Here is a 69764-nt window from a genome sequence, read left to right as displayed (position 1 = left end):
CCCTTGGGCAGATCCAGGTCCAGGGGCTCCAGGCAGATAAGTGCCAGGTGGGACCTCCTCCCATCTGTACCCCTGTCAGCCCTGCTAACACCACTTGGGGGGGGGGAGGGATGCTGGGAGGACACAGCCGAGCAGACAGGAGAGCCGGGGGTGTTCATGGCCTGCAGCCTCGGAGGGGTGCAGCGGTGAGGGAGCAGCAAACCCAGCCTCACCATCCCTACTGCTCAGGTTCAGGTTTGCAAACCACCCCCCACCCCTAGCTCTGCCACTTGGGGCCCTGCTGAGCAAGAATCCTGGTGGCTCTAACTTCATGTGTCAGGGACTGAGCTGGCTACTCCAGCTCCCTGCTCCTAGAGACCTCAGTTCCGAGGGCAACAGATCTACTCCTTGGGGGGTGGTCTTGCCTTCCAGCTGCTCCTTCTGCAGCCCCTTGGCCCTCTTCTGCCCTCCTTTCTCTGCCCACCAGCCCACCGTCCTCCCTGACCCTCCCCGCCCCAGGCTCGGCACCCTCACCTGCAGGAAGCCCGGGAGCTCCTTCTCCATAAGCACCTTCAGCTCCCCCTTGGTCAGGCTCTGCTTGCTGCCCTCCACACCCGCGTAGCGGGCAAAGACGTCAATGATCATGCCCATGGCTGTCTCCAGTTCGGTCATGGTGCTAGACTTGGACCCACCTTCCTTCTGGGAGCTGGCACGACAGAGGAAACTTTCCCAGGGCAGCTTCTTGGAGCTTTATAAGGCCCAGCCTGGTATTGACTCAGAGGGTGGGATGGATAGCAAGCCCTGCCCCTTCCCGAACCCCGCCCACCCCGTGCGCTGCTCAGTTCTCCAGAAATTGTGCGGGCACGACTTCCTGCCTGAAGCGCTCCCCCAGCTCACACCCTTGACGGGTGGGAAGGATGGCAAGCCCTGCCTCTCCCCGCAACCCCCCCCCCCCCACACACACACCCCGTGCGCTGCTCAGTTCCCTGTCTGAAGCCCTCCCCCAGCCCACACCCTTGACGGGTTGGAAGGATGGCAAGCCCTGCCTCTCCCCGCACCCCACCCCACCCTTCTGCGCTGCTCAGTTCCCCAGAAATTGTGCGGGCACGACTTCCTGTCTGAAGCCCTCCCCCAGCCCACACTCTTGACGGGTGGGGTCAGCAGGGAAAGAGGGTGCCTGGCGAATGTTTGTTGAGTGACTAAGGAATGGGTGGAGTGGTCCTGTCCTGCCACATCTGGCGGGCCACATCTGGCGGGCCAGCGGGAGGGAGGTTGCACGAGGGAATGTCGGACTAAGCAGGGTTTTGCTTCCGTGGTGCTTTGCAGAACACTTCGTGGAGGACAGCCATGCACCTATGTCCCACTCCCCAAACACACAGCAGTGACGGGTCTGGGAGGCAGACACTGCCAGCTAGCGGACCAGATGAAGGACTGCCCCGTCCCACCCTGCTAGGCCCCCAGAAACCCCTGCATGCTCTCTCCCTGTGCCTTGCAGGGTGGCCCCATGGGTGTAGTGATTTCCAGACCCAGAAGTGGACTCCTCTTTGTTTCCTGATTGTGGATGTTGAGGACTCAGTCTGCAAGAACCACAGGGGCGGGTAGTAGGCTGTGACTGAGCTAGAATGCCCTGGGCACAGAGCTGCCCCTCCCTCAGTCCCCAGAGGTAGCCCCACGGGTGGCCTGGGAGTGGGGGGGGCGGCTGTTGCTGGGGATGCCTGCAGGCCCAGGCACCGAGGGAAGCCCTGCACAGAGCCTGCAGATCAGGGTAGAGGGGAGAGGAAGCCAGTTACTCTCAGCGGGCTCAGCCCCAGCCTGGCAGTCCTTTCTGCTTTGGACACACTGCCTTTCCCACGTCTCCTGCAGGGGATCATTTGGGAGCAAGGAAGGGTCAGTCCACTCTGCTACGCTGGACAAGGCCCTTCTAGGATAAGACTCTAGGTTTCCAGTCAGCCAGTGGTGGCTCCCAGAGGGCATCCCGAAGTAAGACATCCTGTTGTGACACTTGGTGAAAAGGAAGGAAGAGTGTTCAGGGCTGTCACAACAGGGCTCATGACTGTCTCAATGGGGGTGGGGGTGGGGGGGCACTGGCTCATCTTGCAACTCAGCAGAGCCGGCCTGGGTGGCCCAGAAGCAGAGCCAGTGGGGGGTCAGAGGGTGGGAGGGTATTACTAAGAGGAGGCTGACAGGGTTGGGGGATTCTGGCCACAGACAAGCCCCGGGCTCACCCTTCAGAGTGGGGGATAAGGAACTTGGGCAGGCATCAAGGGTAGGGAGGTGACTTCCTGACTCTTACAGCCGGGCAGGTGGAAGATAGATGGGCCCAAGGATGAAGCAGGATTGCTGAGCAGCCTGATGAAGGGGGGAGTCAGCCAGACTCCCCTGGCAAGACCTGGCAGGGAAAAGACCCCAGACTGGGGGCCTAGGGGGTGGCCAGCCTGTGCTCTCTAGGGAAGGGCCTCCTGGGAGCTGTGGGGGCAGCAGGGCAGGCGGCGGGGAGGAAGCAGTGCAACATCTGCAGGGCTCTGACCCCTGCTGGCACTCTCAAACCTACAGTCACCTTCCTTGCTCAAACACAGATGCTCCCCCAGCCTCCCAGCCCCGTAAGATTTAGTGATGAGTGTGTGGTTTTTTCCCTCCCAACTTTGTCTTTTCAAACTTGTTGCAGAAGTCAAAGTAAGGCCACTCAAAGACCTCTCCTGGTGAAGATCTTTATAGGGATTAAAAAAAAAGTGGGGGTGCCTCGGTGGCTCAGGGCAGCGTCCCTGGTCCTGTTAGGTTCCCTGCTGAGCGGGTAGTCTGCTTCTCCCTTTCCCTCCCCTTGTTCATTCTCTCTCTCAAATAAATAAAATCTTTTTTAAAAAAAGGAGGGGGTTAGATGATCCCAGGTTGAGTGAGCACAGGAGAGAATGCCTGATTAAAGGTCACTAAGATCTTGATGTAGGTAACATGGGGGTAGGCAGCTAAATTCCCAGACCAGTTCTTAACTCTTAAACATTTAACAGAAACCTCTGTTCAAAAGGGCTGAGTGGGTTAAGAGATCCTGGGATGGAGTCTCCCATTGGGCTTTCTGCCCAGCAGGAAGTCTGCTTACCCCCTGTCTCTCTGCCTGCCTCTCTGCCTACTTGTGATTTCTTTCTCTCTGTCAAATAAATAAATAAAATCTTAAAAAAGGAAAAAAAAAGAAAAACTATCCACAGCCCACTGACTTCAAGTCCTGGAAACAGGCAGAGTGACATTCCTCTAGGGACTCAGCTGTCCCGTTGTTAATGCTTTACTAGAGCAAAAGGCAATCCTTTAGCCAGAGCCCCAGGATCCTGTGAGTCTACCTTAACCTATAAAAATTCCTTTGGAAACTTGCTTTATCTCTGCCCCCCAAGATACATGTTGGCAAACATTCCCCAAGCGTCTGACCCACCGATACCCATCTGAAGGGTCTCATGACTCAGGTTTTATTAGACTACCATGACCTTTTCCCAACAGCAGCTAGTCCCCTCAAAGTCTTGGAAGCCTTGCTTCCAAAATTCCTTAGAGACTTATGCTCTCACTAACCACCTCCCAACTTGAAAGTATATAATGGGCCACTCCTCATGACCCCAGTGCAATTTGTTCTGCCTGTGGGTCGGTCCTGTCCTCCTGATTTAAAGATTTTTTAATTTATTTATTTGACAGAGAGAGATCACAGGTAGGCAGAGAGAGAGAGAGGAGGAAGCAGGCTCCCCACGGAGCAGAGAGCCAGATGCAGGCCGATCCCAGGACCCTGGGATCATGACCTGAGCCGAAGGCAGAGGCTTTAACCCACTGAGCCACCCAGGTGTCCCATGTCCTCCTGATTTAATAAAACCATTTTGCACTGAACATGTGTCAAGAGTTTTTTCTTGGCTGTCGGCTTCAAACCCTAACATTTCCTATATCAAAATCACAGGCCCAAATTGGTGTCACTGGCCGAGTCCACAACCTGGCCCTTCATAGCTAATCTAGCTACAGTTCCAACCGCCCCTAGAAACCCTAGTCCTAGCCCGTCAGGAATGCTCTGAGCAGCCCAATAAAGGAGCTGGGCTGTCGTCTAACTGGCACGAGACCCCTTGTCCTCCTCCTCCCAAAGTCAAGTGTGCTCATCTAGAAGAACCTTTACTTTTGCTAATAACATCTCCCTGTACCCTCTTTCGTAGGAAGACCTTTCATTTTGCACAACTCCTGGGAGCTCCCCTCAGCTGGCTTGCTACCTGGGTGCTGTCTGGTTCCTGAATCATTTAACAAAGCCAGTTTGAGCTTCAAATGCACTGGGTTGGATTTTGTTTTTTAACCCTGCATTTATCTGGAAAGGTGAATTCCCAAAAGGAGATGGTGAGTTGCATCATGCAGAAACCCCCTTCTGACCCTGACCAGGTCAGGGTGATTTTTCTTCCCAGCCTCCAGACCCCACGTGCCCTAAGATCCCTGGTGCCTGGGCCTCCTTTACAGCATGGGGATTCGGTGGTGGAGGAGGGTAACAGGAATATCAGCAAGGAAGCAGACACCCAGGGGTTATGGATCTGGGAGACTGCGTCTGTGTGGGGCCAGCCCCCAGCTTGCTGGGAAGGGACAAGCAGGTCTCTTCTGAGCCTCTGAGCCAGCTGAGCTGGGAGAGAAAAGCGTTCCTGCCTCAGCACAAATCCCCACCCACCACCCCCATGCCCTTCTCATGCTCCCCCATAATCTGCTGACAGTGGGGAAGGGTACTGGGTCGCCAGCCACCATCCACGGCCAGCCACCCACAGTTCACCACCCGGCAGGCTGGGCCAGACCTCTGCATGCATGTGGGCCCTCCCGCGTCCAGCACCGGAGGCCAGAAGAAGTGGAATTACGACCTTCCTACACGCCATGCAGGGCAAAGAGGAACCACCGAAAGACCAAGGGGCCCAGGTAACCATCACCAGGAAGCCGCCAGAAGCCCAGGACATTGCCCCAGTTCTAAGGTGGATGGGCGGCCAGGAAATGTCTCTGTGGGTTAGGGAGCTTTGGGTTGGGGAAGGCAAGGCGTGGTCTGCGGGTGGGAACAGTTTGCTAGACTCTGGAAGTCTGGATCACTCTGAGAAGGACGTCTGTGCTCAGCAAACATGACCAAGGCCCCTCCTGTATGGCCCCAGGTCAGCACAGACCAGCCAGGCACAGGCCCCAGACCAAACCATGTTGGTGCAATGAGTTCTTCTGAGCAAACCCCTCACCCAAACCCGGGCCCTAGCCCCGGGAGGCAAACCCTGACTTCTGGAGTGCCTGGCCAGACAGGGGCCTTTAAGGGAGAGGCAGAGAGCACAGGGGCAAGGGGCCCCGGGCCAGGGAGCAGCCCGATGAGGAAGGGAAGTCTGCAGGTGGGACCAGAGGGAAGGGGAGTGCAACAAAGAACAGAGGCAGGAAGAACTGTGGCTCTGGAGAGCTGGGAAGTTTGTGGGGGGTGGTTGGAGGTTGGAGGGGCAGGAAAGGCTCTGCAGGCCCACCTCCCTGGGAGCGTGTCTCACAGCCCTTCAGGCACCGCAGAATTCCTGAGGGACTATAAAGGCCAGCTGTCAGGGCCCCACTTCCCCAGAGCTGCACTGGCCCAAAGCTTCCCAGCTGACCCTGCCCAGCAGCCGGCTGGAGACCACTGGTCCGGAGGGTTTTCCGCTGGGAAGAGACATGGTCGGATTTACCTTTTAGGCGACCCCAGCTGCTGGTAGGACAGTCAGATGAGGAGGGTGAGGCTGGAGGCAGGGAGGCGGGGGAGGAGGCTGCAGAGTAAGGAACCCTCCAGGCACACAGGCTCAGGGGTCCTACAGCCACAGCCGTAGCCCAAAGCACACCTGGGGACGGGTGAAGGCCTCAACAGGGTGCAGAGATGAGAAGGATGATGCTGGCCTCACCATCTGATCCATGCTTTTTAGAAGGGGAAATTGAGGCTTAGGGCGAGGACATGGGTGAGCAACCCCAGGTCCCCCTCCACTCTCATTGTTCAAATAGCTCCCAGGCTGAACTGATTTTGTCCTTGGTGATGTATCTGACAAATATTTGCTGAGGGAGGAGGTTGAGAGAGTGGAGGAAATGAGTTATTGTTTTGTTTTGTTTTTTTAAGATTTTGTTTCTTTGACAGAGAGAGATTGAAAGAGAGGGAACACAAGCAGGGGGAGTGAGAGAGGGAGAAGCAGGCTTCCCCTTGAGCAGGGAGCCTGATGTGGGGCTAGATCCCAGGACCCAGGGATCATGACCTGAGCCGAAGGCACACACTTAAGGGCTGAGTCACCCAAGCGCCCCATGGAGGAAATGAGTTTCTCAGGAACCCCAGGTGTCAGGGGTCCTGTACCACATAGCTGTGGGGGCAGGGGCCTGGTCTCAAGCCTAGGCACGTGGCTCCTGGGGAAGGCGGTGACCAGCCCTGCGCCCTGGGCAGCTGCCTATAAACCCCCTTCTCCAGTCCAGAAAGCCAAACTCCATCTGCTATCCCTGCTTGCCTTCTTCTGAAGCCTGGAAGTGATGCCTGGAGCAGCGGCAGCCATGCTGCCACCACGTGGATGAGGTTAGAATGGGTTTTTGGTGCTTGTTTTGTGGAGCTGCTGTGACCCACAACCACAGACAATAGAAACTGCCACTCTCACAGATCTGCGAGTCCAAAATCAAGGTGTGAACAGGGCTGCTCCTTCTTGGGGCCTCCGAGGGAGACCACTGCCTGCCGTTTGCCTGGCTTTTGGCGACGGCTTGAAATCCTTGGCTTTCCTGGGTGTGCAGCCACCGAACCCTGCTCCTGCCTGTGTTAAATGCTGCCAAAGGGCCTTGATGGAGAGAAAAAATCCCATCCTCCTGGCCATCTCCGAGTGCCTGGAGACCCACAGCCTCCAGATCGGGGCATAGAGGGCTCTCCTCTGGTCTCCTCCAGAGCCACGCCTTAGGAAACTTGGCTGTTTTCTTCTGCGAGTCAAGACTTGCAGGTGATAGGTATGGGAAAACCCGTGACAGTCTGCTCAGAATCAAAGTCTAGGCTGGCGGTGGCAGAGGGGACTAGGGTCACGTTTCCATGTCTTCAAACCCAGGCCTGGCTGACTCAAATTAATGTGTTCATGTCCTTCAGATGGCTCTCCCAGGACCCCCTGATGCTAGTGTGAATTTTGCCCCGTGATCTGTCTTAAGCAGAAGCACTGGGGGTTCTGGGACATGTGTGAGGGGCGGCAGGAACCTGGCTCCCGCCCATGGCGAGGGGCTGCCTGGGGCAGGGCACCTGGGGCCTACCTGGCCTTGACCTTGCCAGGCCGTTGACCTGCTCAGTGACTCTGGTGAGTCCCTTCTCCTTTCAGGACTACTTTTCTCACCTGTAAAATGAGGGGTGCAGATTAGACCCGCTCCAGGACTCTGAGCTCCCGAATCTCATGTTCTCAGCCAAGGTGCCTGTTACCCTTGGGGTACAGTGTGTGCTGAGGGTACTCAGACCACCAGGATTTACAAAGTGTTTCTCTTGGGATGGAGAAACTCACAGAAATGTTCAAACTAAAGCAGGAGCCTTGTGGTGAACACCTGTGGTTTCCATCCCTGGGGCCCACTCAGCCTGGTCCTAGTAGCCCCGCCAGCCAGCTGTGGGGTCGCGCCCCCTGACCCGTGTGAGCTGGGCTCCAGTCCCCTCCTCTAGCTGGGTCCTGAGTGACCACAGGGGAGTGCTGGTTTGAGCACACCAGGAAAAAGGACCTGAGAGTCGGAGGAGGCTGTGATCTCACTGATGTGCCAGGGCACTTGAATCCGTAAGCCCTGCATTTCCAGGCTGTCTGTCCCCCACCCAGCACTTCCTAGCCCCACAGAGCTGAGTGTCCAGTTCTGGGCCAAGTCCTCTGGTGTGGGGTGGGGGAGCTGAGGCCTGGGTCAGACCGGGCTGGGTTTAAGTCTCAGGGAGAACGTTGCTGGGGGTTCCCAGCACACCCCTCTGTCCTCCAGCAAGCACTAGTGTTCCGTGCATGGACACTGCAGGGGATCACATGAATGCCTGTTCTGTGTCTCATTGTGCCTTTCCCCTCTGTTAACCTGCCAACGGGTGAACCACATTCCTGGACTGAGGCTGAGCACCTGGGAGGCCCCATAGTCTACTGAGCACAGCCGTCACCAAGGGCTGCCCTCCCGTGGGAAGAAGGGACGGTACGGATCTGCTGATGTGCTCTACACTGACACACTCTGCAGTGAACTCCAGACTGACCATGGCACCTCTGGGTCGGTCCAGGGCTGACCTGCCTGCACATCTCACCAGCACAAGGCACCTGCTGGGTAGCATTCAGGGCAGGTCACAGCCTGAGCCTGCTGAATGCTGAATGATAAAGCCTCTGGACTGTCGGCAGAGGGCTGCCCAGGGGCTGGGGGTAGTGGAGTGGTGGTGAGCTCAGCACCACCACCAGGAACCAGGTGAGTGGCTGTTCCACCAGAAAGCCACAACCCTGCCATCTTGTGGTGGCTTTTCAGGTCACCTTCCCAGGAAAGCTGTAGGGAGAAAGGGCCTCTGGATCATGGTTCATAAACCCATTCTCACCCAACACAGAATTTCAGAATCACGTATATTGCTCCAGGAGGGGTCAGGGGGATAGGGTACAGTGACCTGGGGTACAAGGCCATGGAGGGGTAGGTGGTCCCAAGCACATGGAGTTCAGGACTCTCAGGGGGAAGCAGGGAGGCTGCTGGGGAAGGGGCATGTGGACTGTGGTTGGGGTGTTCCCCAAGGAAATGTTCCAGAAATGGAATGTCAGTGCTGATGCACTTCTTGCTGCCGGCCTGAGAGAGAACCGCAGGGAAGCTTACATTAACTCAACCAGAGGCTGGAGAGCAGGAGAGAAGCAGGGACCTGCCTACGAGAGCCAGAGGGGTAAGGGCCATGGTGTGCCCTGGGGGTCCCCGCAGCAGGTGCCTCTCTTCATGTCACCCATCATCAAAGAAAAGAGACCTTTCGTGAGCCAATCCCCAGTCACCTCATTCCTCTGCTCTGCTCCACAGCAGAATTCCTTCACAGCGCTCCGCTCCCGTTCTTGCTCTCCATTCTTACCCCCTTTAAGTGTCCTACTCAGAGGCATTGGGCAAAGGCCCTGGGGCCATCACATGCTCACCCTGGCTAGGGAAGGGCTGGAGTGGTGAAATCGTAGAAGTCTGCCCACCCTGCCCTTTGCAGTCTATGGTGCTGACCTTGAATTTGGTTCCAAGTGATAACTGAAATCTCCAACAGATGCCAGAAAGGTGCTGAAATATTATCTCAAAGGTGCCAAGGGAGAATGTGTGTCAACCTAAAATCACACACCCAGCAAGACTATCTTCCAAGAAGAAAACACAAAACCCGAGTAAGTCCACCATCGTTGCTCCTCACAAAATGCAATTCTAAAATATGAATTCCAGGGTGCAGACTGGCCACCTTGGAGGCAAGAAAAGAATGAGGAGCAAAGAAATTGGTAAATATGAGGGTAAATATAAATAAAAATGGATTATTAAATAGAACAATATTATTTCTAATGTGTGTTTAAAAAAACCCTAGCATATCATTAGTTTCTAGATCCTTGTGTACTTTAGGAGGATAGAGATGCCAATAAATTTAATTTTGGTAAGCTAATTATGCATGTACAGATTTTGAAGAAGATAATTAAAGAAATAGAAAAAGAGTACATGAGTTTTTTTTTTTTTTAAGATTTTATTTACTTATTTTTTGAGAGAGATAGAGAGAGATCACAGAGAAGAGGGAGAGGGAGCAGCAGATTCGCTGCTGATCAGGGAGCCCAATGCAGTGCTCGAACCCACGACCCCGAGATCATGACCTGAGCTGAAGGCAGATGCTTAGCTGACTAAGCCACCCAGCTACCCCAGGTATATGAGTTTTAAGCCAGTAAGGCAGGGGGTGGGGCAGAGGAAGAATAAATTCAAAAAATCTTAGTCCAGAGTTGCCTGGGTGGCTCAGTGGGTTGAGCCTCTGCCTTCAGCTCGGGTCATGATCTCAGGGTCCTGGGATCTTCCTCCTCTCTCTCTCTCTCTGCTTGCCTCTCTGCCTCCTTGTGATCTCCTGTCAAATAAATAAAATCTTAAAAAAAAAAATCTTAGTCCATACTAAGGCAAGAAAAGAAATGAGAAAAGTGGAACAGGTCAAAATAAGATGGTAAAAATAAATCTCAATATATTAGCAATTATAATAAATGTATGAGGGTGTGATTCTCAAGCCAAAAGACAAAGACTGTTGACCTGGATGAAAGAATCCAAACCAAACAAAATCAAGACACACATGGCTTACAAAAAACATCCTTAAAAAAATGTAAGGACACAGGGGTGCCTGGGTGGCTCAGTGGGTTAAGCATCTGCCTTCAACTCAGGTCCTGATCTCAGGGTCCTAGGATTGAGTCCTGCCTCAGGCTTCCTGGTTGGTGGGAAGCCTGCTTCTCTCTCTCTCCTTCTGCAGGATGTTCCCCCCTTTTGTGCCCTCTGTCATATAAGTAAATAAAATGTTTAAAAAAATGTTAAGGACACAGAAAGATTGAAAATAAAATGGTAAACAATCCCAAGGCAAAGAGTGACCCACAGCAAGCTAGGGTAGCTTACAACAGCAGACAGAAATGGTTACTCAGTTCTTGGGTGTCTACCTTTAGCTTGGGTCATGATCCTGGAGTCCTGGGATTGAGTCCCACATTGGGCTCCCTGCTCAGTGGGGAGTCTGCTTCTCCCTCTCCCTCTGCTGCTCACCCTGATTGTGCTCACACACTCTCTCAAATAAATAAAATATTAAAAAAAAAAAGGAAAGAAACAGTTACTGACAGAGTATTGCTACAAAGGGATAAAAGCACCAATGCACTTATTCGCAGAGCATCCAACCGCCCAAAGAACCCACAGAACTCCAGGGAAAACCTGACAGTCTGCCAGCAGAGGGTGTTCTACAAGCCTCACCCCCCCTGATCCCTCAATCGAGTCCCTAAGAGGCCTGCTTTGTCAGGCAGGGGTTTTATGGGAGCACATTAAAAGAACTCCTCATCCATCCTTCTCTGCGCCACGGGGTGTAGGTGTGTAAAATGCATACCACACACCTCTGCCTGTGGGGCTACGGAGTGTGGGTGGGCATGTGGGACTTAGAGGATACAGAGTAAGTGACCAGACAGGGCGCCCCAACCCTGGCTCAGGACGCCCTTGACTGCCCAAGTATTGCATTGTGGGTGTTGCCAGATGACCATAGGGATGAAGATCGAAGATGGAGTTCATCTCTTGGTACCTTTCCCCAGTGGGGGAGAGTGTCTCAGGGCCTGTCTGGAACCCAGAGATCTTCCACTGTCTAAGCAGACTCAGTCTACAAAGAGGACCCTCTTGTAAGTCCCGGCATAGTCGGAGCTCCCCCTGAATTCCCTGAGCCTAGGAAAAGGCCTGATGCACCTTGCCTTGAGGGCCAGCACTGAAATTGTCTAAGGGCTGAGTGGTTACTTGACATGAATTGGAGACAACTGGAATGTCAAGCCCCAAGGAAGCTCAAAGACAAGAGTGCAAAACTGTCATCTTCTGGAGGCCCATGCAGAGTCGGCCGGAGCCACAGAGCCAGCTTCTTCTCCTGGGTGAGTTCCTGGGGACACCGCACCCACCATGTCCTCACCTAAACAATGAGGACGATAAAATGACCTCTCAAATTTGGGAAAATTACATAATGACGTGAAGGGGCAAACCCTAAGTAGATTTTTTTTTTTAAAGATTTTATTTGACAGAGAGAGATCACAAGAAGAGAGAGAGGGCGGGTGGGGGGGGAGGAAGAAGCAGGCTCCCCGCCTAGCAGAGGCCGATGCGAGACTCGATCCCAGGACCCTGAGATCATGACCTGAGCTGAAGGCAGAGGCCTAACCCACTGAGCCACCCAGGCAGCCCCCCCAAGTAGATTTTTCTTTTTTCTTTTCTTTCTTTTATTAAGATTTTATTTATTTATTTGACAGAGAGAGAGCTCACAAGTAGGCAGAGAGGCAAGCAGAGAGAGAAGGGGAAGCAGGCTCCCCACTGAGCAGAGAGCCCGATGTGGGGCTCGATCCCAAGACCCTGAGATCATGATCTGAACCGAAGGCAGAGGTTCAACCCACTCTGAGCCACCCAGGTGTCTCCCAAATAGATTTTTCTAATACAGCCTTTTATTTTTTCATTCCACACATCCAAAGCACTGTCACTGGACAGGCTATAGGAAATTGGCTGGGGGACAGCAAAAGCTGGATCCAGGGGCGCCTAGGTGGCTCAGTGGGTTAAAGCCTCTGCCTTTGGCTCAGGTCATGATCCCAGAGTCCTGGGACTGAGCCCCAAATCGGGCTCTAGTGGAGAACCTGCTTCCTCCTCTCTCTGCCTGCCTCCCTCCCTACTTGTGATCTCTGTCAAATAAATAAATAAAATCTTAAAAAAAAAAAAAAAACTGGATCCAGGCACACTGCACTTTTGGTCCCTTGAGTGATTTTAGGGTTGGACCTTTCCATACCATTCACATCCTAGAGACTGACTTTATTCCTCATGAGTTCGATGCAAGCAAAGGTATTGATACCAACTACCACTGGTTAGAAAAGGAAGATTTTAAAAATGGAAATAAAAGCACATTTGCCTTAATAGGGACAACACACTCAGACAGGGACTCCCCAAGAATTCCCCCTCCCATTTTCACCCCTGGCCGTCTCCATCTGACATTACTGCAGTCACCCACGGTCTTGCCTGAGGGGACAGCCAGGACATCGGCCTTGGAGGCTGGGGGTCCTGGGAGGGGTTATGCAGTCCTCATCCCTGACAACCCGGCCCTGCCCAGCTGCACACATAGCACTCCTGGCATCATTTGTGGCTGAACAGGAACCTTTCTCCCCCCGCCCCCCACGCTGTGATGTCAATTATATTTTAGTTCAAAGACCACATAAAATGATTTCTATGTTCTCTATAGGCACCCTTCTAGCAAAGGACTACAGACTCGGGTGCTGGTGGGACGGAGTATCGGCTGCTGCAATTCCCACAATGACAAACTCACGAGCTGCCAGAGGAAGTGGAGGCAGGGAGGTGAGCCAGGTCCCCAGTTCCCCTCTGTACAATCCCAGCAACGGGGTCTCTAACTTCACTCACAGCCCCGCCTCACCCATCTCCCACAACCACATGCCTATTTCCTAAACCCCAAACATAAGGTATTGTCTTCCTGCTCAAACCTTTCCATGGCTCACCGTCGCTCCGCTTCTCAGTTTCCAGCGAATCCTCCTTAACCTACTCAAAATGTGGTCCCTTGACCAGCAGCACAGGCATGGGGTGGGGGGGGGCACTTGTTAGAAATGCACAATTTCAGGTCCTTAACCACAGGATCGGACCCTGCATTTTGTTAAGATCCCATGAGTTCCAACACACTTGAAGTTTTTTGTTTGTTTGTTTTTTAAAGATTTTATTTATTTATTTGACAGAGAGAGATCACAAGTAGACGGAGAGGCAGGCAGAGAGAGAAAGAGAGGGAAGCAGGCTCCCTGTCGAGCAGAGAGGCCGATGAGGGACTCGATCCCAGGACCCTGAGATCATGACCTGAGCCGAAGGCAGCGGCTTAACCCACTGAGCCACCCAGGTGCCCTTTTTTTTTTTTTTTTTTTAAAGATTTTATTTATTTATCTGACAGACACAGATCACAAGTAGGCAGAGGCAGGCAGAGAGAGAAGGAAGCTGGCTCCCTGCTGAGCAGAGAGCCTAATGTGGGGCTCGATCCCAGGATCCTGAGATCATGACCTGAGCCAAAGGTAGAGGCTTTAACCCACTGAGCCACCCAGGCACCCCCACAATTGAAGTTTGAACAGCACTGCTTTAGGGGCTTGGGACAGAGCCGGAAGCGGCCCCAGTTGTGACTCTAGTGAGTGGTAGGTCATTTTGTTTTATTCACATTGTTTTGTTTTTAAGATTTTATTTGCCAGAGAGAGAGAGAGCACAAGCAGGCAGAGCAGGAGGCAGAGGGAGAAGCAAGCTCCCCACTAAGCAAGCCTGATGCAGGACTCAATCCCAGGACCCTGAGGTCATGACCTGAACCAAAGGCAGACGCCTAACCAACTGAGCCCCCCAGATGCCCTGGGTAGGTCATTTAAAAAATTAAACAGTATCTTTCCTGTCACACATTCGGGAACCCTATTCCGAACACGGCGACATACGCCTTGGTACGAAGTACTTGATGGCACATGTGGGCGCAGCCACGAGCACAAACACTGCAGAGGCAGAAGCAGGGACTCACAGGATCAAGTTTAACCTCTTCCAGGTCATACGCAGACCTTTACAACCATGCCCACCTCCCTTCCTGCCTCTCTGTGCCCTGCAGACACCCACAAACCCTATCATGTCCCATTTCGACCTCCTGAGAGACTCCAGAGTTTGTTCCGAGATGCCCATTCCCTGTGCCTGGGGTGCCGTTCGGGTGGTTGAGCTCAAGCTTCTGGGCCCAGACTAAGAGTCGCTCGGTCTGAAAAGCTTTCCCACACTCCCCAATGCTCAGTGGACTCCCTCTTTAGTGCTCCCACCGCAGTTCAAGCACAGGGTACCTATATCTCCTTGTCTGCCTACAGCAAGCCTGGGACCACAAACCAGATTACTACTAGGACCATCTTACCCTTTCAAAACTGTCCCCGTTTGACGAATGACACAGCTAGCCTCAATAGGTGCTTAGGCCATGAGCCTCGGGACCACAGCTAGATCCTCGCACACCAGTGTCATCCCTTAGCAACACCTTCAGAATGCAGTCCACACACCCGCCAGCACCTGCAGGGACCACTACCCCAAGCACCCCCAGCTGCTTGTGCCCTGCCTCCCCACCTCACCCTTGCTCCACCCCCAACTTCAATTCATTCCACACTTCTCTCTTTGCCCCAGTGTCGCCATATCAGGTATGTCACCCAACTACCCTATATAAAACAGCAACCTCTTCCTCCCCAATACTCCTTCTTTTTTCTACAGCACTTACCACTACCTGACACATACAGTTTTCTTCCTGCCTTAGCACGATGGGGCACTGCTCTAAGTTTACAAATGTCAGATCCAAGGGTCACACTTTGCCCACCGATGCACTCCAGCCTTCCACAGGCACCCAGCTTATGTGGCAAACCAAAGACCAGCACAGGGGGTGCTGTACTGTGATTTTACATCAACAGAGCTGTCTTAACCCACTGGATCATCTCTCCTGTAAATTCCTAGTGTCTTGGCAGACTCTGGAGGGGCCCATGGTCATGGTGAATGTTAAGTGACTGAATGAATTGCTCTGAAGGCAGAGGCCAGCCCAAATGCTTTCCTGAGGCTCCTTCCTGCTGTGTCTTCTCTCCTCTCCTATTACAGTCTCTACAGACCAAACCCTCCTCTGGCCTCAAGGCTTTTGAGCACATTCCCACTGGACATTCATTTGACAATAATGACAATCAAAGAGAAATTTTTACTCTGAAAAGAATTTATTCCTCTCACCTTTTCTTAGCCAAGTCAATGGCTTTGGTTATTTGCACAAGGGTTCTAAAAACTGGCTTTCAGCATTTGTTTTTCCAGGTAACTGAACATTATCAAAGAAAGCTAGAGCTCTGGTCTCAGCCTGTGAGGACCAAGGCTGGATATCATCTCAGCCTGGAAGAAGCTACCTGCTATCATTCTGGGGCCTGCCAGGGTCAGACCCATGCTCCCCTCCCCAAACCCTCCAGGCCATGCACATGTCACAGGCAGCTGTGGCAGAGAAGCTCCTGAAATGCATGATTACATAAAAAAAGTGTGCCCCAAAGTCAGCCAATACACACAGTACCTAGAACTCATCCCTTATTCTAGGTTACTCACCAGACAGGTTACAAGATGTGCACCAGTTAACATGCCACAGAAAAACTACATTTCTGAAAAAAAGAAACAAGCAAACAAAAATGAAAAGAACACAACTCTCCTCCTTTGATCTGACAGACTACAGAATGTGAAAATGCAGACCCCACCGCTCTCCATGCCCAACAACCCTCCAGGGGCTTCTCAATCTGATCCAAAGCAGCGGCATCCACATCCTTGGCCGGTCTGGGCTCTCCTTTCATCAGCTGCAGCCAGGCAATGTCTTCTGTCTTGCAGAACTCTGACCTCAAGCCTCTTCCAGGCATCCCCAGATTCCAGGAAGCATAAAAAAAAAAAAAAAAAAAAAAAGCAGCAAAGCACAAGAGTATACTTCGGAACTTCACATTAACAGAATAAAATCACAATAACGAATATGACCATAAAACAGCTTACAACCTAAGCCCTATTCCCTTAGGTAACAGTATTTATCTAAAAGCGGTCTTCTCAAAACTCAATGCACCTAATAATCGTAATCATATCCGCACACATAATACTGAAATCCTCTCCCCAGAATGATACTGGACATTTAGTATTTAACATGGTGAAAATGTAAGAACAGCATGGGAGAGAAAACGCTCTCGGTTTCAGCCTCTCCAGTCCGTCCTCTTTACCAGCGGAACGGAGTCCATTGGTAGATAAGCTGGCATACAAGTGGGGAAATTAACCACCACAATTTAAATCCTAAGACTCTCATATCCTGAAGTCAAACAGACCCAACCACCCGTGCAAAATGCTACCGCTAGTAGCTAGGTCATGGGCAACGCTCCATTCTCAGCACGTAGGATTCCCGTCCTGCACTTCTGTCTCACGCACCCTGTGCACCTGTTACCTTCACAGCCACGTACAAACCACTTGCTTCTAATTCCCAACCTAAGAGCGCCACCCTGTGTCTGCTCACTCCCCTCTCCCTCCGCCCAGCGGGGCATGACAAGGCAGGGCGTCACGAATCCCCGTCCAGCGCACCGCCCCCCAACGACCCCCGGCGCCCGGCACGTACCCGCCCCCGCATCCTTCAGGAGCACCCGCAGCGGTCTATCTGCCGGTGGAGCTCTACGATCCTCCGCCCCACCAGCGCGGCCTCGGCGGCCTTCCTCTCAGCCTTCTCGCACAGCTGCAGCACCCGCTCCTCCGCTTCGCCGGCCGCGCAGCGGCCGGGGCCCCGGACACCCTCGGCCGAGGTGTCCACCTCGCTCTGCAGCTCGTCCAGCAGGTTCGCCACCTCCAGCAGCGTCCGGCGGGCCCGCAGGTGCGCGCGCACGCGCTCGCGCTCGAGGGCGGCGACCTCCGGGCGCGCGGGGCTTGGGGTGCGGTCACAAGGCCTCTCGGGCTCCCGCCCCTCGTCCGCTTCCGCGGTTCGCATCGCGCCGCCCCCGCGGCCCGGTCACCGCCTCTGAGAGGCCGGCCGGCTGGCAGCGAACGCAAACCCGTGGGCCGAGCTCGCCGTGACGAGCAACAGGTTGGCCCCACTCCGCACCGCAGACACGGCGTCCGAGATGAGACCCCACCGTCCTCCAGAGCTGCGCCGCTCACGTACGGCCCTTTTACGACACGGCGGGGCTCCCTTGCGGCCGCGCCGCGCCAGCCCCGCACCCGGCGCTGTCAGTACGTGCGGACATCGCCCTGCCTGCGCTGGTGTGGGTTGTGACCTGCTCCCTGGCTGGCGCTTACTGCCGGTTGCTGGAGCTACTTAACGTTCTGAATCCCAAGTCACCGGCTTGGTGGGCCCTGCTAGCATCCCTCTGCGCCGCGAGAAACCGAGGTGGCGAGCTCGGCGTCGGGCTTCGGGACGCGCCCTGGCCGCCCTCCAGCCCCCGCTGGCTCTGGGCTCGCGGGCGGTGGCTCTTCACAGAGGCATCCTTGCTCAGCGGGGAACGTGCTTCTCCTCTCCTTCTGCCTGCTGCTCCCCCTGCTTGTGCGCGCTCTCTTTCTCAAGCAAGCACGAATGGGGGGAGGGGCAGAGGGAGAGGAAGAAGGAGACTCCCCACTGAGCAAAGTCCAGTGAGTGTCTCCCTCCAAGGACCCTGAGGTCGTGACCTGAGCCAAAAGCAGACGCTTTTAACTGACTGAGCCACCCAGGCATCCCTGGGTATTTTTCTTTAGAAACTCGGGCCTGGGGTGCCTGGCTGGCTCTGTAGTGATCTCAGGGTTGTGAGTTCATGCCCCACACTGGGCATGGAGCCTATTTAAAAAACAAAAAAGACAAACTTTAGAAACTTGGGCCTGGAGTATCTTCTTCAGGAAGTGGTACTCATTCCCTTTGGACATCCAAAGCTTCTTCCATATCCCATTTTCACCTTGAAACTGTCCTATTTTTCTGGATGTCATAGCTTAAGACAGATTTTAGAATAATATATAAATCAGCCATCACTACAGTTACTTTTAATGTCACTGCCATATGCAAAAGTGATGTTCCCCAAAGTTGCACATTTTACAATCAAGATCACATTGCTATGACCAGCTGTGGACCACATTATACCACATGAAGGATTCTGGAGGAAAGGGATCTTTGTTACACAGCAGCAGAGAACCTGCAACCTGCAGAAAAGTGGAAAGAGAACATATACCTAATGGACTAGATAATCTTGCTAAGGAGATGTGAAGGCAGTGTTGAAGGTCGCCTGGATTCTTCTAGTTGTTGGTAGTAGGATGTAAGAGGAAGAAACAAGTGTTGCATATAAAAGAGTGGGGACTTGCTGGGTTTGCTGGGCATCTCATTCCCAGCCTCTCTGGATGGCAGATGATGCTAACATAAAGGGAGGGCTCTAGACAGAGATGAAGTCCACGTTGCTACCAGGAAAACATGGTTTAAATATGAGACCCAAAGGCATGACTAGAAATGCTCTGTTAAAACCTTAGGAGGACTTATGGTGTTGCCTCATAGAGCCTTTGAAATACTTAAAAGGCTGGCTGAGGATCTCAAAGACATGCCTCGTAGATCTCTTGCAAAGAGCAGGATTGCTAAGAATCCAAAGAACACTGTCCTTACAAATATCACTAAAATCCTGGGGTAGAGAAGGGCTTATCTCAATGAGTTTTGTGGGTATGGCTTTCATGGGTATATTAGTCAATTATGAATCAATAAGAAGCAGTGTTTCAAAAGGAACCATATCAGTTTGAATTAAGGGAGACAGAGACTAAACAAAATGAAAAGGGAATCTCAGAACCCCAAATTTCTGCAAGCAAGAAGCAGTCGGGAAAAACTCAGCTGCAATCCCAAGCTACATCTTCCGAAGAAAGGAAAGATAATTCAGAGGTTGGGGTAGAGAGTCCGGAGGCTGGAGCCAGATTCACAGAGAATTGTTCCCAGGCAGTAAGACTAGGCCCTGATGGAGGAACTGGAAACTGCCCAGCTGTGTCGCAGAAACTGCTACAGACTGGTGATGACCATATGCTTCCTCTTGCCCTCTTTTGGGTTGTGTCTGTAGCAGCTAGACGATGCTGGTCCCACCAGGGCCTGGGAGTGTATGGGGTGGATAGAACATCTCACTGGTTCTCAGGTCCGCATATGGAGAAGCAGCACTGAGGAACTGACCTAGGGAGCCTCTTCCGTCCTTGGTTCTGATCCAGATGACAAGACCCTGGCCTCCCGACACAGTGTGGTAAGACTTGGGGCTCTTCAGGCAGGAAGAGTTTGAGTGTGGGTTTTCCCAGGTGTGGGGCGTGTGTGAACTGTTGTGGCCCGAGGAAGGACTGTATTCTCTGAAGATGGCCACCACAGTATTTCTAGTCCCATGAGCTCTTCCAGAACCTTGCTCCTTCCCTATTATGAGGAGGGATCTATGTCCCCTCTTCTGGAATCTGGATAGGACTTTGTGGCCACCTAAGAGAGGATGGCTCAGGTCGTGCTATGTGACTCCTGGGACATGCAGCTTTAGAGCCCCAAGGTCTCAAAAAAATCCAACTACCCAGAGCCACCACAGTGGACAGACCATAGAGAGTTACAGAGATGCCCAAGGGTCCCCAACTTTCCAGTTTTCTGAGCCCAGTCACCAGATATGTGAAGTGAAGGAGCATTTGAGATGACTCCAGCTCTAGCCACACCTGACAGCAATTCCACCAGACCCTGAGCCCTAAATGTTGAACTGGGTCTTCCAAATTCTTGACCTATTCAGTTTTTTTTTTTTTAAGATTTTATTTATTTATTTGATAGACAGAGATCACAAGCAGGCAGAGAGGCAGGCAGAGAGAGAGGATGAACCTTGACCTATTCAGTTTTAGAGTGGTCAATTATGTAACAAGAGATTATCAGAACAGAGTGCCAGAAACTGCTGTTTGGTGAAGGCTGATGTACCTTCTGCCACAAAGCTGACATTGTCTTCTGTGGCTGTGAAGCAGATTACCTACTTGACAGCTTGGAAATAAAAACAAACCACCCCCTTATTATCTCATGCTTTTAATGTCTGAAGTCCAGTGTGGCTAGAGTCTTTGCTCACTTAGACTGGGCTACCTTCCTTTCTGGAGGCCCTTGGAAGACATCATTCCCAAGCTCATTCAGGTTGTTGGCAGACTCCAGTTGCTTGGGTCTGCAGGACTGGGATCCTGTTTCCTGGACATGGGGCTGCCTCCATTTTTAAGCCAGCAACGTGCGTGGGATGCTTTTTCTGCTTTGACTCTCTTGGAGTTCCTCTGAAGCTATAGCTCTCTGCTCTGAAAGGTCCACTGGAGGGGGCGCCTGGGTGGCTCAGTGGGTTAAAGCCTCTGCCTTCGACTCGGGTCATGATCCCGGGGTCCTGGGGTCATGATCCCGGGGTCCTGGGATCGAGCCCCACGTTGGGCTCTCTGCTCAGCGGGGAGCCTGCTTCCTCCTCTCTCTGCCTGCCTTTCCCCCTACTTGTAATCCCTGTCTGTCAAATAAATAAATAAAATCTTTTTTTTTTTTTTTAAAAAGGTCCACTGGATTTTACATTGGACCCATCTGGATAATTACATCTGCAAAGTCCTTTTTGCCTTGCAACATAACATGTTTGTGGAAGTAACACCACGTGTACAGATCATGGGAGCCAAAATTCTGACAGAATCTCTGACAACGAAAGCTGAACCTGAAGAACCCCAGGCAATTAGGCCTTGGTTTTCCTCTGCCTATTTTGCTGGTGACCTGCCACCAATGTAACTCAAAAGTCATACATTATGGTGTGTGACCTCAAACAGAAGCACAGTGTAATTGGGGAAGCCACTTCTTTCCCTAGCCTTGGGACATAAATGCCTCCATGTGGGAGTCTTTTAGATGCCCATGACTTCTTTTCAAGCAAATCTGGATTATTATTATTATTTTTAAAAGTGGGGGAGCGGCGCCTGGATGGCTCAGTCAGTTAAGTGTCTAACTCTTGGTTTCAGCTCAGGTCATGATCTCAGGGTGGTGAGATCGACCCCCCCCCGCCCCCCCCCCCCCCGTCAGGCTCCGCACTCAGCATGGAGTCTGCTGGAGATTCTCCCTCTCCCTCTGCCCCTCCCCTCCCACACTCTCTCTCTAAAGAAATAAATCTTTATTAAAAAAGCTAATCTGAAGTGATGGCACCTCTGTTCTACAGGTCTTACCGAGGCTCCCTTTTTCTCTTCATGTTTATTCACTATATTAAAAAGTTTTGTTACAGAAGAGATTTTCTTATCCCCTTGGCCTCCCATTGTCCCCCACTTTGGGTGGAGGAGGGTGACTTTGTTAAGACATTGTGAAGGAGCTCACTTTTCCTAGGGTTCAAGGAGAGTGGTGCTGGTGCAGAAGGATCAAGGTATCAAGGGGGCCACAAGCAGGAGTGACCAACAGAACGGAATCCTCGTGCCCACCTAGGACAGACTCGGTGAAGACAAGGTGCACCAGAGCCTCAGGGCCTCTGGGTGGTCCACAGACAGCAGGGTTGTTGCTTTGGAGATGGGCTGCACTTTCCTACAGGAGTAGGTTAACCTACAGGAGTAACTGAGCAGTGCCTGTCAGGCCTGGAGCTAAACCAAGTGCCTGGGAATTCTGCACTGTGAGGAAGGCTCTCTGGATGGGAGAGCCCGCCCTGCAAAAGCTCACTGAACCTGCTGTGGGAGCAGAAAGCAGGAAAATGGCAAATGGCTAATGCAACCAGAAAGCTGGGAGTCTGTCCTCATCTGTGTTTTGGGTCATTGTCCCAGGAAATACTGGGGAAGGGGTTCTTAAGAACAGTGGTGCATAAACCTGTATCATTCCATCACGAATCTCACAGAAAAGCGGGATTGATCCAGGAGAAGGGAAGGGGGCATCCCACGAAGGGCTGACAAGAAGACACAGGGAGCCTAGAGGGTGGCAGAACCAAGAGTATGGAGTGGGGGCCACTGCATCCTAAGAAAGGCCGCAGCAGGCACCCCTCAGCTGGTGTGGAGGTGGCCTGGCACAGGGGCTCAGGACTCTGGCTGAGGAGGGAAGGTGAGGAGGGGAGCTGGGGGGGATTTGGGCTGCAGACAGCCTGTGCTCCCCAGGGAAAGGATACAGTAGCGGGATGCCGGTGCTGTACCTTCCTGCTCACTGGCTTGAGAAACCTCAGGAGGTAGGAATTTTGGGGGAATCCCATGCTACTGATCTGTTACCAGAGGCCCCAAAACCCCTCGGTTCCATGAAGGATGGAGGGAGGCTTTGGAGCAGTGAGCCCAGGGAAGGACTCGGGGCTGACCATGCTTCCCATGGTCCGAGAGCACCATGCCCTGCATGCGGGGCCTCCCTAGCATAGGCCACGGCCTCATGTCACCCAGCTTAGGAAAAGAAGACCCTCCCTTGAATCTGTGCCTGTCCATCCCCATGTTTCAGGGGTTATATGTATGCACCATTTCCACTTCTTACCCCCTTCACGCTGGACTTGGTTGCACCTCTTGGCTTCACTGGAGTCTCTTGAGCAAGGACTGAAGCCCTCAACAAGCAACACAAGGCCGGTGTGACTGTAGAAAGCTCCAGCAAAGGCAGGAGGCGATCAGATAGGGCAGAGGCCAGAGCACACAGGTTTGGTTGGCTGTGGAAGGCTTTGGTGGGTCAAGGGCAGGAAGCATCTCTCCTTCGTGCATCTCCCCTTCTCAGGGACCTGTACCACCACCAGGCTAGAAGAACCAGTGATGGATCCCTTTCCCTGCTGCCCGCAGGCAGTCCAACAGTACCCTCTCCCAGCTCTTCCTCCCTGTGACCCTCATATCTGCTGGGAGCTGGTGTCGGGTTTCTTAGGGACTCGGTGGGTTCTCTCCCCACAAAATCCTCCTGATATCCCACTCGCCCAGGAACTCTCTCCACCCCGAAGTCTGCAGGACCCCCAAAGTACAAATCACATGTCTCCTTTCAAGTGTCTGTTTGGCTTGGTCCTCACATCATTCAGTTCTGCCCCTTCCCCGACCTAAAGCAGCTCAAACCTCTGACCTCGCTTGACTTCTCATCAGAGTAGCCAGTACAACCTGATAACATAGTGTAGATGTACTTGCTTGTCGTCCATCTCACCCCCTGGAAGGAGCTTAAGGGCAAGACATTCCCTCCTGCTCTGGTCTGTTGTATTTACTACTGCCTCCCTCACCAGTTTTGATGGATTCCCGGGGCCCAAGGAATGGAAAGGGGCCATGAAAGAGCCAAGAGTGTCCTTTTTCTACCAATGGGATGTGGGCTTATAATAAATCATAGGACCTCAGACCTTTTAGGGCCTGTTTCAAAAGGTTTGCTCTTCCTCTCTGGGCAGTAAAACAGGTTATTTACTCAACAAATACTCTAATCTCTGGAGATAAAGCAGCGAACAAAACAAAACAAAGTTCCCACACCCACGAAGTTTACATTTTAGTGGGACTCACTGACTTGGTTTCCTAAAACACCCTCCCCCTGAAAAAATTTTATAATACTAAATAAGCTATTTTATTATTTAAAAAAAAAATATATTTTTTTATTGTAGAGAGAGACAGACCACTAGAGGGAGGGTAAAGAGAGGGAGAATCTCAAGCAGACTCCATGCTGAATGGGGAGCCTGATGCAGGGCTTGATTGCACAACCCTGAGATCATGACCTGAGCTGAAACTAAGGGTCAGACACTTAACTGACTGAGCCACCCTGGTACCCCCAAATAATTTTATTTTTTGAGGGGTGGATTGGAGGTACAGAGAGAGAGGGAGAGAGAGAATCCTAAGCAGGCTCCACACCCAGTGCAAAGTCTGATGCAGGGAACGATCCCATGATCCTAAGATCATGACCTGAGCCGAAATCAAGAGTTGGATGCCCAACGAACTGAACCACTCAGGTACTGGCCCCCAAATAAATCTTTAAAATAAAGATCAGCTTAAATGCACTGTTGAGCTGGAAAACAAAGTGGACTTGTTAGAGGTCAAATGGAAAAGAAATAGCAGGTGACTCAGGGAATGCGAACATCCAAGTTAGCCTTTGCACTGGAGGCATCTGCAAACCTTGGTGAGCTTGACCAGGGCAGTCTAGAGCCCAGTGAAGTCGGGAGGGGTGGGACTCATGGCTCGGATCCCCCTTCAGGAATGGAGATCTTATGATCCCAGCTACTGTAAGAGTTTCCTGTAGACAGCCCACACTGGTTCTCATCTTCAGATGCTGCCTCAGCAGAAGACGCTGCCTCCCTCAATGTCATGATACTTCTCCAGGGGCACCTGCATTCAGTGAGTGATCCATGAAGAGGTACAAAGCTTGGTCCTCTACCCCAACTGTGGGAAGCCCTAGAGGACTATCAAACTTTTCCTAGTGATCACTTGCTGCAAAACAAATCTGCACAGCACGTAGAAGCTTGAACATTTGTCATGTTAGAGCTCCTGGGAATCTGGTTGAGAGCTCTCATGAGGTTGTAGTCAAGGTGTTGGCTGGGCTCCTTTGATCTCTCCTGGCCCACAGGAGAGGGTGGGTGACTGCTTCTAAGAGGACTCCTTGTTGTCGCCTGGCCTCACTCCCCTGCAATATGGGCCTCACAACATGGCGCTAGCTCCACCCAGGATAATACAAAGAGACCATGTCCAAGATGGAATCTGTGGTCTTTCATAACTCAGACTGACACCCACCCCATGGCCCAGTCTAGCCCATATCTAGTCATTCTTAACAGTTTTACTGAAAACACAGCCAGGCCTATTTGTTTAGGAATCTCTAGGGTTGTTTTAGAGCTATAGTGCAGAATTGAGTAGTTAGGACAGAGACCACAGGCCTAAAATCCTAAGGCCTATATCACCTGGCCTTTAACAGAAAGCTTGCTGATCCCTGGTTTAGTAGAAGCAGCCACGGCAAGCTGCTACCTCAAAGGCTATACAGGAAATATACTACTTTCCTGCCTAAAAGCCTCCCATTCTTATGCTCATGTAACTTTTACATCAAACAATTTTAGGGACAAAGGAGAGTAAAATAAAAATTCTGGGGAATGGGACACACAGAATTAGCTACTACAAAGAACAAGTCTCTGCAGTTCATGGTTTATGAGCCAACCTACCACACCAGCCCCCATGGCAGAAACTTACCATACTGGTTCTGAACCCCTGGCCTTTTCTCATGCTGTCCTCTATGCCCAGAGAAGCACTTCCTCTTTCCTCTGCCTTGGGAGAGTCTCACCCTCCTCTAAGAGCTCAGTTCAAGACACCTCTGTCTGATAGTCTTCCACATGTCTGCACCCCCGCACAGTGGACATGCTCCGCAATGCTTCCTAATGCCACGACATTTATGGTCATGCTCTCAAGGCCGAAAACCTCAAAGTCATGGGTGAGTCCCTTTTTTTTCACACTTTATTTGCAGTAACAGCTCGTACTTGGGAGTTTCAGAATCAGGTACAGTTATTATTATGTATTTGTTCTCTGTTGCGAGTAGTTTACACACTTAGGTCATGTAACTCGCTCAAGAGTCTATGAGGCAGGTACTATCGGAATACATCTTATAGATGATGTGATGACACCGGAAGAGACCTGCAAAAGGTCACAGTCACTTAGCTGTGGACCTGAGATTCAGTTCTGTCCCCGCTGTCCACCACTGTCCTGGACTTCACACACCTACCTGCACTGTGTAATTTTTTTATTCACAGAACATATTACCTTGTGACATATTTGTGTGTCCTTTCTTTCTATTCATCAGAGACAGAAATGGAGGGAGAGGGAGCACAAGCAGGGGAGTGGCAGGCAGAGGGAGAAGCAGGCTCCCCTCTGAGCAGGGAGCCTGTTGCAGGACTTGATCCCAGGACCTTGAGATCATGACCTGAGCTCAAGGCAGACACTTACCCGACTGAGGCACCGAGATGGCCCTACATGTCGTGTTTTTTTTTTTTTTTTTAAGGTTTATTTATTTTTTTATTTGACAGAGCGATCACAAGGAGGCAGAGGCAGGCAGAGAGAGGGGGGGGGGGAAGCAGGCTCCCCGCTGAGCAGAGAGCCTGATGTGGGGCTCGATCCCAGGACTCTGAGATCATGACCTAAGCTGAAGGCAGAGGCCTAACCCATTGAGCCACCCAGGTGCCCCCTTACATGTCGTGTTTTAACCTTGAATCCCTGTGGGTTGTGCTATTCAAATGAGTGTAACCAGACAACTGATGACTCATGATGATGATGTACCTGTTCACTTTAGGTCCATGGTTCTTTCCCCAGACCATCGGGCAGATTCCCCTACTTCTAGGCCTCAGAGTGGTGGAAACACACTGGGGACAGTGGTCAGTAATGCTGACTCTTAAACCACAAATGAAATAAAGAACACAACCATGTTCCAGGTTTCAAGTCAAATCAGATCTCACCAGGTTGTCCAAACTCTCCCAACAGTTCACAGTATATGTGCCAAATAATGTGATTTAACTTCAGAGGGAAGCTTCTTTGTCTCCCAGAGAAACGACGAGTTCCAAACTGCCCTCTTCTAGTGGCATCTTCCAATGAAGCAGGCGGGATCCTTCAGCAACTCCACTCTTGGACAACTGACAGTGTATTGCTTGGCCCAGAGTTTCCAGCACTGATTAGGTCACATGAGAGACAGTAAAATGCACAGTAACAGCCAAATTTAAAAACACTGAGAAATTCCAAGAATAAAAAATATGATCACCTCATCAATTTATAGTCTCAAATTGCCTTAAGAGTCTTTTCCAAGTAAAAATTCCTTCCAGAACAGAATACATTTGTCAATCTGTTATCCCTACAGTGGTCACCACATAGAGTACATTGCAGATTTAGTGGTATATGGAGAAAGAATGTGTCCAGAGAAACAACAAGGTGAAAATAAGAGGCTCTCAGGTTTCAGCTTTTCCAGGGTGTCAGCCGACCAGTCAACGAGAGTGATAGTGAACCTATTGGACAACTGGGAGAAATTTATTTTTAAGATGTTACCCACGAGAATTATAGAACTCTGGTCCGTACCTACTGTGTCCAAACCCTGGCGCTCAGAGACCTGACCAAACTCTAGCACGGCTTTCAGCATCTTTTAAAAATTTTTTTTATTTATTTATGACAGAGAGAGTGAGAGAGGGAACACAAGCATTGGGGAGCCGGAGAGGGCGAAGTAGACTCCCAGCTGAGCAGGATGCCCGATGTGGGGCACGATGCCAGGACACTGGGACTGAGACCTGAGCCAAAGGCAGATGCGCAATGACTAAGCCACTCAGGTGCCCCAGCTTCCAGCATCTTAAGGCTGTGTCCCTAGAAAAATCCCAGCCCCCACTAGTTCCCCCAGCCCCATTAAAGAGCCAGAAGGGGTAAAGCTCAAAGTTGCTGGGAAAATTTACTGTTTGTTCTAACCAAAATCTAGTGATAGGCAGAGAAGCACCTGAGACCCGTTAGAGCAGCTACTTTAGAAAGCTTGCACTTATAAATCTTCTCTTTGCCCTCTGAAATCTAAGTCTTCTACTACCCAACACTGTCTTCTCAAGGACCTGAAGGCCATCTCTCTGGCCTCTCACTCTTGGTCTGTGCAGGAGGACAGGGTCTTACTTGGGTTGGTGCCTGGTCCAACTTGCACCCGCGCCCCTGTCACAAAGACAGACGTTTGCTACTCTGGATATACTTCAATGAGCAAATCCGGATACTTGAGTCAACTGGACCAAACCCCCCTTTTAACCCTTCAGTGCCTTTTCCCTAGCACTCCCACGCTTTTAGTCTGCTGCCCTTCGTTTCGGGGGAGTTCAGTTCAGTTCACGCTGGATTCTCTGCCCTATTACAATAGTTGTAACTCAATAAGATCCAACCTTACAGTTTCAGGAGTGCCCAGCTTTATCTTTCACACCTGTGGGAATCTGTAGTCCTGGGGTATAAAGGTCAACTGGGCATGCAGAACGCCACCTACGGCAGAAAGGGTCAAGTGAAACGCTCCAAACTGCTGGCAAAATTTAGAAATGGTCAATAATGGCCTTCTGTTTCACACTTAAAAATTCTGCTCTGCTCCCCCGTATTCTGCTTGATAGCCTAGGGTTTTCTTCGGTTCAACCCCCTAACCAGTGGCAGCTCTACACCTCTTGCTTTTCTACCACTAGAAAACCAAATCCCTTCTCCTCTCGTCACCAACCAAAGAGCGCGACTCTGTGCGCTCCCGCCCCCTGAGGACCCCCCACGCCCGCCCGCGCCGGCGGGTGGAACTCCGCGGAGACCCGCACCTCACTCAGCAACTCGCCCCGCAGGCTCGCGACCTCCCGCAGCTTCCGGCCGGGTGCGCGCGCACGTGCTCGCGCTCGAGGGCGGTGGCGTCCCGGCGCGCGGCCACGGCGGCGTGCGCGGGGCTTGAAGAGGTTGGGGGGTACTGCAGCGCTTCCGCGTCCGGCCGTCCGCGAGCCCTGGGCGCAGGACCGAGCTCGGCGGGAGCGCCTCCCTGACGAGCAACGGGCGCAGGAGTTTTGTGTACTTTTAATAAAACTTTACAAAACTTCTCCCCTTAACGGAGCTCAAGTCCCATCCAAGATGGCCTCCCAGTTGTGCAGCGGCGCCCTGTTGCTTTGCAGCCCCTTTCGCGACAGCCCCGAGTCCCTTTACGGCCACGTCCCTGTGGGAGGCCCAAGTCGGGGGCGCAGGGCGCTCGCGCCCGGTATTTGGTGTGGCGCGCGAGCGGGTGTGAACGCTTGTCCCAGGTCTTGGCTCCTCTCTGTCAAGGCCCTGGGGTGGATTCTCAGGGGGTGGCTTTGAACCCAGACTTGTAGAAGTGATCTCTCCACATTAGGAAACCCAGGGCTGCATCAGTTTCTCCCTCGCTTTGCCCCCACATTTCTGCCCCAGCCAGCCGTCCCCCAGGGCTTTAGTTTCTTTGCCTTACCGTGCTATTTGGGGGAGATAATTGGATAACTTTATGTTCTAGGCCTGTGGCCCCAGACAGACGAAAAAGAAAGCTCGGAAGTCCTTCCTGTGCAAGTGCCGCAGATTTGGGACTGGGTTTACTGGGGGATCGAATGGAGCCAGTAGTCCCACTTCTGAATACCTGTCAGGGCTTTTGAAACGATTAGCGGGGAAAACAGGCGTGAAGGCCCCTTGTAGAACTGATATAAGCACGAGGCAGGAGCAAGTGGTGGTGGTGGTGTTACTAGACCGTGTATCTGGTGGTTGAGGGCAAAGTGCTGGGATTGGATCTGGGATTTGGATCCCAGCTTCATAACATGCTGGCTGGGAGACTCGGGGCCAATCAGGTAGCAGCCTACAGATGGCTCTCTGGGCATTGGTGTCCCCACCTGGACATAGTGGGGTTGGGTGCCAAGACCTCTAGGGAGAGGTAGTAGGCACAGTGGCTCCCAAAAAGAGATCTTTTCTCTGCTCATGAGCAACCCTGGTGTCTCTTCCTCTTCTTTAAGGTCCCCAGTTATATTGGATTAGAATTCCATCCGTATGACCTCTTTTAATTTTATTATTATTATATAATTATTACTTCTTTAAGGTTACTATGATCTAAATGTTGTGGCATCCTCCTCTTGTCAAATTCTTATGTTGAAATCTTAATGTCCAGTGTGTTGGTGTTAGGAGGTGGGCCTTTGGAGGAGCTTAGGTCATGGGGTAGACCCTTCTGAATGGGATCAATGTTTTTATAAAAGAGACCCCATAGAGCTTCCTGACACATCTGCCTTCACCTTGTGCCCTGTGAGAACTCAGAGAGAAATCACCTGCTAGGAACCAGGAAGAGAGCCCTCACCAGAGTTCAGCCATGCTGGTGCCTTGATCTTGGACTTCCAGCCAATTTTGTTTCTAGAAAACTGCTAAACTCTACCACTAATGCTGATGATTTATCTTTAGATTATTTCAAATCCGTGAACTGTGAGAAATAGATTCTGTTGCTCATAAGCTACTCAGTCTATGGCATTTTGTTGCGATAGCTACAGCAGACTGAGACAAAGGCCCTGTTCCAAATGCAGTCATCTTGGGGGTTAGGATTTCCATGTATGAATTTGGGGGACACAATTCAGTCTATAACATCCTATAAAAGGGATCATAGAGGGACACCTGGCTGGCTCAGTCAGTAGAGCATGCAACTCTCTCTCTCTCTTTTTTTTAAAGATTTTATTTATTTATTTTAGAGAGAGAGCTTGTGTGTTTGTGCAATCTCAGGCACACACAAGTGAGGGAAGGGGCAGAGGGAGAGAAAATCCCAAGCAGACTCTGCACAGATCCTAGAGCCCAACCTGGGGCTCCATCTCACAGTTCCGAGATCACAACCTGAGCCAAAATCAAGAGTCGGATGTTCAACTGAATGAGCCACTCAGGTGCCGTAGTAGACCATGCAACTCTTGACCTCAGGGTTGCGAGTTTGAATCCCATGTTGGGTGTAGAAATTATTAAAAAAAAATCTTAAAAATTATTTTATTTTAAAAAACTTTTTTCTAAAGATTTTTTTATTTATTTGACACAGAGAGAGAGCAAGAGAGCATGAGCACAAGCAGAGGGAGTGGCAGAGGAAGAGGGAGAAGAAGGGCCCCTGCTGAGCAGGGAGCCTGAGGAACTGGAGCACACCGGGACCTTGACCCCACCTGAAGGCAGATGCCCACTGACTGAGCGGCTCAGGCGCCCCTAAAAATTTTTTTTAAAGAAAGGAATCTTATGGTACGTGGCCTTTTGTGTATGGCTTTTATCACTTTGCATAGTATTTTCAAGCTTTTATCCGGGCATGTATCAGTACTTCATTCCTTGTTATGGCTGAATACTGTTTCATGAATATACCACAATTTGTTTATCCATTCATCCATTGATGGCCATTTGGGTTGTCTCTACCCTTTGGCTATTATGAGTAATGATGCTCCAAACATTCTTGTACAAATTAATATTTTAGTATTTTTTTAAACAGTTTGCAAGTTTTTTTATTTTTTATTTTTATTATTATTTTTTAAAGATTTTATTTAGTTATTTGACAGACAGAGATCATAGGTAGGCAGAAAGGTAGGCAGAGAGAGAGGAAGTAAAGCAGGCTCCCCACTGAGCAGAGAGCCCAATGCGGGGCTCAATCCCAGGACCCTGGGATCATGACCTGAGCCGAAAGCAGAGGCTTTAACCCACTGAGCCACCGAGGCACCCCAAGTTTTTTTTTTTTTTTAAAGATTCTTATTTATTTATTTGACAGACAGATCACAAGTAGGCAGAGAGGCAGGCAGAGAGAGAAGAAAGGAAGCAGGCTCCCCACTGAGCAGAGAGCCCAATATGGGGCTCAATCCCAGGACCCTGAGACCATGACCTGAGTCAAAGGCAGAGCCTTTAACCCACTGAGCCACCCAGGTGCCCCTAATATTTTAGTTTTGGTGAAGGCAAAATATCAAAGTTTCCTTTTATGTCCCTACCCCCGGTTTTATTTTAAGAAATTCTTAGCTACCCTAAGGTCATAATAATGTTCCTTTATGTTCTTTTCTAAAAGACTTAGTATTTTTTCATACTTGTGAGCAATCCATCTAGAAGTGAAGTTTGAGGCAGGTATCTCATTGCAGTCCTCCCCATGTGTATACTTAGTTATCCCAGCCCTGCTTACTGAATATTTTATCCATTCCCTCTGGTCTGCAATGTAACATCTGTCAGCTGTCAAGTTTCTCTGTTTGCTTATGTCTGTATTCTGTTCCATTTGTCTCCATCTCTGGGCTTTTATTGCATTTACTTGATTACTAAATTAGATTTATGGTAAATATTGATATCTGGTTAAGTATGACAAGCCTCCCACCCCCTTCTCCTTCTTCAGGAATGTCCTGGCTTTTCTACCTTTGTTTTTTTTTTAAGATCTTATTTATTTATGTGACACACAGAGAGATCACAAGAAAGCAGAGTCAGGCAGAGAGAGGGGGATGGGAAGCAGGCTCCCCGCCGAGCAAAGAGCCTGAAGAGGGCCCAATTCTAGGGGTTCAACCCTTTGAGCCACCAGGGCGCCCCTTTTCTGCTTGTTCTGACTTTCAGTTAGTTTTTAAAATTTTACCAAAACAAGCAGACCCACCTGGTGAGATTTCTTTGGAATTGGATTGACTCAGTGGGCCAATTAGGAAAGGATTAGAATGCCGATTTTGTCAGTCTATTTAGTTGCTCTGTAATGTATTTCAATATAATTTTGTAGGTTTTCTTTTAAAGATTTTATTTATTTGACAGATGGAGATCACAAGTAGGCAGAGAAGCAGGCAGAGAAAGAGGAGGAAGCAGGCTCCCCGCTGAGCAGAGAGCCCGATGCAGGAGAACTTGATCCTAGGACCCTGGAATCATGACCTGAGCTGGAGGCAGAGGCTTTAACCCACTGAGCCACCCAAGTGACCCTAATTATGTAGTTTTTTTTTTTTAAAGATTTTATTTATTTTACAGACAGAGATCACAAGTAGGCAGAGAGGCAGGCAGAGAGAGAGAGGAGGAAGCAGGCTCCCCGCTGAGCAGAGAGCCCGATTTGGGGCTTGATCTCAGGACCCTGAGATCATGACCCAAGCAGAAGGCAGAGGCTTTAACACACTGAGCCACCCAGGTGCCCCCCTAATTTTGTAGTTTTATACAGAAATATTTTCCATATGTTTTGTTAAAATTGTCCCAGTTACCATTTGTATTGGGTTGAATTATGTCTCCTTCAAATTCATGTGGACTTTGCCCCTCAGAATGTGATCTTATTGAAAATAGGGCCTTTATGGCATGCCTTGGTGACTTAGTTGGTTAAGTGTCTGCCTTCAGCTCAGGTCATGATCTCAGGGTCCTGGGATCAAGCCCAGAGTCAGGAACCCTGCTGAGTGGGGAGTCTTACTCTGCCCCTCCTTCCTGCTTATGCTCTTTCTCTCTCTCTGTCTCTCCCAAATAAATAAATAAATAAATAAGTAACTTCTTTAAAAAAAAAAAAGAAAATAGAGTCTTTTATAGATGTAATTAGTTAATATGAGACCATACTGGATGAAGGTGAGCCCTAACTCCAAGGATAGGTATCCTTATGTGAAGCCCATGTGAAAACACAGAGGCACAGGGAAGGTGGCCATGTGACAAGAGGGCAGGGATTGAACTGATAGAAGGAGCACCAAAGATTGCCAACAGTCACCAGAAGCTGAAAGAGCCAAGGAAAGATTCTCTCCTAGACATTTAAGGGGGAGCATGGCCCTGCCAATACCTTGATTTCTGATTTCTACCCTCTTCAACTGTGAGAAAATGAATTTCTATTGCTTTAAGCCCCTTGGTCTGTGGCAATTACAGCATCCTTAGGAAAATAACACAGCATTAAAAAATAGTTTTGTCCTATTATAAATGACACCTTTTATTTTATTATTATTTTTGAGAGGTAGTTAGGTTTAATTGTTATTTATTTTTAAAATCCCAGTGTGAATAACATACAGTGTTACTTTTTAAAAAAAGATTTTATTTATTTGACAGAGAGAGACACAGTGAGAGAGGGAATACAACAGGGCATGTGAGAGAGGGAGAAACGGGCTTCCCGCCAAGTAGGGAGCCCGATGTGGGGCTCGATCCTAGGACCCTGGGATCATGACCTGAGCTGAAGGCAGACACTTAACAACTGAGCCAGGCAGGCAACCCTGAATAACATACAGTGCTATATTAATTTCAGGTGTACGATATAGTGATTCAACAATTCTGTGCGTTGCTCAGTGCTCATCATGGTAAGTGTGCTCTCAATCCCCTTCATGTAATTTATCCATCCCACCACCCCGTTCCCCTCCCCTCTGGCAACCACCAGTTTGTTGTCAATAGTTAAGAGGTTGTTTTTTTGTTTATCTCCTTTTTTTCTTTGCTCATATGTTGTTTCTTAACTTCCACATATGAGAGAAATCACATGGTATTTGTCCTTCTCTGATTGACTTATTTCGTTTAACATTATACCCTCTGGGTCCACCCATGTTGTTGCAAATGGCAAGATTTCATTCCTTTTTTATGGTTGAGTAATATTCCATTGAATATATATACTATATATTCTATATATATTACATATATATATATACACACACACTATATATTCATATTCTTCTTTATCCACTCATCTATGGATGTACTAAATGATACCTCTTAGAAAATATATTTTCTCTTCCTGGTGAATAGAAACACTGCTGACTATCATGTATTGATTTTGTTTCTAGAAAGCTTGCTAAACTCTACTACTAATACTGATGATTTAGCTTTAGATTCTTTCAAATGTATGATGTTTTAAAAATATCACTAGAATATAATGGTAATAGTTGTGATCATTTAAGAGACATGTCCATAGGGCACCTGGGTGGCTCAGTCGGTTAGCATCTGCCTTCAGCTCAAGTCATGATCCTAGGGTGCTGGGATCAAGCTCCACACTGGGCTCCCTACTCAGTGGGGAGCCTGCTTCTCACTTTCCTTCTGCCCCTCTGCCTGTTGGTATTCTCAATCACCCTCTCTCTGGCGTGCCTCGGTGGCTCAGATGGTTGGGCGTCTGCCTTTGGCTTGGGTTGTGATCCCAGGTTCCTGACATCAAGCCCTGCATTGGGCTCCCTGCTCCGTGGAGAGTCTGCTTTCTCCTCTGCCTCTCTCCCCTTCTCGTGCTCTCTCTCTCTCTCTCAAATGAATAAAAAAAATATTTTTTTATTTACTTTTTAAAAGATTTTATTTATTTATTTGACAGAGATCACAAGTAGGCAGAGAGGCAGGCAGAGAGAGAGGGGGAAGCAGGCTCACCACAGAGCAGAGAGCCTGATGTGGGGCTCGATCCCAGGACCCTGGAATCATGACCTGAGCCAAAGGCAGAGGCTTTAACCCACTGAGCCACCCAGGTGCCCCTGAATAAATAAAAATCTTAAAAAAAAAAAGAAACACGTCAATGAATTTTTTGCTTCTCTCTTCATGGTTCTGTTCCTTGTTAAGTTATAGACTCAGAGACTACTCTGAGTCTATAACTTGCCTCACAAGGTTATCTTTCTTTGTACAAATAAGAAGATCATGAGGAATAGTCTCCAGATCCTTGACTCCCTAGTAGGGCTTGGGATGACTGTTCAGGCCGGATATTAACATTATAACGAAGCTGGGGTAACTGTGGGGCACTTCTGGCACGTTCTGATTCATCTGAACAGGAGTCTTCCTCAGATGTCTTTTTCTGTTCCAGCAGTCTGTTAGTTTGTTTCTAAAAGGTAAGACTGACGGCTAGGCTTCTACTAGAATTTTCCTGAGTTTGGGGGTCAGACTGGCGACAGAACTTGATTACCTTCCCTGGAGGGCAGACAGGACTTACTACTAATAAGCAGAACACAGCAGGGGTGATGGTATAGCACCCGAAACAGGGAGCTGTAGGACCACAGCTTTTACCTTTCATCAAGGAAGCCCCCTTTCTGCTGCTGAAGGTTCGGGGCTCACCTGTTCCTCTGGACATTGATTAATCACAGGATTTAGCACACCCTGCTTGGAATTTCTCTGCCAATATAATTTCCTCAAAACCCTAGACTGTTTCCTGTTTACTTTCAGCCAGTTCCAATGTGCATGTATTTACAGCAAAAAATCTTACCAAGACAAGTTTTTTTGTTAACTGGTCTCTGTGCTCTGTCCTTCCCGGACTCTCTCATCTGGTTCCATGGGGAATGAGTGGCTTTGATAGAAAGGTAACTGTTACAATCTGGTCTTTGCTGCTTGGATGGCACCCACTATCTGGGGAAGAACCTTTCTACAACATGCGTGAGAAAGATCTTGAAGTCTGAAGCTCATCTCATCTCTAAGATGGCTTCTTCTGGAGCCATCTCTTTAAAAAAAAATTTTATACACACACACACACACACACACATAATAAATAAAAATTTAAAAATATATATTTAAATAAGTTCTCTGACCAATGCCCAATGTGAGGCTTAAACCCAGGACACTGAGATCAAGAGTCATATGCTCCCCTGAGTGAGCCAGCAAGGCGCCATCTGGAGCCACCTCTTACAAGTTTCAGTTTCGTATGCAGAAACTCTTGCCATTTTCAACCCCAAATGACCAGTGGTGGTGGCCTCTCACATCTCCTTCAAAGAAGCGACCGTAGGAAGCATAGTTGACAACCTCCAGCTGCCACTTCTTTGGCTCTGCCATAGTGGTCATGCCAAGGCCCTACCCATCTGCTCTCAGACGATGTTCAGGACTTAATTTACCACACTCATCACCCCTGTCTGTCCCATTGATGAACCAAGTAGAAATCTGCCTGGGGCACTTTTCTCAGGACAAATTTCCCATAATGCTCTCTACCCCAAAACCCTCTCCTGGCCCTAGAGGAATTGGTGAGCCATTGCCTGGCTCCCTGCCTTCCACCCCAACCTTGCCCCTTACTGGACTGTCCCCAGAGAATTGTGCCACATGGCCCTCAGGTCCATGAAGGGAAAGCAGCTGGTTTCCCCATGTTCCCTGTGCTTTGGTCAGGAGTTGGGGCAAGACTGTCCTCTGGTCATCGCTATACCTCCTCATCATCCTCCCTCTTTTCTAAGGCGGTACTCCTTTAGAGTGTGTGCTGCTCATCTCACTACCTTATCTCCCTCTCCACTGTTATCATCCTCTGTCCCTCTCCTCACGTTGGAGCTCCCTCATTCATGTATAGTGTGGCACCCAGCTCCTGGCCTTCCTTTCCACCCCATGTCCTGTCATCATCTTGGATGAGTTCCATGGCCATCCCACACCTGGTCCCCAGGCCCCCAGCCTCCTCCCATTTGATGAGCTCCTCAATGTCCCTTGGCAGCTTATTCCCAATGGTGACTTGGGGCTTGTTATTGCCCCAAACCTGCTCAATACCTGCTCAGCCTTCCTCCTTTCTGACCATGTCCCTGTCCTCCTAGGTGACATTTGTGCTATAGTCACCCGTACCTTTTCTTTTTAACCTGAGCAATTTACTTTAACAGCTGCTTTCTCATGTAGCTCTCCTGCTTATTTCCCCATCCATCCCTTCAGTGTACACCATCCATTGCTATGACAATGTCCTTGTCAAAATCCTGACCTTTTACTTCTTGTTTCCTGTCAAAAATGCAGCCCTTGATCAGTTGCGTGCTGTGAGGGACCATCACCAATGAGACTGCAGGGAAGCCCAGAGCTTGGGGGAGTCTATTTGAAGCTGTCACAGGTAGTAAAGAAACATACTTTTAAGAGGCAAAGAACAATATTGGTGAGTTTGGGAATAATGGAATGGAGGATTTTGTGAATGAAGGAAGAAGGAGTGGGGATGTAAACAGGAGAAAGGAACTACAGAGCACTATGGGGATCAGAAAAGAGGAAAATAGAACTAGGGGAAGCCCTCAGCTATTTTGGGCAGCAGTGAAGTAACCCCTGGATTGGTTTATTTATTTGGCCACAGTGTTAACAAGGTAACAAATCTCCATTTATTTTAAAAAGATGGTGGAAACTTAACCCATTCCATGTTTGTCTGCTGCTTGGAAGGAGGAAGTGTCCAGGACCAGGGACTTGAATTTGGGCTCTTTCACCTTGGAGTCTTTTGAGGGCAGAAGAAAGTAAACAGCTACGAATGAGTGAGAAAGAAGGTTGTTGCTTGAGGAAGAATGCCCTGAACAAGTGGGAGGGATGTGAGGACAAACAAGGCTCTAGGCCTAGAGAGAAGGACGGACAACCCTTTCATCAAATGCAAGGAGAGGAAGAAAGGATGAAATTATCAGTCACCTAAGTGGGGCTCACGTCATCATAACAATTCCCAAATCTCAGGGTCATTTTTTTTTTAAAGATTTTATTTATTTATTTGACAGACAGAGATCACAAGTAGGCAGAGAGGCAGGCAGAGAGTGAGAGGGGGAAGCAGGCTCCCCGCTGAGCAGAGAGCCCGATTTGGGGCTTGATCCCAGGACCCTGAGATCATGACCTGAGCCAAAGGCAGAGGCTTTAGCCCACTAAGCCACCCAGGTACCCCCCCCCCTTCCCCACCGCAAATCTCAGGGTCTTAAAGCAACTAAGGTCTTCCCTGTTTGTGCTATGTATTCATCATAGGTTGGCAAGGAAACTACACTTATCAAAGGAACATAGGCTGATGATCAACCACCATCTTGCATGTTGAATGGCTCCCGAGCCGCAGAGGACTCTGGAGGGTCTCCTGTTGGAGGTTCCAGCTTGGATGTGACACGTGCTACTTTCCTTCACAAGTCACTGGCTAGAATTCGCCTCTCTCATTCTCCCTCTCTCTCCCACCCACAACCACACCCACTTACCCACGAGGGGGTGAGGAAGTGCAATATATACTAATGGCTTCTACAGCATTTTGTGCCAGGTGAGCTTTAGTTCTAGAAGTCACATGGAATGCCTGTGCTGGAAATAACCTCAGACAAGCCAATATCTGCCCAAGATCACACAGAGAGCAGTAGCAGGATGATTGGGAGTCAGATCTCCTGTTTCCCAGTCCCTTTGTTTAATGGCAGCCACGATTCTAAAGTTTTATCTTCAGCAAGGTTAAGAACTCCGTGGAGTTCTCCCTTCACTTGTAGTAATTAAAAAAAAAAATTACTTTCTACTTTAAGTAGCTCTACACCCAAAGTGGGGCTTGAACTCATGATCCCAAATCAAGAGTTGCATGCTCTACTGACTGAGCCAGCCAGGTGCTCCAGAATCATTTTTGTTAATGCTTGCCCCGCAAGTGTTGATTGTATCCTTGGTTATTGTCAGTCCTGCCATGTCCACTAGAATTACACTTGCTTTCTTCCCTGGGGTCATGTCAGCTGACTAGCTGCAGAAGCCTCTGTAGGAGCACTTTGTGGTCTTCCCAGCCTGATTCGTATTAAGCATGAGACCAGCAGATTGTGCACATTCTGCATATTTTTCCTCCATTTCTCATCAGAACTTCTGTTACAAATTACTTTGTCTATCTCCTCTCAGATAGATGGCTTTCCAGAGCTCTATGCTCCCACAGCCCCCATGCTTCCTTCTGTAATAGCAGTTGATATAAAAGGACATTTGTTATGGGGCACCTGGGTCCTGGGTGGCTCAGTGAATTAAAGCCTCTTCCCTCAGCTCAGGTCACGATCCCAGTGTCCTGGGATCAAGCCCTGCATCGGGCTTTCTGCTCAACAGGGAGTCTGCTTCCCCCTCTGTCTCTCTCTGCATGCCTCTCTACTTGTGATCCCTGTCAAATAAATAAAATCTTAAAAAAAAAAAAAAAAAAAAGGACACTCGTTACACCTGAAGCACCTGAGCAAAGATAGGTTCCAGCTCCGGGCAGGCTGTACAATGGAGAGAATCTGGCCAAGAACCCCAGCAGGCCTTTCTGCATAGCTGTACATAACTGGAACTCTGAAGGACAGCCATGAAAGGGACAGAGAACCTGGGGCTTATAAAGGACATATAGATTTTTAATAAAAAATTCTGGCAACCCTGGTCATACTCAATGACGTGATTGTACAGTCCCAGAAGACTACCTCTCAGAATGGTTCTTTAGGACATTCTTTGCTTAGAAAATGAAAGATTGATTGCTCCAAACGCTAGAGTTCGATTGAGGGTAGACTTCAGAAGCTGGGGATATTGGAGTTGGTGGTTTCTTACAAGAAGGAGGAACTAAGTAAGGAGTTACTGGATAGTAATTTAGAATGAAAATTCTCAAACCTGTAAGGATCATCTGACTACTTCACGGTTTATAGGACAACAAACAGTGAATGCCATGTAGCCACTGGAAAAAAGAATGCAGATCTTGATGTTTAAATAAGGTAAGATTTTCAAACCACAGTTTTAGGTGGGAAAAAAAAAAGGACATTCACAGGTTATACAGTGTGCTACCATCACTGTAAAGACAAGAAACCCCCCAAATCCTAAGGTTGGGAGAGTATGTATGTATATACTCAAATATGGATATTTGGAAGGGTATATGATACTGGTAAATGGTTGTTTTCTTAGAGGGCAACGGGGAAGATTGGTGTAGGAAAGGGCCACCTTTTTTTTTTCTTTTGAATTTTGTGCCATTCCTCGTTTTAAAAGTCAACAAACCAAATGCAATGTGTATCCTGAAACAGTAAAACAGGCATTACTGGGAAACTGGTTAAAGAATAAAGTCTGTAGTCTGGTTAGTAGTATTGTACCAATGTTAATTTCCTAGTTTTAGCAAATTACCAAATTTAACTTTTCTGGTGGCTGTTGTTTCCTTGTTCATAATTTCATCCTATCCAATTTTTACCATTAAGATGCCTAGAGAAAAATTTGCAACTTCTGGGATTTTCTCACATTGGTCCTGTGCTTGGACATCCCTCATTCTCTTGTTCTCAGAAGCTGTACTCATCCTCTAAGTTCACCAGTTCCTTGCTCTGAAATGCTTAACTCTCCCAGAGATAGGACATGTAGCTTGTGAGTTTCCTACTGTTTTATACTTACCAACTGGGCTTCCCAGGAAGCCGACTTGAAGATGAAAATACAGTGCAGGTTAAGTTTATTAGGGATTAGACCCTGTGAAAGGGGAGGTCCATTAGACTAGGCAGAGGAGTGGGGCTGTGAGGTTGTCCTAGCAAGAGCCTGAGGAGACCCACCAGGGAGTCGCACAGCTGCCCTTCAAAGTTGTCCCAACTTGTGGTGAGAAGAAAAGAGCCTTTAGACTCAGCCAGTTCGTCACTGGATACAGGCCATCTAGGAAAGGGGGCATGAACTTGGCAAAAGCAGCTCTCTTAAGCAGAGGGTCTTCTCAAGAGGGCTGACCAGCTGATGGCTATCTGTCAGCAATAATTCCAGCCGCTGGGGAGTAAGCCCTTAATTTCTGAAGGTGCTGGGAGTGGTGTGATCTACCACTGTTATAATTATGACTTATTAAAATATTCCCTATGTGAGGGCTAATGTTCTAGTTTTTTAGGTTAGGTGACTGAAAGTACTACTCTGGCTTGCCTCTCTAAAAGCAATGACCCAGACCACGGGATTTTAGGAGGTCCCCTCCTATGCTAAGAACCAAGTCTGTACTTCCCTTGACCAGCTCCTATAGCAGCATGCAGAGATAATTCTTTCCCACGACCAGAGGCTTTCCGAAAGCCTCAAAACCAGTAAGAAATTCATCTTCCATTTGGCAATGACAATCAAGGAGAAAGATTTCATTTTGAGAGAAATAAAATTTTAGTCAATAACTTTTTAGGTCTTTTGTTTTTTCAAGCAAATGAATACTTTTATTAACTTTTTTTTTCTTTTTTCTTTTTAATACACATGGTAGGGTTTTGACCTCAAATACTTGTCAGGTCTGCTACTCAAATGAACTTAGAGCAGGACGATTTATGAACTTCAAAAATACCTAGTCCCTGTCCAGTTTAGGGTCCAATGCAGACAGTCCTCCTTTCCTTTCCCAGCCCCTCAAGAGCCTTTGCAAATATCTCTTCCATTTTATGCCCAGAATCCCCTGAAATGCATCAGAGTATTACATCAATGTGTACAAAACCAAGATCTTGTCTCCTATTCTAGGTTCCACATCAAATAAAGCTGAGTTGGGTTGTCCAAACTGACCAGATAGGTTACATCAGATAGTGTGCCACATAAAATTTAAATTTTGAACAAAATACATCTCTTCTCCTTTGGTCTCACACAGAAATCAAAGTCCCAAAATACAGACACTACCATCGTCCCACTGCCTTCTGATTCATCAGTCCTAGCCAGATCAGCTCCATTCACATTGCCAGTTGACGTCTGGTCCCTTCTTCAGCTTCTTCAGCAGCTCCAAAGCTGGAAAACTCCAACTCTTGAGTCTCATGTGACACAGACTCAAAGTTCCAGGGAGCTATCAAGTCACACAAGAAAGCACAAAGCACCTCAAAATTTAGAAATAACCAAAGCCCAGGAACAAACGTGACTGCCGCAAGAGCTTACAATCTAGGCCCTAATTCTCGTGTGAGAGCACCTTCCAAATGAAAACTACTTCCCCAAACAAAAACATTGAACGGTCGGAACTTGTTTTGAGGTCATCCACCACAGACCATAGCAGAAACGTAGTGTAAGTGAGGACAGAGTGTAGACAGAGGAAAAAGGAGAAAACAAAAGGCTCTCTGGTTTCAGCTTCTCAAGGATGTCAGCCAATCTCCATCAGTTGACCAGAATCCGCTGGCTGGAAACCTGAAGCCCAGATGGGAGGAAATCACCGTTAAGAGGTTAAAATCCTGAAGAAAAACAGCAACCAACGCCCCTCACCAACCCGACCATGCGAGGTGCCTCCCTCCCCCACTCCAGTCTTCCAGCAAATTCTGAGATCGTCCCGGAACGGCCTTCCCTCTCCACCCCCTTCCTCAATGGCCCCTCGCGTGACTTAGTTTCCCAACAAGCCCGCACGACTGTCGTCCTCCAAGAAACCGTTACTCTGGGCCCCAACCGGACACACGCCCACCACCTTCTCTGCCAACTACCCTGGCGACCCACCCCGCCGACCCGGGTGCGAGCCGGGCTCCCGTTCACTTCCCCGCCCCGCCCCCAGTCCCCCCAGCCGCCCCGCCGCCGCCCCGCCTCACCGCCCGCGCTCCTTCAGGACGACTCGCTTCTCTCTATCCGCCGCACCAGCTCCACCAGCATCTCTGCCATCTTCGCGATCTCCTTGGCCTTCTCCTCGGCCTTCTCGCATCTCTTGGCCGCCCTGCCGTCCACGCCGTCGCCGGGGTTCTGCAGATGGTTGAGGGCGCTCTCCTCCGAGGCCTCCACCTGCGTTTTGATCTGGATGAGCATATTGTCCATCTCCCACAGCTTGCTTCTGTTCCGCAGGTAGGCTCTGCCGTGCTCCCGCGTGAGGGCCGCGATGTCCTCGCGCATCTCGTTGATGACGGGCAGGAGGAACTGCTCGAAGTCCTCCTCGGGCTCCAGCACTTCCACCTCCTCGGGCTCCGCCAGCTCGACGATGTCCAAGGGCCGCATTCTCGCCGCCTCACCGAACCGCACTGCCGACGTCTGCTGCGGAGAGAAAATGGAGACTCGCTAGGCTTACCGACAGACTTCCAGAATATTCTTTAAAACTTTTACCCTTTTTAAACTTTTCGCCTCACAGAAGCCACGGAAACGAGCGACTTACGAGCAGAGAAGCCGCGAACAAAATGGAGTCCCAGCCGTCAACCAGCGCCCTGCGCGTTGCGGCCCCTTTCACGACACGGCCCTGCCTCTTTACGGCCACGCCTCTCGTAGAACGAGGCGCGGGCCGCGCGCCCGTCAACGGGGCGGGGGGCGGGGCAATATGCCCCGTGGCCGCGAGCGCGCACGTATACGCGCACGCTCTTCATCCTTTCCCTCTTACCTGTGTGGTTTGATCCTCCGTCACCCTGATTTTGGGGTGATTCCTTCTGGGTGTACCTTCCTCTTGGAGGGTTTCTGGAGCACTGAGTTACATATTTTTAGGTTATAAGTACGATCTTCCTACAATAAGCAAAGATAGAAAGGCTGTGGCATTTCCAGACTATCTCCAATAGCCCCTTCGGCTTTAGTAGGCAGCCAGACCCAGACCCGTCTCAGCTGGCTGAAAGGTTAGTTTTCCTTTTTCGAATTACAGTCGAAAATGTCTGGGTGTCATTTCCCCCAGGGCCGGAGACTCCCCCACCCCCCCACTCCAGGGTCCTAGGCCGTGTGTGGTACCTTCATCCTGAGGCCCCACCAGACCCAAGCTCAGCGGAGGTGAAGAGGGTTTTTTCGGGCTAGTCTTCACACCTTTTACCTAGTTGAGGGTTCCCCCGGAGTCGTCTTATTCAGCTCTGTGTCCCCGAAGCCCTGAGCAGAGTCCGGCACACAGTAAACTTGCTTTAACATTTGCTACAATTTTAATAAAAGAAGTTAATTTACTAGCCTGTTGACCCAGTCACAAAACAGCAAAAACGTGAGGAATCCAGCTTGCCCAAGTGCCTTTGGCTTCTGTTTTCCTGTCCATTAAATGGAACCAAATCCTAGTTATTGAGTATGGCACAGTTAAGAAGGAAATAGTCATAAAAATGCTTTGTAAATAGCAAACATACACACATGTGAAGTCCTTATATTTTAAACATTTCTCAGGATTTTAATATTTCGGCTGCTCTATTAAAAATCCAACTTTTGGTCTTCCTTGGTATATCAGAGGCAGCTAGCTCATAAGTGTTTTTGTATGCATAAAATAAGTGGTTCAAACAACAATGAGATACCACTACACCCTTGTTAAAAAGCCCCAAATGCAGAAGACAGACACCACTAAATGCTGGTGAGGAAGTGAAGAAACAGGAACCCTTTGTTCCTTGCTAGTGCAAATGCAAAATGGTACAGCATCACCTTGGAAGACAGTTTGGCAGTTTCTTACAAAACTAAGCATACTCTTCCTATATGGCCCAGCAGTTGTGCTCCTTGGTATTTCTACAAATGACCTGAAAACGGACATCCACACAAAAACTTTCGCATAGATGGGTATAGCCCCTCTATTCATACTTGCCCGAACAGGGGAGGATTTAAGGGATTTTTAAATAGATGAATGGAAAAATAAACTGGTAATTCAGAGAGTGGAGCATTATTTGGCTCCATGAAAATGAATAAGGGGAAACCTCACTAAAACTGAATCAGGAGGTTCTGCAGAGGGAGATTTTATGGCCTCCAGTCAAGAGCAAATCCAACAGGAAGAGGCATAAGGAACCTTGCAGGTAGATACTACTTCAGCTACTACATGACTATCCTTAGCAGGAGGATGATGGGCTTACTACTTCTCTAGCAATAGTCCAGCCAATAAGGAGCTGCTGTACTTGGAGCACCTGGATGAATGAGTGGTTTGAGCCTTTGCCTTTGGCTCAGGTCATGATCTCAGGGTCCTGGGATCGAGCCCCACATCGGGCTCTCTGCTTAGCGGGGAGCCTGCTTCCCCCTCTTTCACTGCTTGCCTCTCTGCCTACTTGTGATCTCTCCCTCTGTCAAATTAGTAAGTAAAATCTTAAAAAAAAAAAGCTGCTATACTTCAAACTCCTGGTTTATGCCAATGGACCTTCTGTTTTCAACAGCCCTCCTAACTTCCCCTTTCCTCTCTCTTTTCAGGGCATCCACACCTATGGTTTTGCTAGTGGCTGCTTGTCTTGGGTTGCAATTCTCTGTTGTTCTGGAATAAACTAATCTTTCGCTGGTTTTATTTTCAATGTTGACAAGGCTCTTCTTTCAGCTATCAATATGAGTTTCTGCTCTCACTTCCTTAAGATCTTTGTCCATTTGCTAAATGAATGAAAAGAGAAGTTAATAGCATTTAAAATATTTTCAGTAACCTTGTTAATGTGTTGTTTGCTTGATCTCTCAATTATTTCATTATGTTGGTGGATTTGTTAACTTCTTGTAATGCTGTCACTTTGTCTGTACACACATACAACATATGCATATAGATATTTTATTCAGTGTACAGAGGCTAGAATCATGGTATAATTCTTGCCAGTTGACGTTTCAGGAAGGTTTTTCTTTATTCCCTCAAGTCTGCCTGGCCAATTTTCTCTTTCTCTTTTGCTTAATTAAAATTAATTAAAATTAATATTTTCACTGCAACTTTTCACATTTAAATTCTCTGAAATTGTGCTACATCTTTCATTTGTTGTGATTTAATAATTTGATTCACACTTTGTAGTGTATTCACACTTACATTCACATTCTTTTTTTTTTTTTTTAAAGATTTTTTTATTTATTAATTTGACAGAGAGAAATCACAAGTAGATGGAGAGGCAGCCAGAGAGAGAGAGAGAGAGGGAAGCAGGCTCTCCGCTGAGCAGAGAGCCTGATGCGGGACTCGATCCCAGGACTCTGAGATCATGACCTGAGCCGAAGGCAGCGGCTTAACCCACTGAGCCACCCAGGCGCCCTCACATTCACATTCTTAGCATTACCCGAAAGAGTGGCAAATCTCAAAAATTGATGGCTTTTTAGGTTTGACAACATCTCATCTTATTTCAAAATTTTCTGTGAGTTTTAAAAATTTTATTTATTTATTTGACACAGAGAGAGAGAGAGATCACAAGTAGGCAAAGAGGCAGGCAGAGAGAGAGGGGGAAGCAGGCTCCTGCTGAGCAGAGAGCCCGATGCAGGGCTTGATCCCAGGACCCTGAGACCATGACCAAAGCTGAAGGCAGAGGCTTTAACCCACTGAGCCTCCCAGGCACCCCAGATTGGAAGATTTTCAATGGCAGACTTAGTCTCCCATCCCCCATATTTCTGCTATTGGTAGCTCTGGATTTGATCCTTGTTCATGCATTTGGTTTTAGTATTCACTTCCCTCCTGGCCACCTTTGGGGATTTCTAATATATTCTTGCAAGTCCAGCAATGCATTTAAAGGAAAGTTTGTTGTAATTTATGCACCCTCTGAGTGTGGGAGAAGAGCATTTTAGAAAATCTTATCCACCATAACTCCAGAAGCAGATGGCCTCCTTCTAAACTGCCTTTCCTGCTCTTGCATCCCATCTAGCATGGCTGAGAAGTCACAAGGACATCAGGACTTTCAGGATGCTAGAACTCTACCCTTCCTGGAGCAATAAGAGAGGAGATACTCCAGGAACCCTAAGCTGTTTGCACTATGAGGACCTGGAGACCAGCAAGTTCCATCTTAAGAAGAAACATGGCAGAGATGGGTAATGAAATTAATTGGGCAGAAGCTTATGACCACCTCTTCACCCTCCTGATGGAGTACCTAGCATTTTTGACACTCAGAGGGGATAATTTTAATACCCTCACCTCTTTATGACAAATTATTTGCAGTAATAAATGGGAAATAAAACTATTTGTGACATTGTGGATATTTAATATTCCAGAATAGATCCAGATATTGCTTCAGTGCCTCTTCTTTTGCTTAAAAATTTTCTTTATCAAACTCCATGGGGGTCAGTGTCTTTCAGAGTACCCCCTTCACATTTCTTAATAAAATTCAGAATCATTATGGGCCAGTTGTTGGTTTCACAACACAAGGGGGTTCAAGTTCCTCTAAGTTCCTAAAGGAAGGACAAGCACAACTATTTATTCAGTACCTTTGATAGCTACCCAACAGTTTGATCTTTGCTCTTATGATTTGTGAAATGATGGGAAATCTATATATCAGTCATTGCTCCAAAATATTCCAGTATTCCAGCTCCCAACAGGAGCTTCTGTCCCTGTGGTTTGGGGATGCATTATCTTCCACATATAGTTGTGTTGACCAGCCCAGAAGCTCTCTCAACCCATAGGATTGAGATTTCTATGAAGGTTTCCTAATGTAGGCCTAATCAGTTATTAACCCCATTTCCAGTCCCTCTTCCCTCTCTGCAGAATATAGGGTGAGGCTGAAAATCCTGAAGTTCTAATCATGGGTCAGTCTTTCTGGATGAGTGACTGGCCCCCCTCCAGGGGCCTTTGAATCAACTTCTATGTAGAATAAATGTTTACGAAAGGAAAAATCATTAAGATGAACTAATTGGAAGCTTACATATTGTATTCATCTCCTGTGGCTGCCGTAACACATTATCACAACCTTGGTGTCTTAAACACACACACACACACACACACACACACACACACACACACACACACACACATTTATTTTAATACAGGTCTGGGGTCGGAAGTCTAAATCAAGGGGCGCCTGGGTGGCTCAGTCAGTTAAGTGTCTGCCTTTGGCTGAGGTCATAATCCAAGGTCCAGGGATGGAGCTCCATATCAGACTCCCTGCTCAGGGGGGAGTCAGGGGGGAGGCTGCTTCTCCCTTTCCCTCTGGCCTTCTCCCTCTTCATGCACTTTCTTTGTCTCTCAAATAAATAAATAAAATCTTAAAAAAGGAGAAGTCTAAATCAAGATGTCATCATGGCCTCTCCCTTCTCTGAAGCTTCGGGAGGAGAATCTGGTTCCTGGTCACTTTTAGCTTCTAGAGGCATCTGGGTTCTTTGGCTTGCTGACCCTTCTTCCTCCCCAGCTTCTTGCTTCTGTGGTCACCTCGATTTCCCCTTCTTGAACTCTGATCCTCTCTCCTTTTTCTTATAGGACCTTATGGTTTCATGGGGTCTACCCAGATAATCAGGAATAACCTGGCCATCTCTAGATTGGTCATATAATCCCATCTGCAAATCTCTTTGGGCACTTCAGGTGACATCTAGGTTTAGGGGATTAGGACTTGACATTTTTGGAGGGCATAATTCAGCCTACCTCACATACATTCTCAACAATAATGGCAGTAGTTGTATTTTGAGGGAGTTTTTTTTTTTTTTTTTAATCACTGACATTGTTTAGAATTGCTTGCTCATCATGATAACAAAAAGCAGACAGACTTAGTTGGTTTTACCCTTGTTTTTAAATCCCCTATAGACATTGCATTCTTTTTGCCTGTCCCCCAGTGCCCCATCCTTGGTCCCCTATTACCCTGTCCACATCCACCCCTGGTGCCCCTGGAAGAGTCTGTAACACTCTTCTTTTCTGCCTGTCCAGAGTAGCAAATTCAAGGATGCAGCTCTGAAAATAAGTTTTGCCACACATGGGCAGCTCCAAGGCTTATCGGCATAATGCCAGGCAGTTGCAGCTAGGTAGGTGATGTGAGGACTTGACTTTCTCCAAGTTGGAGATTGAAGAACAGTTGTCATGGATCCAGCAAGGTGCAGCATGGCTATGGGGGCAAAAGTTGGAACTCCCAGACTTATGACTTGGGTCTGAACCCTGTGAAGGGGCAGAAAGAGGGATTTTTTTGTCCCTTTTGATGCCCTTGTTGGGGGAGGTGATGCTGAGGGCCCAGTGGGAGAGCCTGGAGGACAGACTACCTTTAATGGGTCCTAGAGCCCTGGACAGCTGGGAGTCTGCTGGGGGTGAGCAGGGGAGAATAGGGTGTGGGAGAGTGGGGACCATAGCTGCTCGAACACCTGTGGTCCTAGGAGAGCTTGAATGGTATTGCTGGCCCTCAGCAGGTGCTCAGAGGCTGAGTCACTGCCCGTTTCCAGGGTGGGCAGAAGGCTGGTGTCTGCCTCTAAGGGCATGGAGATGGATAGGACTCCTTTCTTTTTGCCATTTGCACCCTGCTGGCCACAAGACTGCCATGCTTCTTCCAGCTTCTCTTTTGCTTGCTTCTCTGAGACCTGAACTAAAGCCTGAGGTTGTCAGAAATGGATGGGGAGAGCAGGGATGTTAACATGACTCACAGGATTTATCTTGCTTGGGAGGAAGAGGAAGGAGCATAGGGAACAAAGCCTTCTGGCTAGTGGCGAAGTATAATGATTATTGGTGAAGTATAATAATTATGGCGAAGTATAATGATTATTATGACAAAAATTCCAGGAAGTATCTACCCATTAAATTGAAAGACCTTCTGCTGTGTTTCTTCTTAATCCAGTCCTTCTGCTACTCACCTCCCCAAAGGTAAACTTTTCTGTGACTTTTGGTTAGCTATTTCTTTGTTCTTCTTTATTGTTTTATTGGCTCTGAAAGCAATTATAAATAATAGAGTGGTTCCCCCCTATTTTTGAACTTTGTATAAATGGAATCATAATTACTCCTTTGTTTCTTGCTTCTTTTACTGTTTTATATATATGAGACTCACCTGTGTTGATGCAGGTAGATATAATTCACCCATTTTAAAAATTAAGTTTTAAATTTTAATTCCAATATAGTTAACATACAGTGTAATATTAGTTTCAGGTGTACAATATAGTGATTTAACACTTCTGTACATCACTCAGTGCTCATCACAAGTGCACTCCTTAACCCCATCTCCTATTTTGCCCATCCTTCCACTGACCTGTCCTATGGTAACATCAGTGTGTTCTCCATAGTTTAGAGTCTGTTTCTTGGTTTGTTTCTCTCTACTTTTTTCCCCTTTGCTTGTTTTGTTTCCTAAATTCCACATATGAGTAAAATCATATGGTATTTGTCTTTCTCTGATTGACTTATTTCAGTTAGCATAACACCCTCTAGTTCCATCCATGTTGTTGCAAATGGCAAACTTTTATTCTTTTTTATGGTTTGATAATCCATATATCCATATCTATATATCACTTCTTCTTTATCCACTTATCGATCAATGGACATTTAGGTTGCTTCCATGTCTTGGCTACTATAAATAATGCAGCAGTAAACAGAGGGGTGCGTATATACCTTTGAATTAGTGTTTTTGTATTTTTTTTGATAAATACTTGGTAGTGTGATTGCTGGATTGTAGGGTAGTTCTATTTTTAACTTTTTGAGGAAACTTCTTACTGTTTTCCACCGTGGCTGTACTAATTTGCATTCCCACCAACAGGGCACAAGGGTTCTTTTTTCTCCACATTGTCACCAACACCTGTTGTTTTTTATGTTGTTGATTTTAGGCATTCTGAGAGGTGTGAGGTGATAGCTCATTGTAGTTTTGATTTGCATTTCCGTGATGATCAGTGATGTTGAGTATCTTTTCCTGTGTCTGTTGGCTGTCTGTATGTCTTGGAGAAATGTTATGTTCACATCTTCTAACCACTTTTAATTGGATTATTTGTTTTTTGGGGTGTTCAGTTATGATATGTAGTATTTGCAAATGATATGTCTGATGATAAAGGTTTAGTATTTTATACATTTGGGATACTGAACCTTTATCATCAGACATATCATTTGCAAATGCTACATATCATTTGCAAATTGTTACTTCTCCCATTCAGTAGGTTGTTTTTTGGCTAGTTGATGGTTTCCTTCACTGTGTAGAAACTTTTTATCTTGATGAAGTCCCAATAGTTTATTTTTGCTTTTGTTTCCCTTGCCTCAGGAGACATACCTAGAAAAATGTTGCTATGGCCAATGTCAGAGAATTATTGCCTGGGTTCTCCTCTAGGAAATTTATGGTTTCAGGCCTCTCATTTAGGTCCTTAATCCATTTTGAGTTTATATTTGTGAATGGTGAAGAACATGGTCTACTTTCACTCTTTTGCATGTGGCTGTCTGGTTTTCCCAGTAGCATTTGTTGAGCAGATTTTTCCCCATTACATATTCTTTCCTCTTTTTTTTTTGAAGATTAATTGACTATATAATTGTGGGTTTATTTCTGGGCTCTCTATTCAGTTCTGTTGATTTATGTGTCTATTTTTTTGTGCCAGTACCATACCGTTTTGGTCACAACAGCTTTGTAATATAACTTAAAATCTGGAATTGTGATGCCTCCAGCTTTGTTTTTCCTTTTTTTTTATTTTAATTTTTTAAATTGATTTTCAGTGTAACAGTATTCATTGCTTTTGCACCACACCCAGTGCTCCATGCAACCTGTGCCCTCTCTAATACCCACCACCTGGTTCCCCCAACCTCCCACCCCCTGCCCCTTCAAAACCCTCAGATTGTTTTTCAGAGTTCATAGTCTCTCATGGTTCACCTCCCCTTCCAATTTCCCTCAACTCCCTTCTCCTCTCTAACTCCCCTTGTCCTCCATGCTATTTGGTGGGAATGCAAGTTGGTGCAGCCACTTTGGAGAACAGTGTGGAGATTCCTCAAGAAATTAAAAATAGAGCTTCTCTATGACCCTGCAATTGCACTACTGGGTATTTGCCCCAAAGATACAGATGTAGTGAAAAGAATGGCCATCTGTACCCCAATGTTTATAGCAGCAATGACCGTGGTCGCCAAACCGTGGAAAGAACCAAGATGCCCTTCAATGGACGAATGGATAAGGAAGATGCATTCCATATACACTATGGAGTAGTGTAGTTGGACGAATACCCAACTTTTGTAGCAACATGGACGGGACTGGAAGAGATTATGCTAAGTGAAATAAGTCAAGCAGAGAGAGGCAATTATCATATGGTTTCAGCTTTGTTTTTCTTTTTCAAGATGCTTTGGCCATTTAGGGTATTTTGTGATATCATAAACATTTTAGATTGTTTGTTCTAGCTCTGTGAAAAATGCTATTGGTATTTTGATAGGGATTGCATTGAATGTATAGATAGCTTCGGGTAGTATAGACATTTTACCAATATTTGTTCTTCCATCCATGAGCATGGAATGTTTTTTCTTTTTTTTAAAATGATTTTATTTATTTGTCAGAGAGAGAGAGAGAGAATGAGAGAGCAGACAAGCATGGGAAGCGGTGGGCAGAGGGAGAAGAAGCAGGTTCCCCGCTGAGCAGGGGCAGACGCTTAACCAACTGAGCCACCCAGGGATCCTTGTCTTGCCATTTCTTTGTGTTATCTTTAATTTCTTTCATTAGTGTTTTATAGTTTTCAGAATACAGGTGTTTCACTTCTTTGGTTAAGCTGATTCCTAGGTATTTTATTATTTTTGGTGCAATTGTAAAGGGGATGGTTTTCTTAATATCTCTTTCTGCTGTTTTATTATTAGCATATTGAAATGCAACAGATTTCTGTACATTGACTTTGTCCTGCAAATTTACTGAATTCATTTATCAGTTCTAGTAGATTTTTGGGAGTCTTTAGGGTTTTCTATATATAGTGTCATGTCATCTGCAAATATAGTTCATTCATTTTGGTTGCTGTATGACAGTGGTTCTCAAATTTGAACATGCATCAGAATAACCTGGAAAATTTGTTAAAACACATATTGTTGGGCCCACCCTAAAGCTTCTGACTTATAATTCATATTTCTTTTTTTTAAAGTTTTATTTATTTAAGTAATCGCTACACCCAATGTGGTGCTCAAAGTCATGACACTGAGATCAAGAAATGCATTCTCTTCTAACTGAGCCAGCCAGGTGCCTCTGATAATTCACATTTTTAAATTAAACATTAAAAAGAAACTGGACTCCATGCTCAGTGTGGAGCCCAATGCAGGGCTTGAACTCACAACCCTGAGATCAAGACCTGAGCTGAGATCAAGAGTTGGGTGCCTAACTGACTGAGTCACCCAGGTGCCCAGATAATTTGTATTTCTAACTGCTTACCAAGTAATATTGTTGATGTTGATGTTGATATTACTGGTCCTGGTATCAACAGTTGCCCAGGTGCCTCACTTCCCAGGGGAGAATGTCCAATAGCCTCTCTACTCAGCCATCCTTCTACTTCTTCAAGATAAACACCTTCTTGAGAAGGCTACAGTGGATATGCCATCCTGTGAGTAGCTGGTGTCTTCTTCTGGTCTGATCTTGGGAAGGACCTTCAGCCTGAGATAATAGCACAGCCACCTGGACAAGGAGCCAGGGTCCTGGATGCTAATCCTGGGTGACACAGGCAGAGGGATTTCAGGGACCCAAATTATTGTTCCCATCAATAAAGTGCAGTCAAGAACCTGGATCATGCAGTGTGCCAGAGGCCCCCAGGTCCAGTTTGTCAGGTACCCAGGACTGAGCCTGGTACACACAGGAATGGCAATGAGGCAACATGGGAAAGGCCACTAAAGGCATCTCCAATGACAATGGACAGCCTGGTTCCATTGCACCATCAGTTCCATGAGGCTTGGACCCTGTAGAGCTGAAGGTCCCTGTCCTAGGAGAGCGTCACATGACATTAGGCACATGGAATATTTCCAACACAGCCCACGGAGGGCCACCCAGGAGCCCTGAAGTGAGAGCAGAAAGAAATACCCTTGCAGATCATGGCACTGCTCTCAGCACCCAGCCTGTTGGGGCTCAAGTCTTAGGGCATCTGCTCTTCCCACAAAGCCCACCTGGCCTGGGGGTCATCTTTCCATAGCCTTTTAAAATAGACCCCTCTGCCCCCCACAGGCTCAGAAGGCCCCCTGTACTGGTAGGACCCCACCTGCACCCATCATAAGGCACACAGTAGGCCCGCACATCACACTGGTGGTCTGGGCAAGAGGGGGCGAGGCCTGTGTGGCAGGTGCCTTTCCTGTCACTCTGGGTATTTCCCTCTGCCTTATGGGAGCTTCCTGATGACTCCTGCATGGGCACGAGGAGTGCGTGTGTGTGCAGACATCATGCTAGCGGGAGGATAGAAGAAGCCAGCTCTAGAGCCCCAGGAGAACATGTGAAATGCAATTTTTATTTAAAGCAAAACAACCCCCCCAACCAGACCATTTTCTGCATCAGCCTATCAGGGGGGCAGCTAGTCCTCCGTCATCCTCCCATGCTGCTTTTCCATGTCCTCAGTCCTGTTCCTTTTTCTGTGGCCCCGGCCTCCCATTGAGGTCACAGAGTCAGCCAAGGGCTGACTCATCAAGGGATGTTGAGTGAGAGCTGGAGCTGCCTGAGGGAGCAGAGGTGGTCTGTCCTTAGAACCACCTGCTTCCCCGGGGCATTTTCACCCAGATTCCTCTCATACACTGCACCCACCTACACTCTAATGTGGCTCTTTGATGAAGGCCCTTGGCTGCCCGCATCCATGCAGGACTCCCACTGCCACGGGCCCCTTTCATTTTGGCCCTCCCATGAGTGTAATATATAGGTGGTCCTGGCCATACATGGCCTCATTTCCCGTGGGGTGTAGCACTCAATTCCTAGAGTTTCCTCACTGAGGCCACCTGGTGGGGCTGCACTTTATATTACTGGGTTTGACTGAATTCAACCTTAAGAGGGAAACCACTTCATCCATTCTTCCACCCACCCACACATCCATCCATCCATGATCCATTAGTCCATTCATCAATCCATCCATCCTTTCATCCATTCAAATATTCACACTTCCATAGACTCAGCCATCCACCCATTCATTCATCCATCATCTGTCCATCTCTCCATCAATCATCCATCCATCCATCCATCCACTACCCATTCATCCGACCATCCATCATCCATTCATCCATAATCTATCCATCATCAGTCTACCAATCCATCCACCCATCCATCTATCCATCCACCCATCATCCATCTGTCCATCCATCATGCATCTTCCATCCATCAGCCATCCATCATCCATCTATCTATCCATCATTCATCTGCCATCCATCTATCCACCCATCCCCCATCTACCTATTCCCAAATGACTAAGTGTCCAGCTATGTAGAAAGCACTCTGCTGTGTGCAGTGGACAGAAAAGATCCATGGGAAAGAGGTAAGAGGGGGAGAGGGGGAGAGGAGAATGGAGAAGGAACCTGACCCAGCCCTGGACTCCACCAAAGCTTGAGTAGGAGCAGGCCAGAGAGAAGGGGACAAGGGTGATCCAGGCAGAGGGAACAGCATGGAAAGGACCAGGGGGCACGAAGCTGCCTGTGGTTTCCAGTTGCTGATGGTGGTGTGTGCAGTGTGAGACACAGCATGACAGATTTCAGACCCCCTGGGATATGCTTGCCAGTTCAGGAATCACCCAGGACAGAGGCTGGTGATGCAGTCTGCAGACATACACACAGGCATGCACACACACACACACACACTGATCCATGGTAGATTCTGGATGGTACACAATCAGAGAAGCCAAGTAGCCTGCTCAAGGTCACACAGGTCTTTAGATCACACAAGTCTGGGGGCAGGCTGGGATTCCCAGGCTCAGCCTGAACCAGGGGCTCCCAAACCTCTGCTGTGGGGACCATCCCGTGTCCTCCAGCTCCAGTGGTGCAGTGTACTCACATCCCACGTCCCTGTGAGCACTCCTCCACTGCCACTACGGACCCCAGCCCCTGCAGCACGACCTGAGGGACAGGAGCACAGGGAGGGTGAGCTACCCCTGAGGCCCCAGATCAGAGTAGAGGCAAAGCAGGAGCAGGGGTGGCACCCACCCTTGGGGCACAACACACCACCTCATGAATGCTCCCAGGAAATCCCCAGAGGGAACCGTGTGCCCATTTCACAGAGGAGGATACTGAGGCGAGGAGCAGCAGGCTTTCCCAGGAACTGCACTGGATAAGCATACCCAGGGGAGGCAGGCACAGGAACTGCCTCCATTGTCCAGACCCCTTCTCCCCAGTATGGCTCAGGGGGTGGCCCAGGCTGAGGCCAGGAGTAGCTATCCATCCCCTGTGCCAAGTCTTCTGTGTGAGGACAGAGGCAGGTGGCCCCTTCTGCCCTGACCAGGAAGGGAGGTCTGGCCGGAGATGAGAGTTTTCTGGGGAAGCTTCCCTGCACTGACACAGGGAGAAAGCACTCAGAAGCAAGACCCCATTTGCCGCTGCCTTCCTGCTTCTGCAGACCTATCTGCTTGTGAGGCTGTGCCTGCAGGTGACCACAGAGGATGAGCCAAAGAGAAAAGCCAGCATGCCATGAGGCCAGGTATGGGACGCAGTGACCCAGGAAGGGATCAGAGAAAGTGAAGCAGCAAGAAAGCAGAGAGAGGAGATTGGAGTGCCCACATGCCCCCACAGCGCCCATTCCAGGTGAGCGGGAGCGTCCCAGGCATCTCTGCCGAGGTCTTTGCCAGAGGGGATTTTCACACTGGGGTTTGCCTGCCTGCTGGGGCTTCAGGCCATGGCCAGGGAGACTGTCATAGGGGTCTGAGGGCTCTTAACCTCCAGGTTCACAACCACAGGCTGAGACAGGACCGGGTCCTCCCCCACCTCATGCAGGTGATGGAGCTAAAGCAGGACACGGCGGAGGTCCACCTTGGCCTTCCTTTCATGGCCTTCAGGGACACAAGGACCCCCATCAGCGCTGATCCTCTAGGCTGGGCCCAGCACCCTACACCTGCCCTTCACTTCCTACCCTCAGCCTCTCTGGGAGGCATTGGCACTGTCCCTGTTTGATGTTACTGCTGCACAGTAAGGTGAGGTGAGGACATGCTGATGTCCAGGGTGACACACCTGCTTCATAAGGTGGCCCTGAGCTCAGGGATGCAGAGGAGGGGGTCCTAACTCTGTCCCTGAGACTCCCCTCGCACTGCCCCTCACTTGCTGTTCTCCAGGGAGGAGGGACCTTCATTCAGTGAGTCTGGGGAACTCCCAGGTGAGCTCCTTTCTCCTCCTATTTGGGAACCAGCTGTCTACAGGAGACCTATTCTCTTGCATTGGCCACGCACACCAGTGGGAAGGGAATGCTCTGCCTTGTAGGGGAGGCTCCCTACCCAGCATCTTCTGTAGCAGGGGGATTCCTATAATGGGATTCAGTGCTAGAAAGCCACTTGGCTGCAGACATGAGCCACGGTCCCCAAGATCTGCTTTATCAGATCAAAGTGTTATCTGGCCTGTTGCCTCTTCCTTTTCCTCCTTAGTTCTGCGGACTCCTACTGAGCCATCCTTGGTGACTGGCAGAACCTAGATGGGGCTTTGGGGACAAGAGGATGGCTCAGGGGCAGCCAGCCCTGCCTTTGAGATGCTCACAGTGGAAAGGGGAAGAGAAGGTGCAGCTGGAGCTTTGGCAACAGGATAAATCATTTCACCATGACACCATGGCAGGTATCACTTCCACCAGGAAGCCCTCCATGAAGCTCTGCTGGGGGCTTGATGTGAACATCAACATCACTGGTGTCCTGGTGACTTGCCTGCTTCCCCCTCTAGATGGAGCGCTCTTTGAGTCCAGGGGCCTTGCCTACATTGGTCAGTGCTGATTACCCAGTGCCGGGCGCAAGAGATGTTTGTTCAGTGAATGAATGAAAGCTCTGGACAATCAGTCTTCCCGGGTTCAGAGGACAAGTGGGCCTGGCTGTTCAGGGCTCCAGGAGTCCCTGAGGAGCAGGACTGCACTGCAGGCTGAGGTCTGGCAGATGGTGGGTGATGATTGGGAATTGGTGGTGGGGTGAGAGGGATCCATCAGAGAGTGGGTGTGGACAGGTCCTGGGCTGGGGTCCATGTCCACAGTGTACCCTGCTTGCTGAGTGACCCAGGTTCCCACAGCCTGTCTGTAGGCCTGGCCCTCCCCATTTGGTAGAGAAAGGGATCAGGTGACCAAGCAGAAGCAGAACAACTCTGAGAGGAGCCCAATTTGTCTGGTGATGAATGTGGGGCCAGGTTTCCATGGGGAGGGTGCCGTGCGTCTGGCTCCCTTGGACACCTGCCTCACCTTTCTGGAGATTCTGCATGTGCTCTCTGTGGTTGGAGCTGTAGTTCCAGCCTGGGATGCTGAGGATCTGAAGGTGAAGACTTGGGGGTAGGGTCACGGGCTCTTGTTGCTGGGGCCCTGGGAGATTCTGGGCAGTCTCTGCAGGGCAGACAAACAGAGCCAGGACAAGGATTGGGGCCAAGCTCCTCCTCCTGGCAGTGAGAGCTCTGCACACCATGTGCCCTCGTACAGGTGATCCAGCTCCTGCCCACGTGTGCCCCACAGGCAGGACAGCCTGAAGCATCTGCTGGTCCCAGTGCTTCAGGCATCCCCTTTCCTGCCTTTGCCCACAGACATCCTTCCACCTGGATGCCTTTCCTCCCATCTGTCCAAGGGCTCAGATCACAGAGTCTAGCAGCTGGAAGGACCCTGAATCTCTCGTCCAGCCATTTCAAAGTACAGATGGGGAGTCTACCGCCCAGAGAGGTAATGGGGTTTGTTCCAGATCATAGGGCAGTTTCAGGCAGAGCCTCTATTTCAATGCAAGGTGTGGGATGCCAGCTCTTCTCTTGTTTTGTCATTCCTGGCCTTCATGCTAAGAAGGCACCTCAGCTCTCTCCTCCTTCCAGGAAAAGCCCTTTCAGCTCTGGGCTCCAGCTGGGGCACCACCTCCTCACAGTTCCCTGGCCACAGTGATTGGTCCAGTCTTGGACTATGAGCTTCTCTGTGCACCAATCAGAAGCTTTCCCTGGGACTTCTGCACTTGAACTGGGAAGATTGAGCTCAGTCCTTTTGCTGAGGTTGGGAGAGAGGAAGCATGACAGAGAAAATCAAGCAGGCTCCACCCCAGCCCCAGAGCCTAATGCTGGGCTTGATCCCATGAAGCAGAGATCATGACATGAACTGAAACCAGGAGTTGGCTGCCTACCGACTGAGCCACCCAGGTGCCCCTAGGTGTTTCATTCGTTTATTGATGCTCCTCACAGACTCCTGGACCTGGGCCTGGGCTGGAGGAGCAGCTTGCTGGTGGCTGGCTTGCGGAGCTGCTGAGCCAGTGCTGGCTGTGGGCAGGATGGAGCTCCTCCTTGTGTGTCCTCTGCACAGAAGGCTGGCATGACCACAACATGGCTGCTGGCTTCCTCCAGACAAGGGTCTGGGGGAGAGCACTCCATGACCGCTGCCCTGGGGGCACATGGAATTTGGGACTCTGCTGAGAATTGGACATCACTGGTTTATCCTAAGCGAAATAAGTCAATCAGAGAACGACAATTACCATGGGATTTCACTCATATGTGGAATTTAAGAAAAACAAACAGTATCATAGGGGAAGGGATGGAAAAATAAAAAAAAAGATGAAATCTGAGAGGAAGACAAACCAAAAGACTCTAGGAAAAACTCTAGGAACAAACTGAGGGTTGCTGGAGGAGAGGTGAGTGGAGAGATGGGGTAACGGGGTGATGGGCATCAAGGTGGGCACATGATGTGATGATGATCACTGGGTGTGATATGCAACTGATGAGTCACTGAACTCCTCCTCTGAAACTGACAACACGTTATAGGTTAAATAATTGAATTTAAATAAAATAAATAAGAAAATTGACATCAATGCTCAGACACTGGCGATAGTGGCGGAGCACTGAATGGTGATGTCCAAGGGCCACCCCCTCTTCTGGCTCAGGTGACAGCACGGCTGCAGCTGTTGCTCCTCCTGCTCCTGTCCCCACCTCCCTACATGTTGGTAGCACTGTACTCTGTTAGGGGACCAGTCGCCGGTGGACAGCAAGTGACAGTCAGCTGCAGCCCCTGCCCACCTGCCATTGGGATGCAGCTGCCTGGCTGGCTTCCCATGCTCACGCACCTGGTGCTGCTGCTGTTCCTGGTGGCACAGCCCGTGAGCCCCATCAGGGTCTTCATGGTTCCCCACAGTCACATGGACGTGGGCTGGATGTACATGGTACAGGCAGGTGTCATTTCACCATCCCCCAGAGCCTCCTGGGGCTTCCTTCTCCTTCCTTCTTTTTCCTCCCCGCTCAGCTTCCTTCTCCCTGCCAGATCCTAGGGTGGGTCTGAAGCCCGGTTTTGGCTGACATCCTCAAGAGAGCAGCTTGGGTTATGACCTGACTCTGCTGGAGACTAGGAAGACTCACTTTGGCTGCTTGGCTCTAGTCTCTGGCCTCAGTTTCCTCATCCATGCTAGGTATAGTCAGGTGAAAAGACATGGGCCTGACTCAGGCCATGGTCACAGTCCACGACTGGGGCACCTTGGGTGGACTCTATTCCCTTTCTGAGCCCCATGTCCCCCTTCTGTACGATGCCACAGGCCTCCAACACTTTGCACGGGCTGTTCCCTCTGCCCAGAGACCTTCCTCCAACAAGCCGGCTGGTCCTAGTCCCTCCAGTCCTGTGTGTGGTTCCAGAAAAGACACTTTCTGGTGGGGCCTTCCTGGCATCCCTGTGTGTGCCCCTATTCCCTTCCCCTCCTCCCATCTGTGCACATTTGGTAGGGGGCTTGGTGTCGGTCCCCACCAGAAGGCTAGCTTCACAGGCCAAGGGCTTCATACGTTATATTTCCTGGCATGTTCTCACCACCCTGACAGACAGAAGAGGTGCACCAGTATTGCTGATTGAGTGAATGAATGCAGGAATGGATGAATGAATGCAGGAACAAATGATCAAATGAATGAATGAATGATCAAATGAATGAATGAATGAACACAGGAATGAATGAATGCAGGTATGAATAAGTACAAGAATGAGTGAAAGCAAGAAGGAATGAATGCAGAAAAAGGAGCAAGAGGAGACTGAGGTATACTCAAGATGTTGGGTCAGGTGACTGCAATTGTCACCTGGGCCACCTCCAGCTCTTTTGTGGGAACAGGAAGGAAACCCAGAAGAGAACAAACACTCTCTGGGATTAGGGATACAGTAACTTTTTTGTGGACATTATTGAGAGGCAGCTGGACTTCAATGGGAGAGGGAAGCAGCAAGAGGATCTGATACTGGAGGTGGGGGCAGGAGTAGTCCAGTCCTGGGATGCACTGGGAAGCCTCTCCAGGGGACACTCTGCTGCCTGTGGAGATACCTTAATGGTGGGGGAGTATGCATGGTGCCCTCAGTTACAGAAGAGGAAACTGAAGCCCAGAGAGGGTTGGGGTCTTCCCTAAGGGAACCCAGGAATGATCCCTCTTTCTGAGATCTCGCTGCCAGGGATCTTTGCATTTCATTAAGGATCCCCCTTGGGCACCATGTGCCAGCCTAGAGACACATATAGGAAGCAGCCACAGCTGGACCCGCAGAGCCTCCAGCCTGGGGGAGACAGGCTGGCAGATGCCCATGACCACCTGGGGGCCCGGGTGAAGCTCCTCTCAGCTTCAGTTCTCAACATTAGCTCCCCTCATCCCAGCCCAGACGGGCCCCATGGGGTCACTGGACCTCCTCCCTGTCACCCCGTGGCTTCACTGGGCTTCCTCTCTACTGTACCCTCAGGACCAACTACTGTGCCCCTCGTGGAAGCTGTCTGTGTCCTCTGGACATGTTGTATGTCATGGTCTGGAATGTCAGGACCAGCTACTGTGCCTCCTCGGGGAAGGCATCCTTGTCCCCTGGGCACATCCTGTGTCATGGTCTGGAACATCACCTCTCTCCCTAGAACAGCAGGATCTCATCAGAGGCAGGGAGCCATGTCACTCACTGTCTCAGGACCAGCCGGCACTGTGTGTCCGGCAGAGAGCGGCCCCCATGGGCCTCTACTGGATGGCAAAGGAGGAAGAGAGGGAAGAGCCCAGGGCAGATGCCTGTAGGGAATGGTGGGGTCCAAGGACCCTGTGTCACTGGGGATTGTAGTACTGGATCCTTGGGGCCAAGCCTCTGGGAGCCTCCATGAGGTCTTGTGTGATGTGGTGCCCCCTCCACAGGAAAGCCTGCTGGCCTACACGGCCAACATCTACACCTCCGTGGTACAGGAGCTTATTCTCCAGAAACATCGCTGCTTCATCACCGTGGAGCAGGAGTACTTCTCGCTGCAGTGGGACGGCATCACCTCAGACAGGCAGAAACGCCAGGTACTGCTGTCTGCAGGGGCCTCTGGGAGGGACTCCTGGGCAGGGAAGCCTATTGTCCAAGGCTGTGTGGCCTGAAGCTCCCAGAGCAGGTACACTGAGTGCTTCACATGGCTTGTTTAGCTCAGTTTGTGCTCAGACCCAGCCCACAAGGTGGGTTTGGTTTTATCCACCTTTGTGGCTGTTGGTGTGAAATGGAGCTCTGACTAGACAGCCGTGCACTCATCTGGTGCAGAATGGGGTCTCTTTGGACCCCCATCTCCCACTTCACCTATCATCTGCATGGGCTCATGACTTGCAGCTGACTGCCCTGCCCATGGTGCCCCAGTGCTTGCGTTTAAAGTGGGTTGCAGAAGGCATCAAGGGGTGCAGGGTCAGAGAGGCCCTGGGAAGCAGGTCTCCACAGGAGGCAGCCTGGGACTCGGTTCAGCCTCAGGCAGGGGTGCATTCTGTGAGCTTCAGGTCCTGCCTGTGTAAATCAGAATGAATTCCCCCTCCACAGATCTGCTGGATTCAGATGAATGTGGGGTGTGTGCACTTGGGAGGACACTGTGGATCTGGTCTCCTCCCTGACATTCACCTTTCTTCAGAAAAGTCACTGAACATGAGGGTCAGGAAGATGAGAGACTTGCCCAAGTGGCAAAGCTGAGAAGGTGAAGGGAAGAGTTCACCGGACAGGTGTCTTGAACCTGCAGCCTGTGGAGTCGTGAGGAGTAGCCTTGCACAGTGTGAAGACTGGCCAAGTGCCAGGTGCTGGCATCTACTTCTTACAGTCTATGTCACCACTTCCTCCCAACAGGTTGTGTGATGGGGATAGTTAGTGCATGCTGCACAGATAGTCCTGGTTCAAAGAGGGCAGGTGAATGGACCATGGTAGCACAGCTGATACTGGATGGGTGGGACACTGAGTCAGGCAGGTCTGAGTGAAGTGGGTCTCTCAGGGTGTCCAGGGGGTGGGCTGGCCCCTAACTGGACACCCCCAAACCCAACTGTCTCTCCTGATCCTTGAGGATAGATGTGACCCACCAGAGTCCCAGGCAGCTCACTCACGGCACAGCTCCCTGGAAGCAGGGAATTTTCTTAACTTGCTCCCATGAACTCTCAGTGCCTGGAAAGTGCCTGGGCTGTGGTAGGTGCTCCTGTAAAGCAGTATGCAGCAGGAGCCCCTTTAATCTTCCTGGAGTGAATAATCATGACCATGAAGGTCCTGAAAACAACTGCAAACTACAGTCTCCAAATAGCTCACTGGACTTATCAACACTGCCTCTCCCTACTGCCCATGTCTCCATCCCTCCATTCCTTCATTTATTTAAAAAAGACTTACCAGCCTAAAAAGGAAGACCCATTGATATGCTGTGTACAAAAGACTCATTTTAGACTGTAAGTCCCCTCCAGATTGAAAGCGAGAGGATAGAAAACCATTTATGTAATGGACATCAAAAGAAAGCTGGGGCGGCAATCCTTATATTTGACAAATTAGATTTTAAACCAAAGACTGTAATAAGAGATGAAGAAGAACACTATATTATAATTAAGGTGTCTGTCCAACAAGAAGATCTAACCCTTGTAAATATTTATGCTGCTAACATGGGAGCCTCCAATTATACAAACCAATTAAAAGAAAATGAAGGAAACACATATAATAATACTGTAATAGTGGGCAACTTGAACACCTCCTTCACTGTAATGGACAGATCATCCACTGGATCAGATGGTTTTCACAGATACATTCAGAAACTTCCATTCTAAAGCAAGAGAATACACATTCTTCTTGACTGCACATGGAACATTCTCTAGAATAGATCACATACCAGGTCACAAATCAGGTTCTCAACTGGTACCAAAAGATTGGAATCATTCCCTGTGAGTTTTCAGAACACAATGCTTTGAAGCTGACACTCAGAAGAGGAAATTTGGAAAGAATTCAGAAATGTGGAGGGTAAAGAGCATCCTAGTGTATAATGAATGGGTCAACCAGGAAATTAAAGAAGAGTTTTTAAAAATTCATGGAAACAAATGAAAATGAAAATACAACTGTTCAAAGCCTTTGAGATGCAGGACACTTTGGTGGCTCAGAAGTTAAGCATCTGCCTTTGGCTCAGGTCATGATCCCAGAATCCCAAGATAGAGCCCCACATTAGGCTCCATGCTCCGTGGGAAGCCTTCTTCTCCTCTCCCTGTACCCCTGTTTGTATTCTCTCTTTCTCTCTCTGTCAAATAAATAAATAAAATCTTTAAAACCAAAACCAAACCCAAAAACCTTTGAGATGCAACAAAGGCGGTCCTAATGGGGGAGTATATAACACCAAGCCTTTCTCAAGAAATAAGAAAGGTCTCAAATACGCACACTAACCTTATACCTAAAGGAGCTGGAGAAAGAACAGAAATAAAGCCTAAACCCAGCAAAAGAGAATTAATAAAGAAGAGAGCAGAAATCAATGAGGTAGAAGCCAAAAGAACAGTAGAACAGATCAACAAAACTAGATGCTGATTCTTTGAAAGAATTAGTATTGATAAATCCCTGGGAAGACTTACCAAAAAGAAAAGAGAAAGGACCCAAATAAATAAAATCATGAATGAAAGAGGAGAGATCACAAGCAACACCAAAGAAATACAAACAATTATAAGAACATATTATGAGCAACTATATACCAACAAATTAGGCAATCAGGAAGAAATGGATGCATTTCTAGAAACATATGAACAATCAGAACAGAAACATAAAGAAATAGAAAACCTGAACAGACCCATAACTGACAAGGAAATTGAAGAAGCAATAAAAAATCTCCAATAAACAAGAGTCCAGGGCTGAATTGCTTCCCAGGGGAATTCCATCAAACATTTAAAGAAGAGTTAATACTTGTTCTTCTAAAGGTGTTTCAAAAAATAGAAATGGAAGGAAAACTTTCAGACTTGTTCTAAGAGGTCAGCATTACCTTGATCCCCAAACTAGACAAAGACCGACCAAAAACAAGAATTATAGACCAATAGCCCTCATGCACATGAATGAAAAATCCTCACCAATATCCTAGCCAATAGGAACCAATAGTACATTAAAAGAATTATTCACCAAGACCAAGTGAGATTTTTTTTTTAAAGATTTTATTTATTTATTTGACAGACAGAGATCACAAGCAGGCAGAGAGGCAGGCAGAGAGAGAGAGAGAGAGAGAGAGGGAAGCAGGCTTCCCGCGGAGCAGGGAGCCCGATGCGGGGCTCGATCCCAGGACCCTGAGATCATGACCCAAGCCAAAGGCAGCAGCCTAAACCACTGAGCCACCCAGGTGCCCCAACCAAGTGAGATTTATCCTGGGCTGTAATGGAACACAATGCTTTTGTGTTGTTTTGCTAATTTTGGCCATTCTAAGTGGTGTAAAATGGCTGTAAAAGTGGTTCAACATCCACAAATCAATCAGTATAATACACTGCATAAGTAAAAGACAGGACAAGAACCATATAATCCTGTCAATAGATACAGAAAAAGCATTTGACAAAGTAAAGCATCCTTTCTTGATAAAAAGTCTTCATGATGTAGGGATAGGGGGAACATACCTCAATAAAAGCCATATATAAAAAGTCCACAATGGGGAAAAACTGAGATCTTTCCCCCTAAGGTCAGGAACATTGTTGGGATGTCAGCTCTCACCACTGTTGTTCAACATAGTATTGGAAGTCCTAGTCTTGGCAATCAGACAACAAAAAGAAATAAAAGGCATCCAAATTGGCAAAGAAGAAATCAGACTCTCGCTCTTTGCAGATGATATGATACTCTGTGTGGAAAATCTAAAAGACTCCACCCCAAAATTGCTAGAACTCATACAGGAATTCAGCAGAGTTGCAGGATATAAAATCAATGCACAGATATCAGGTGCATTTCTATACACTGAGACAAAAGAAAGAGAAATCCCATTTACAGTAGCGCCCCAAACCATAAAATACCCAGAAACAGACCTAACCAAAGAGGCAAGGGATCTGTACTCAGAAAACTATAGAACACTCATGAAAGAATTTGAAGAAGACAGAAAGAAATGGAAAAATGTTGAGGATGTGGAGAAAGGGAAGCCCTTTTATACTGTTAGTGGGAATGCAAGTTGGAGCAGCCACTTTGGAAAACAGTGTGGAGATTCCTTAAGAAATTAAAGTGAAAATGAACTTTTGGGACTTCATCAAGATCAAAAGCTACTGCAGAGCAAAGGAAACAGTCAACAAAACAAAGAGGCAACCCGTGGAATGGGAGAAGGTATTTGCAAATGAAAGTACAGACAAAAGGTTGATATCCAGGATCTATAAAGAACTTCTCAAACTCAACACACATAAAACAGATAATCATGTCAAAAAATGGGCAGAAGACATGAACAGACACTTATCCAATGAAGATATACAAATGGCTGTCAGACACATGAAGAAATGTTCATCATCACTAGCCATCAGGGAGATTCAAATTAAAACTACATTGAGATACCACCTTACACCACTTAGAATGCCAAAATTAGCAAGACCAGAAACAACGTGTGTTGGAGGGGATGTGGAGAAAGGGGGACCCTCTTACACTGTTGGTGGGAGTGCAAGTTGGTGCAGCCACTTTGGAGAACAGTGTGGAGATTCCTCAAGAAATTAAAAATAGAGCTTCTCTATGACCCTGCAATTGCACTACTGGGTATTTACCCCAAAGATACAGCTGTAGTGAAAAGAAGGGCCATCTGTACCCCAATGTTTATAGCAGCAATGGCCACGGTCGCCAAACCATTGAAAGAACCAAGATGCCCTTCAATGGACGAATGGATAAGGAAGATGTGTTCCATATACACTATAGAGTATTATGCTTCCATCAGAAAGGATGAATGCCCAACTTTTGTAGCAACATGGACGGGACTGGAAGAGATTATGCTAAGTCAAATAAGTCAAGCAGAGAGAGTCAATTATCATATGGTTTCACTTATTTGTGGAGCATAACAAATAACATGGAGGACATGGGGAGATAGAGAGGAGAAAGGAGTTAAGGGAAATTGGAAGGGGAGGTGAATCATGAGAGACTATGGACTCTGAAAAACAATCTGAGGGTTTTGAAGGGGAGGGGGGTGGGAGGTTGGGGGAGCCAGGTGGTGGGTATTAAGGAGGGCACATATTGCATGGAGCACTGGGTGTGGTGCAAAAACAATGAATACTGTTATGCTGAAAAGAAATTAAAAAAATGCAAAAAAAAAAGAATGTGGTTATAATTTCTCCTTGCCTCAGTTTTAGAGGAGGACCCTCCTCTAAGTCAAGAATGCTGGTGTTCACTCTTGTATGAAGCACGTATGAGTGCCTGCTGTGTGCTGCACACTGGGGATGGGTACTGCCAGGCTTCTCCTGGAGGATTTGTCCTGAGCTCTCCACTGGGGAGCTGTGCTCATAAACATCCAAGCTTCAGGGAGCATAGGGAGAGGTACTGGCTAAGAGTCTGCGACCTTGTGTGTTGGGGACCAAGAGCCTGGAGAAGATCAGTATCAACTTGGAAGGGGGTCATTGAGGTTCTCTTGTTCGGAGGTAACAGACATGGAAGGGGCTGCTGGTTGGGCGGAGTGTGGACAAACTCCTGGATTCAGAGCAGCTGGACAAGAGGTGTGGGCATGCGAAGTGGGGGCAGGGCAGCTGCGGGCTACTCGGGAGCAGGTGTTCACAATCATCCTTCCAGGATGCCATGAGTTGCCTGCCTCTGAGTCTCAGGTTCCCAATTCCCAGAGAGGAAATCTGATTGACCAGCTGGCTGGTGCTCCAGGATAGTCAGTTGTTCCTTCCAGGAAGCTGGGAGACTTTCCACAGAGGGGGATGGCTCCGTGTCTAGGTCAGGATCCCCACTGGTCCCACTCTGGTCTCTCTTGGTTGAAAGTGAGAGAAACTCAACATTCACTGGCTGAGCCCCCCAGCAGACTACCTGAGGTGCGTGCATATGACTGTGGGAAGGGCAGGGTGCAGTTGGTGCTCAGCAGTCTGGACCTTGACAAGGTCATCCCTCTCTGTCACTCTCAGCTGTGCTTCTCCTTGTCTGCAACCTTCTTTATCCCTTTTACTGGCATGAGGCTGTGAACTCCTGTGTCATGAATCTCCCCTTCCACCTCATCCCCTCCAGAAGGACTGAGCTCAATCTTCCCAGGCTCAGGTGCAGAAGTCCCAGGGAAATCTTCTGATTGGTGCAGAGAGGAGCTCATGGTCTGAGCCTGGACCAATCACTGTGGCCTGGGGACTGCAAGGAGATGGTGCCCCAGCTGGAGCCCAGAGCTGAAAGGGCTTTCCTCAAAGGAGGAGTGGGCTGAGGTGCCTTCTGAGCTGGGAGGCCATGGATGACAAAACAAGAGAGGAGCTGGCATCCCACACCTTGCATTGAAATCAGGGTTCTGCATGAACCTGCCCTGTGGTCTGGAACAAACCCCATCACCTCTCTGGGTAGTAGACTCTCCATCTGTACCTTGAAATGGTTGGACTAGAGATTCAGGGTCCTTCTGGCTCTTAGACTCTGTGATCTGAGCCCCTGGACAGGTGGGAGGAAAGGCATCCAGGTGGAAGGAGGTCCATGGACAAAGGCAGGAAAGGGGATGCCTGAGGCACTGGGGCCAGCAGGTGCTTCAAGCTGTCCTCCCTGTGGGATACACATGGGCAGGAGCCAGATTTCCTGAACAAGGGCACATGGTGTGCAGAGCTCTCACTGCCAGGAGGAGGAACCTGGCCCCAGTGTTTGTCCTGGTTCTCTGTGTCTGCCCTGCAGAGACTGCTCAGACTCTTCCAGGCCCCCAGCAGCAAGAAGCCATGACCCTGCCCCCAAGTCTTCACCTTCAGATCCTTAGCATCCCAGGCTGGAACTACAGCTCCAACCACAGAGAGCACATGCAGAATCTCCAGAAAGGTGAGGCAGGTGTCCAAGGGAGCCAGACACACAGCACCCTCCCCGTGGCAACCTGGTCCCACGTCCATCACCAGACAAAGTGGGCTCCTCTCAGAGTTGTTCTGCTTCTGCTTGGTCACCTGATCCTTTCTCTACCCAACGGGGAGGGCCAGGCCCAAAGACTGGCTGAAGGAGACCAGAGTCACTCAGCAAGCAGGATACACTGTGGACACGGACCCCAGCCCAGGACCTGTCCACACCCACTCTCTGATGGATCCCTCTCACCCCACCACCAGTTCCCAATCATCACCCACCATCTGCCAAACCTTCAGCCTGCAATGCAGTCCTGCTCCTCAGGAACTCCTCCTGGAGCCCTGAACAGCCAATCCCACGATCTTGGGGACCATAGCTCATGCCTGCAGTCAAGTGGTTTTCTAACACTGAACCCCATTACCAGGAATCCCTCTGTCACAGAAGATGTTGGATGGGGAGCCTCCCCTACAAGGCAGAGCATTCCCTTCCCACTGGTGTGTGTGGCCACATGCAAGAGAATAGGTCTCCTGTAGACAGCTAGCTCCCAAATAGGAGGAGAAAGGGGCTGGCCTGGGCGTGCCCCAGACCCACTGAATGAAAATCCCTCCTCCCTGGAGAACAGCGAATAAGGGGCAGAGTTAGGGGAGCCTCAGGGATGGAGTGAGACCATCCCCCATCTCCCTGAGCTCAGGGCCATCTTATGAAGCAGGCGTGTCATCTTGGATATCAGCGTTTCCTTTACCCCACCCCCACCATCATCAGGAGACAGAGAACCTGCCTGACCCTCGGGATTCAGTCCATAGCCAGCCCCTGGAACAGGTAGAAGGGAATTTTTACATTCCGTGTGCAGCAATAGCATCAAAGGAACTCTTTCAGAGACTCCCAGGGAGGCTGAGGGTAGGAAGTGAAGGGCAGGTGTTGAGTGCTGGGCCCAGACTAGAGGATCGGCGCTGATGGGGTTCCTTGTGTCCCTGAAGGCCACAGAAGGAGGGCCAAGGTGGACCTCTGCCATGTCCTGCTGTGGCTGCATCACCTGTGTGAGGTGGGGGAGGACCAGGTCCTGTCTCAGCCTGTGAGTGTGAACCTGGAGGTAAGAAGACT

At 48.9% G+C, this 69764-nt stretch overlaps 3 protein-coding genes and 2 long non-coding RNA genes across 8 annotated transcripts in view; 1 reads left to right on the top strand and 4 right to left on the bottom strand.

The window, feature by feature from the left end:
• S100P (S100 calcium binding protein P) overlaps positions 1 to 890 on the bottom strand; it is a 3143-nt gene extending 2253 nt beyond the window's left edge. The window contains 1 exon segment of the mRNA XM_082727545.1: positions 514 to 890. Coding sequence (XP_082583671.1) covers positions 514 to 651 — 138 coding nt within the window. The 5' untranslated portion in view covers positions 652 to 890.
• A 14459-nt stretch (positions 891 to 15349) lies between these two features.
• MRFAP1L2 (Morf4 family associated protein 1 like 2) lies at positions 15350 to 17863 on the bottom strand. Its single transcript, XM_082727544.1, has 2 exons — positions 16772 to 17863; positions 15350 to 16029 (listed from the first exon to the last, which is right to left on the bottom strand). The coding sequence occupies exon 1, from the start codon at positions 17132 to 17134 to the stop codon at positions 16787 to 16789; it is 348 nt and encodes a 115-aa protein (XP_082583670.1). The 5' UTR covers positions 17135 to 17863; the 3' UTR covers positions 15350 to 16029; positions 16772 to 16786.
• An 8131-nt stretch (positions 17864 to 25994) lies between these two features.
• LOC309863582 lies at positions 25995 to 28696 on the bottom strand. 3 transcript variants are annotated; one of them, XR_014311124.1, is made up of 3 exons: positions 28305 to 28696; positions 27900 to 27993; positions 25995 to 27016 (listed from the first exon to the last, which is right to left on the bottom strand). It is a non-coding gene; the product is annotated as an uncharacterized lncRNA (long non-coding RNA). The 3 variants fall into 3 exon arrangements; XR_014311125.1 differs by having other exon boundaries at positions 27905 to 27993; positions 28288 to 28695; XR_014311126.1 differs by having other exon boundaries at positions 27905 to 27993; positions 28305 to 28689.
• Positions 28697 to 41140: 12444 nt separating this feature from the next.
• On the bottom strand, positions 41141 to 43146 carry LOC309863425 (MORF4 family-associated protein 1). Of its 2 annotated transcripts, none has more exons than XM_082728222.1 (3): positions 43043 to 43146; positions 42492 to 42924; positions 41141 to 42102 (listed from the first exon to the last, which is right to left on the bottom strand). In XM_082728222.1, exon 2 carries the CDS (start codon positions 42886 to 42888, stop codon positions 42505 to 42507), a length of 384 nt encoding a protein of 127 aa, XP_082584348.1. In that variant the 5' UTR covers positions 42889 to 42924; positions 43043 to 43146; the 3' UTR covers positions 41141 to 42102; positions 42492 to 42504. The 2 variants fall into 2 exon arrangements, with proteins under 2 accessions (XP_082584348.1, XP_082584349.1); XM_082728223.1 differs by having other exon boundaries at positions 42492 to 42921; positions 43043 to 43125.
• An 82-nt stretch (positions 43147 to 43228) lies between these two features.
• LOC309863427 lies at positions 43229 to 46718 on the top strand. Its single transcript, XR_014311034.1, has 2 exons — positions 43229 to 43487; positions 46407 to 46718. It is a non-coding gene; the product is annotated as an uncharacterized lncRNA (long non-coding RNA).
• Positions 46719 to 69764: the final 23046 nt, after the last annotated feature.

This window comes from Mustela nivalis, assembly GCF_964662115.1.
Source record: "Mustela nivalis genome assembly, chromosome: 4".
Lineage (NCBI taxonomy): Eukaryota > Metazoa > Chordata > Mammalia > Carnivora > Mustelidae > Mustela > Mustela nivalis.
The sequence above is the reverse complement of the archived record's forward strand: the minus strand, read 5'-3'. Positions and strand labels throughout refer to the sequence as shown.

Coding starts and splice junctions, on each gene's coding strand:
- MRFAP1L2 (XM_082727544.1), bottom strand. CDS start 17,134: ATGCGAACCGCGGAAGCGGACGAGGGGCGGGAGCCCGAGAGGCCTTGT.
- LOC309863425 (XM_082728222.1), bottom strand. CDS start 42,888: ATGCGGCCCTTGGACATCGTCGAGCTGGCGGAGCCCGAGGAGGTGGAA.